At 36.9% G+C, this 72,089-nt stretch overlaps 3 protein-coding genes and 2 long non-coding RNA genes across 18 annotated transcripts; 3 read left to right on the top strand and 2 right to left on the bottom strand.

Annotated features, from left to right (window-relative positions):
• The first annotated feature begins 7,383 nt into the window (after positions 1-7,383).
• Positions 7,384-7,950, top strand: LOC147518221 (uncharacterized). Its single transcript, XR_015214020.1, has 3 exons — positions 7,384-7,507; positions 7,616-7,634; positions 7,740-7,950. It is a non-coding gene; the product is annotated as an uncharacterized LOC147518221 (long non-coding RNA).
• Positions 7,951-21,764: 13,814 nt separating this feature from the next.
• On the bottom strand, positions 21,765-26,912 carry LOC147518220 (uncharacterized). Of its 14 annotated transcripts, none has more exons than XR_015211731.1 (12): positions 26,638-26,912; positions 26,171-26,253; positions 25,910-25,993; positions 25,704-25,772; positions 25,189-25,361; positions 25,031-25,102; positions 24,226-24,361; positions 23,741-24,121; positions 23,284-23,468; positions 22,692-22,760; positions 22,120-22,223; positions 21,765-21,972 (listed from the first exon to the last, which is right to left on the bottom strand). XR_015211731.1 is itself a non-coding variant. In XM_086590134.1 (12 exons), the coding sequence occupies exons 1-5, from the start codon at positions 26,488-26,490 to the stop codon at positions 25,233-25,235; spliced, it is 411 nt and encodes a 136-aa protein (XP_086446260.1). In that variant the 5' UTR covers positions 26,491-26,577; the 3' UTR covers positions 21,765-21,972; positions 22,120-22,223; positions 22,692-22,760; positions 23,284-23,468; positions 23,741-24,121; positions 24,226-24,361; positions 25,031-25,102; positions 25,189-25,232. The 14 variants fall into 14 exon arrangements, 6 of the variants coding, with proteins under 6 accessions (XP_086446260.1, XP_086446261.1, XP_086446254.1 ...); XR_015211735.1 differs by having other exon boundaries at positions 25,888-25,993; positions 26,638-26,909; XR_015211736.1 differs by having other exon boundaries at positions 25,189-25,282; positions 25,888-25,993; positions 26,638-26,909.
• Positions 26,913-44,381: 17,469 nt separating this feature from the next.
• Positions 44,382-46,975, top strand: LOC147518219 (uncharacterized). Its single transcript, XR_015214019.1, has 3 exons — positions 44,382-44,446; positions 44,716-45,015; positions 46,726-46,975. It is a non-coding gene; the product is annotated as an uncharacterized LOC147518219 (long non-coding RNA).
• A 275-nt stretch (positions 46,976-47,250) lies between these two features.
• Positions 47,251-48,440, top strand: LOC147518218 (uncharacterized). Its single transcript, XM_086594746.1, has 4 exons — positions 47,251-47,285; positions 47,907-47,942; positions 48,066-48,151; positions 48,259-48,440. The coding sequence occupies exons 1-4, from the start codon at positions 47,266-47,268 to the stop codon at positions 48,426-48,428; spliced, it is 312 nt and encodes a 103-aa protein (XP_086450872.1). The 5' UTR covers positions 47,251-47,265; the 3' UTR covers positions 48,429-48,440.
• Positions 48,441-69,136: 20,696 nt separating this feature from the next.
• LOC147518217 (uncharacterized) lies at positions 69,137-69,664 on the bottom strand. Its single transcript, XM_086593858.1, has one exon. It carries the CDS (start codon positions 69,662-69,664, stop codon positions 69,137-69,139), a length of 528 nt encoding a protein of 175 aa, XP_086449984.1.
• Positions 69,665-72,089: the final 2,425 nt, after the last annotated feature.

Raw genomic sequence — 72,089 nt, 5'->3', positions numbered from 1 at the left:
TTACGTGAATATGTGATGACGAACCACCTTTACATGCACAGAGTTCTCATGCCAACATACAAATATACGAGGTAAAACAGGTTATAGCAAATAATATCCTCGACAAAGTTTGAGGAGTTTAAGAGTTTGAAACCTGGCGTTCCGCGATTCCTCGTATAGCGATCGACTACTCCCGAGCTTATACTTACTAGTAAAACATGACCAAAGAGCCCAAAAGAGTACTGAAAAGTAAAGTGGCCTGTACCTGAAAACCGGAGTATTGATACTCCAGGTTAGTCTCTCGTGCTACTAATTCAGTCTTGTCCGAGACACTTTTGTCTGTTCAGTACTTCAAATGCCTACGAAGTACTTAGACTGTGCTAATGAAAATAAACAAACTTGGTTCACAGATATTTGTTAGTAGAAAAAGTTAAGGTAAACTATTTCGTAACTTGTTAGTATTGTAACAGAAATGGAAATTAAAAAGATGAGGAGGTAAGGGAGGGGTTTTTATGGATGTATTCCAGTTATTACGTTAAGTCTAGAGTCCTTCGGCGTGCAGCGGCGCCATTTGATAAAATGCTTTTTACACACGTTTTTATTGGCTTTCAGTTACTCATTTTCTTAAGTCCGAGGTCCACAGTCCAAAGTCCGAGGTCCACAGTCCAAGTCCAAAGTCCAAAGTCCAACGTCCGTGATAGTAAAATGCGTTTTAGTCAAGTTACCTTACTCGCGTGGGATTGGTAGGATAGGTCGAAGTAAAGGGATCGCCCAAACCTTAGGGCTCGGATAGGTTCACAATTTGGAGTTACAACTTTAAGTGAGTAGGATTTTTAGGTTTCTTTTTAGTTGGTTTTTAATTAAAATAACGGTAATGCAAATAAAATAAATTACTACGGCGATTATATGTAGGTAAACAAAATGTAGAGAAACAGGGAGAGAATTAATCATGCTCATGCAAGAATCATTTTTTAACAGTTTTTATTACCAAATCACTACATCTCTAATTCGTCTCGTTTCGGAGACAACGTCGAGTATTGATCCCCTAGTGCATGCCCACATCTCTAGGTCGCATTTCACTAGCATAAGGAGTTTTAATAATACCGCATCTCTGGTATATTATTTCCGGCCTCGGCTCGATTTCACATCATTTGGACGAATTGGAGAGTTTGTCGACACTAGAGTAGTCCAGCGACGAGACATTTTAGTCGTAGCGAAGATCTCTTCCGGAGCATCAATGACCCAACTTTTATGCAGTCTCAGTCATTTTGGGACCGGATGTTAATTCTATGCCTAATTCCTAAGTAGTGAATCTAGAATATTAACGAGTTAATCCGATTTTACACGGCGCAAAGATAACCCTCCCCCGAGGGGGATTAGCTCATCATCATAGAAGGAATAATAAAACTTGCTGTATACATTAAGTAAATAAATGTAGGACAGAAATTAAACTAGAAAAGAAATGACTGTTATTAAGGGTAAAATAACTTACAGTATTAAGCTGCTGAAATGGAAATGGCGGAATGTAAGTACTGAAGAAGAAAAAAAAAACTAAGCGTAGCTAAAGCATTAATATGCTGAAGGAGGATATAGGAAGACCCCCCCTCACATATATATAGGCTGGGGACCCTTCACGTGAAATCTTAATATCGAATCAGGTTTGGTTTTTAGCTAATTGAAAAGTTCAACACTTTGAGAATCAAAGTTTTGTTTTAACCGTATTAAATTTTTGTCTTTTTGCTGATTTTATGTTTTGTTTGTTAGCTTCATTTCAATTCAAACCACCGGTTTTGAATTGGTGCGTCTTCTTTCTTGCCGGTGGTATCAATTTGAAACCATCCTTTGCCACCTGCCTATGCTGACTCATCATGCCTTACGGGCCCATGCAGAGTGGGTCCACTTAGTGTGTCCGTCCATGGCGGCTACCGATTTTGGCGTTTTACGACTTTTGTCCTTGCGCGAGTTAAGTTCGCCGCCTCGTCGCTATGGCAGCTTCACTAGCCAACGTCGGCACCTAGATTTATCCGATTTGAGCCGGAAGTTTCTCGCTTCTTTATATGTGGGCCCGCTCGCCGGGTTCGTTTCTTTTGGAAACTTCGCTCTAGTCGAGGATTTGTTGGGCTTCACGGGGATTGAGTGGAAATTCCAAATATTCCCGTATTCATGTACTTGGTAGCTTCACTAGCCAACGTCGGCACCTAGATTTATCCGATTTGAGCCGAAAGTTTCTCGCTTCTTTATGTGGGCGGATTCCAAGACTGGTTATGTTCTTTTGGAAACTTCGGCTTCACGGGGATCGAGTGGGAGACTCCAAATATTCCCGTATTCCTGTACTTCGATGCATGTTTTATCACTATATTCATTTTAATTGCGGAAACCTGCAAAAGTACGAAAATGTAATTATTACATGATTATTAAACACATAATCGACCAAAATGCTATGTCTCTCGGGGTTTAATATTATAGTTTTGGGTGCTTATCAGCTACAAACTAAATCTAAACTAAACTAAAGAAAGAAAGAGAGAGAGAGAGAGAGAGAGAGAGAGAGAGAGAGAACCCTAATTTAAAACTAAACTAAATAGGAGAGTAACCAATCTTTGTTTTAACCTTAACCCTCTTTATATAGAAGAGAGTTAGGTTACAATTTCGTGCATGAGCTTTTAGGCTAGGTTATGGACCCATAAATCAAGTCCATAGTCTAATTGGGTAAAAATCCAAGGCTTTCAATTCTGGTCTTGTTACTGTAGCACGCATTTTCACCAATTTATACTGCTATGATCGAGTCAAGGCCTAGACCATTTGAAAGAGCTTTCTGAGCCGGTCATTTTGATATAAAATGGACATAATTCCGAGGCCTGAGTCCAAAGATATGGCCTTTTGAAATTCTATTGACTTTTCTTCAGCTCTCTAATCCGGTTTGACTTTCACTTAGAAGTGTTGACTTGGACTTTTTAAGTGCTTTTTCTTCATTAAACTTGGATTTTCTTCATAGAACTTCTCTAACAATCACTTTAGCTCTTTTTAGCGCCTAATTAGTAACGAATTGACATTTATTCAACTTTGAAGCCTGGAATATTCAAAAGTACGTAATTAGTGATAAACCTATATTATTAATAACATAATTGGCTAAATAGAAATACTATTAAAGGATTTAAACTATAGTTTTGGGCTCTTATCAAGACGCGTGATATTTTATGCCGAATAGTGGCAGTACCCACCTAATAGCGTTCGTGTGGGGTTACCTGGTATGTGATATCCCGCTTAGGATAATTATACACAGAGTGGTTCATTACGTGAGGGGAGGGATGTGAATGTACATGTTCGGCATAGGAAAGCAATTGTGGTAGTCAGAGAAACTTGGTAAAACATAGAGACGATATGATTCTAGAGACACTTAAAGAAACTCTAAATAATAATTGTGATGATATATCAAAGCGTACGTTAAATCTATAATAAATTATTTATTATGTGGTTGTGAAATTAGTCATTGAGATTGTTCTTGTTGGTTCAATGGGATTATTGGAATTATGTATATGATATGTTTGTTTTATTGTAATTTATGTTGCATTCACAATAGTTTTGCAGATGGGTGACTTGAATTGATTATTTATGCAGGTGTGACCTACTCTGTGATCAGGCCTACACCAGTGTAGGTATAAAGTAAGTTTTAGTTTGTTATTTTATTATTAGATGTAGTTAATCTAGTACGGTGGGAAACTAAGGCGCCTCAGTGGATGAACTAAATGCCTTATTAGTATTGAATTGGAAGCTAAGGCGCCTCATTGGAGGAATTACCTGCCTTGATTATTGTATTTAAGAATGTTGTATTATTCATTGGATGTTAAGGTGCCTCGGTGGAGGATATTAGTAACGCACACATTTTTTAATTTGTAATAGTTTTTGACCGTTAGTGCATTCCTACTGCTTTGTTACCGTGAGGAATGATGATAAAGTGTTAGTTTAATTGCCCATGAGATTTGAATTAATTCCTAACAGTTTTATGTTTTTTGGTCGCGAGATTTTATCGTTAGGCAAACGTTAACAATGTAAAAAAAAAATTAAAAATAAACTAAAAATTAGAAATTTGGGAACGAGGGAAATTATGGGAAGAAAATAAAAAAACTTTCAAACTAAAATAAAAGCTCCTCTCTTTCTCACTCTCAACCCTCTTTGAAATCTCTTAAAATCTAGGGTTTCACCGCTCGTGCTCTCCCACTGCTGCCGTAAGTACTCCTTTCCCTTTTTTCTTCCTTTTATTACCTACGGTTTTAATGCTTGTGCTCTCTCACTACTACCATTTAAAACTAATGAATTTCGTTTTTTAAGTAACCTAACCTCTTTCTTTCTTTGTTTTATTCCAATATTGTGTAGTAATCCTGCGATTCACGAATTGTTTAGTAGCTTTCTGGTCTTGGTTCAGTGTTATACTATGATTTGTTGTAAAGGTATGATTTTTTTTCCCTTCATCATATTTTTAAATTAAATCTAGTAAATTTGGTGGTCTTTTCTGCGAATGGGCAGATTTCCAGCTTGTAGTTGTGCTCTTTCTTTATTTTTGTAATTTTACCTTTGAAAGAGAAATAATGCTGGTTGATGATGATAACATTAACAGGGAAGAGATTGCATTGGCTTTGGCGTATTTATATGGGCATTACCCAAAGCTTAATAATAGTAATGCATTTCGTGTTCTTGTTGTTGCATCGTTTCTTGATCTTAAGGTATTTACATACCTCTGCTTGTGCATAATGGGAATTTGCTTTTGTTTTTAGCTTTTTAACTTAAGGGCTTATCTTGCAGAATTTGTGTACTATTTGCACTGACTTTATTATATCGGAATTATGGACGTCAAACTTCTTAGCGTATCAAGTAAGACCCTGCTTATTATAGTCTTTGTTCAGGTCCCATATGTTTTTATCTAGTTTTAATATACACATTTACCTGCTTTAAATCTATGATTCAGGTATTATTCGTAGAGAGTCAAGACTATGGTATACATGGAGAACGTGTTAGAAATGCTTGCTGGGGTTATCTTTGTCAAAGTGGTGTCATGGAGTTGAAGGAGGTAATGAATGAGTGTGAATAGTAATTTGTTCATGGAGTTGAATAATTGCAAGTCGTCTTCTTAAGGTTTTTTTTTAATAAATTCTACAAGAGGTGTTATCCTGTTTATGACATATAAAAAATAGAAGAAAAAAAGAATGTCAAATGATCAGTGTTGAGATTATTAATCCCATGTATGGAGTTTAAAGCCTAGCTTGGCCACATATGAGCTAAAACTCCAAAACTTTAGACTGGTATTAGAGAAGGTTGTTGCAGTGTTTCTCAAAAAGGGCCTATGTGTAGTCCACGTCACCCATAAAAATCAAAGTCCATGTGTTAGGCTCAACTCAAGCCATACATGAGGGAGCTTAAAGCCTAGCTAATTAATATAATTTCTCCCCATGATTGCTACTCTTTAGTTCCTATGGCAGCTCTAGTCATGCTCCGAGTTTAATGGTCAGACAATCAACACATAATATGTTAATGTCTCCAGTTTCAAGTCCATCTTTCAATAGTTATTTAAAGAGCTTAATGGGACTTTTTTTGCATCTAAAGGTTCTTAAGAAATAATACCTTCTTAATAGTAGTTTAGTTGAAATCCGATATATCATCGTCCGATTATAAGATGTAGGCAATATTTTACTCTTAAAAAGAAAGCATAGCCGGAAGTTTTACTCAGTTGGCAATTATTTCATATTTCCACCGTTTTCGAGACATTTCTGTTTGATATCACTTCATTCTTTACAAGTTCAGGTTTGTTATTTGATTAATGTATGGATACTAACTATTAATGTTAAATTCGGCATGGTTAACATAGGGCTCCTGATAGGTATTGCCCAGACTTTTTGCTCAAACTTTGCATGCACTGCTCACATCAGATGAATTGTGGGTTCCTACTAAGGAGAAAAGGTAACATATTAATAGGTTCTTACTTGAATTTTATCAACTATAGTTGTAATTTCTTTGGAAATGATTAATCCAGACAACTTTTTAATTTTTCAAAGGTTTGAGTTAGCACTGTACACATTGCTAACGAAAGCTACATTGTTAAAAGAACAACCCGAGAAAGGAAGTTCAAGCTGGTAAAGAGAAATAATATTATCCTTAGAAAGGGATGTGTGTGTATTTTATTCATTTTTCTCTATATCCTTGATTATTTCTTGGTGTATATGGTCTATGGTACTCTCTTCAATTTGAATTTATGAGAAGTGTAAGCCTGATGCTCGGTGATCACCGCTAGATGCTGCCTAATTCTCAGCTTCTTTCTGTTTATAATGAACTGATTAGTTCCGTTACTCGTTGCATTAAAAGGCGTATGGGATTGTTAAATGAATATATACTTCGGGAAAAATTAGAGCTGCTAGGAAATACTTCGGAGTTTTTGCTGTATTTCTAGAGATCCTGTTTGTGTGTTCTATTCGACCAATAGGCAATGGCCACCTTCTCTGATGCGTAGACATTCAAATCGTTCACTAGTATGTTTTCAAGGTCATTTATTTGGTGATCCTGTTACTGGCCTCTATTCTACCTAGGCCACATTATCTATTGATTTACCGGCCTTCAAATTACTCAATATTAGTACATGAATGATTCATAGCTTTTCTCTATCTAATATGCTGCCTTTCAAATGTGCCTTTAGTAGTTTAGTGGATTGTTTGACAGTTGGGGGATGCATATCATGATACCATTTCTAAATACCCACACCATTGTTTGATCACGTCTCTCTCTCTCTCTCTCCTCCTCCTCCTCCTCCCAGAATGTTCATTTCTGGGTTCCTAACTAGTCATTGACATGTGTGGCCAAGTATGCTCATCCACTTCTTGGTTTATCGATCAATTATAAGTAGTACATAGCAGTTGTGCTTCCTGTTGCTTGTATAAGTCCATGTTTCTTTATATTATTAACACCTATCAAATCCAATCTCATCATCTATCATACTAATATTTGTGTGGTTTTCACACTGCGATTCAGGTTATGTTCAATGCAATCTTGGAGCACGCATGAAGTGAGCAAGGGCCAAGAATGTATGCTATGGATAGCTCCAGCAGAAATGCTGGAGACATGCTTGATCGTCTCACACTTACTTACAACAGGTCTCCCATTATCTTTCTCACACTTACTTACAACACATGTATAAAAAAAACAGGTGTATAACTTGCGCCAGTGTGTCATATCCGTGCACATACTAACTGCATCAGAAATTCATACCTTTTGTTGTTGTTGCAACTTACTTATACTTGATATTGATCATTCATTTTGTGATTTCTGATTATAGAACCCATCAAGAAGCTATCACCACTGAACTTATTCATCTCTTTATATTATGCCTTAACTTTTTTGTCTTTGGTTTTAGGTATGGGATCACCAAAAGATCATAGTAATACCTGATCATTATATATTCACAAGTGATAAGTGTGCGAATCGTAACGTGGACATCTTGTGGGACTTTTGTGGAGAGTAAGATATCAAGGATCTTGGTGATTTCAGGGTATGTGTTATCTCTTGTTTTGGTTGTGAACTTGCCATTGATCTTTCCAGCTATGTGAGTTTAATATTTTGTTGGTATTTATCAAGTATTTTTTCAATCGTATAGCAGGCTAACCCGGATTATAAAGGTATGTCATCATTGTAAGCCTGGGGAGGTGCCTCTCTCTATCTCTCCTAATAGGCTTATTTTATTTTTGTGGTCCCTTTTATGACTTTATTTAATTTGCTTGCAGGTCCTGCTTGGTACTGATTCACACACATGTAATGCTGGTGCATTTGGCCAGTTCGCCAGTGGAATTGGAAACACTAATGCCGGTTTTGTTATGGGTGCTGGAAAACTCCTTAAGGTATGCTCGTGATTTCTTTGTAGCTTATTGATATTCCAATCCCATCCAGTCAAACTATGTATGAAAGCATAAAAACTGTTTAAACCTAAGTAAGATGGACATTTCATATTCTTGAAACCCTCCCCCCCCCCCTAAAAAAAAATCTTCCCCGCTCCGCTCATGCCCCCACTGCAATGCAGTATACTAGTGTATTTGAATTACAATGCCACAAAACAATCTACTCAAAACTAACACTGCTACTATTTTCTTTCTTATTTTTTCATGTCTTAAGGGGATTGCAAGAAGGCTATTCATTTGTGGGAGCTTTTGTATAGTGGAACATGGAAAGTAGAATCTACTCCTTTTGTTGGGCATGCCGGAAATGTTGAGGACCTCTAGGTACACTCTAACTTGATTAACAAAACTTATTCGTTTTTTTGTGTGGGTGTTTTAATGCCGTAAGTCCTCAATTTGAAGTCTATTCCGTTCTAAAAGTTGTCTAAATCCCTTCAAGCAGTGGAGCCCTACCGAAGCTGATGTTTTTATGCCATGTTCTGTGGATGGTATGTTGCCATATGGGATACCCGTTCGGGAAAAACACCTGCAGTTTCTATTAAGGCACATAAAGCAGATGTGAATGTTATCTCATGGAACTAGTAATTTTAATATATTATGTTTCCGGCATTCTCTCGTGTATCTTTCTTTTTACCTTTAGATTGACCTTGTACTTGCATAATCATGAATAGGCTAGCATGACAATGTCATTTCTTTTGGTGTAATTATTTTGTGGGTTTTGACTGAGCAAGCATGGTTTGATCTTTGTCTTTGATCAAGCGAATGTGCTGGTTTTGACTTTTTATGTTGTGTCTATTGATAAGCACCCAAAAGTGTATTATGAAACCCCGTTGAGACATATAAATTTGGTTAACTATGTGTTTAATAATCATGAAATAAATATGTTTTCATACTTTTGCAGGTATTCGCAGTAAACATGGAAATATGGTTTAAACCTGCAATAAAGCACGAGGAACGACATATATATGAATTCTTCCAAATCCGCATAGAAGCATCAAACTTCCGAAGCTCCTACCTCTTGAACCAGGACTCCGAATGCGACAAGTGAGCTGCTCAGACAATCAGGGCGATGAACTCTACGCATAGGCGGAAAGTTGTAAAATTGCCCAAAGACCGGACCGCCACTGGACTACACATAGGACTCACTATGTGGGCCCACAAGATTGGATGAGTCATCAATCATGGAGCATGTCAAGACAAAAATGACAAATTATTGGTGCAAAGTTGACACCTTGCATGTAATTAATTAGATTAGGTGTTAATAGTGAAAAAAGGCAAGGTGTCACTTTGTTTTAATGTGGTGGATAAAAATGAAGTAAATGTGGTTTGATGTTTCACATGGGAGGAAATGAGATGTCTCTCAAATGGAGAAGAAAACAAAACAAGGGGGGACACTCCATTTACTCCCTTGACTTATTTTCCTTACCTTGTATTATTTTAGTTCCTTAGCTATTTTTAGTTTTTAGTTTTTTGTTTGGTAAGAAAGCTTGTAATAGTTTTAATGGAGGAAACCTTGGTTTTCTTCTAGGAAATAAATAAAAAGCAAGTGAGTTTAGTTAGTTTTTCTTCTTCTTCTTTCTCTCTCTTTTGTTCTTCTAGCTTGTAATTCATCATCCCAAGGATCATGAGCTAACTTCTCTTTTGGGGAGTTAATCCATCTCATGTGATGGAGAATATTTGTGGTTGGCTTGGTAGGTTGTTAGGAAGAACAACTAGACTTGCATCCTACCCCAAAATGATAGTTGGTGTAGTGTCTAGTTAGGAATCAAAGTAATGAGCTTGGAGATAAGTCATTGCTTGGTTCCACTTGCTAGCATGTATGAACTCTTTAATGAGCCATACATGTTAGGGATCAAGTTTTCTTCCATTAGGGCTTGTCTATGAGTCTAGGAAGAATCAAATGAACCTGTTCAAATCAACAACTAAATGTTATTTTCACATGAGGAGGATTAGCTCTCCACCTTTTCTTTAGTAAATTGAATTTTGTATTAATTGCATGATTTCAAATCTTAATGTTTTTTTTTCTTTAATGTTTGTATAGGAAAGAAACCTAGCAGTAGTAGTAAACTTACTCACTAGTTCCCTAAGAGTAACAACCAATTTGTAGTTGTCCTAGACTTTAGGTTGGTTCGAATCCTTATTCCAACTTTACGAAACGAAGATCGTGAGTAAGGAACTTTGAGTTCACTTTCGCATCAAATTAGAGAGTCAAATCTCTAACGTAGTAAAAAAAGCAAATATCATCTACCCTATGAAATTAACTCGGTTAAAGATAAAAGTAAAGTTGAATGTAGTTATATTGTATAATCGCGTATATGTTACTTTAGTTATTTTGTTAGGGAACTAGCTTTAGTGTTCCGTGTTGGAACGTAGATGGAGAGCACCAACATGAGACCTAGTAGTTAATGAAAGGTAAGATCCTTGTGTGGTTTTCTTTCGTTTCATATGTGACAATTGTATGTGGATGTTGGAATATTCATGAGTTTTGTTTTGGAAGATGGGTTCTTACATGTGAGTAGTGTGAAGGTATGGTGTATATATATTCGAAGTGTGATATTTCTGGTTGGAACTAATAGAGGTGTATAACAGTGATATAAGTGGAAGTGATGTATATGTTGTTTTCATTTGAATTTTGGTATATAAATAACACTAATATAAGTGGAAGTGATGTATATGTTGTTTTATTTTAATTTTGGTATATAATTTATAGTGTCCTTTTGATTCGAGGATTAGTTATTTGACTTAACTGGCATTGGTCGAGATGGTTAAGTAGCTGGTTATACGAATCAATATGTGTTTGAGTAGTTGGGTTTACGACCGAGGTATGAGGTTTTAATATATGTTATGAAATTAAAGTATATTATTTGATTTTCAGGTTATGACAGGATTTATGTCTATGAAATGTTGAAAATACAGAGGAGATTCTGCCGAAATTTTATGTCTTTCGTCAAGGTGTCTGACAAGGTTATAGGGTTTTGGGGCGTTACATAAACTTTCAATACTATGCTTCTATTGCTACTAGTCTACTACCATACTCTCTTTTCTGAATTATGTACTTAAGAATAAGATATAAGTATATATCTATACATATCTGTTTTCTACTGCCTGACTCCTTTTTATTTATTTCTATTGGTGTATATGATGAAAATGACTTTTCTGATGATACCATCCCAAAGTCATCTCCTGATGCTTGCAACTATTGAAGGTGGGAGTTCTATACAAATGACGTGAGAGCTTGAGTTTAGGGACAAGTCCCATTGATTTGGAAAACAATGTATATTTCATTCGTGACAAGTGCTATTTATGAAGAGACGTTTTGGTGATGTTATTTTAATAAAAGATTATGTGATTGGATGTACTTGTGAGATTTCTTGTTTATGTTATGGACGATTGTAGAATACCCAATAAGTGGGGGCATCTTTATGCAGGTTAGTAGTCTCCCAAAAAGGGCGGTTTTGGGGGAAATTATTTTTTTTACATATGAAATAGTTTTGTAACGGTGAAAAACCGTAACTAAGCTTTGTAATAAGTAACACTTACTAAGCAACAAAATCGTTACCAAAACGTTACTAATTCTATAAATCAATTACACAAAAAAACGTTACTAACTTTCTAAAACTGTTACTGTTGTTGGAAAAGAGTAACACAAAAAAGCGTTACTAATTCTATAAAACTGTTACTGTTGTTAGAAAAGAGTAATGGTCAAAAAGCGTTACTAACTCTATAAAAGCGTTACTATTGTTAGAAAAGAGTAACACAATTAAGAAAATAAAACTATTAGCAAATATTTTTAGCTACGGAAAAAAACCGTTACAATAAATAATTTTGTAACGGTTTTACCGTTACGAATATTAATAACGAATTAGAAATGCCAAACCTGTGACGCAAAAAAACCGTTACAAATATTTTTAGTAATGGTTTCTAACCGTTAGGAATGTCCTTTTTTGGTATAGTACATACTAGCATTGTTTATAATGCTGACTCGATTTGCATGTTTGCTTATCGGGTGTGTTCATAAAATAAACACAGTTGATAAGTCTTGACAGAATTAGTGTTGAAAAAGGTTGGTTGCTGCTTGTGGTTTGCGTTAGCATCTCATTACATGATATGTTTTGTTTTCCCTTGAGGTGCAATAGATTTTTAATCGAGATAATGTTTTTTGTATTTTCAGTTGTAATTATAATTAAAGAGTTGTTGAAATGAAATTTATAACGTAATCATATTTGTGAATTTTTGGTAATGAAGAGGACTTTGGTTTATTTAAAAAAATTTATTGGTTTCAAATTATTAGAATAGTTAAACAGGTTATGGGTTTTTGGAAGTGGAGAGTGCATCACACCTCCAAAATCGAAGAGTCGGGAACAAATATTGTTTTTCTGATTTTGTCGAAATTCAGGGTGTGACAACCACAAAATGGAGAACCACTGTTCCTCAACGAACAGTTCTCGTCTATCACTGAATACAATGGTATAGTCAAATACAAGGACCCTGGTATACCAACAATTCCATGCACATTAGGTGACAAATATACGACTACTGCGCTACTAGACTTAGGAGCTAGTATGAACTTACTTCCATATTACTTATTCAAACAACTAGGTCTTCATGTGCTTAAACCTACCGCCATGACTCTGTAGTTAGCCGATCGTTCCATTAAGTATCCAAAAGGCATTGTGGAAAACGTCCTCGTAAAAGTCCAAGACTTTTACTATCCCGTCGATTTTGTCATTCTGTATACAGAAGTTGCATGTGACTCCATTCCTATCATCTTAGGGCGTCCGTTCCTAGCAACTGCTAATGCTCTCATAAACTGTAGGAATGGTTCCATGACCATCTCCTTCGAAAATCTTTCGGTCAAGGTTAATGTGTTCAAGTTAATGAAACAAATTCCAGAAGCTGACATTGATGGTGAGGTTAACATGGTTGACAACCTTGTGTAAAAGTATTTAACAAACTCTTTTCCTGACAATGAAGTACACCAATTTCTTTCCTTTGGTGTTTTTGAATTTGACGTCAATGCTTACACTTAGGAAGTAAACGTGTTATTAGAGTCAATACCACTATTTGACCCTACTATGATGATGTCGAGCAAGTTGGATGACAATCAATCTATTTTCCCTATGGAAGATGACTTTTCTCAAGAATCTTTGATACCCACTCCTCCCACCCCTGACTTAAAGTCTATTCCTTTGGATTTAAAATACGTACATCTTGATCCAGATGGTAATCACCCAATTATCATATCATCACAATTGACTGACGATCAAGAGTCCCGTTTAATTAATGTCATTCAAAAACACCATTATGCTATTGGATGGTCTCTCGATGACATTAATGGCATTGACCCTAGTGTGTGCACCCATCGCATACATCTTGAAGAAAATGTAAAAACGTCGCGTGAACCACTGCTTCGTCCAGTCATGAAGGATGTAGTAAGAGAGGAAGTTTTAAGGTTACTCGATGCGGGTATTATATACCCTATCTTTGATAGTGTTTGGGTAAGTCCAGTTCACGTTGTTCCCAAGAAGTCTGGCATTACAGTTGTGCGAAATGATAAAGATGAATGCATTGACTATCGTAAACTTAATGCGGTCAGTTGTAAGGATCACTTCCCACTTCCCTTCATCGACTAGATGCTTGAATGAACGTTTAGTGGGTCATGCATATTACTGTTTTCTTGATCGTTATTCAGGCTATTTTCAAATAGTCATAGATCATGCTGATCAAGAAAAACAACGTTCACCTGTCCGTTTGGTACATTTACATATAAATAAATGCCTTTCGACCTTTGCAATGTCCCTGGTACATTCCAACGATATATGCTTTACATTTTTAGTGATATGGTTGAACGTTTTATGGAAGTCTTCATGGACGATTTCTCAATATATGGTAATTCTTTTGATAGATGTATATCAAATCTTGAAAAAGTTTTTGCGCGTTGTGAAGAGAAAAATCTAGTTCTTAATTGGGAAAAATGTCATTTTATGGTTACAAAAGGAATAGTTCTAGGACATATTGTTTCAAAAGACGGAATCGAAGTCGATAAAGCTAAGATTGAAAAAATTGCTTCCCTTCCTATACCAAAAACAGTTCGTGACAAACATGTGTTTTTAGGACACGCAGGGTTCTATAGGAGATTTATTCAAGATTTCTCTAAGGTTACTCCACCTTTAACAAATCTCTTGCTTAAAGATGCCATCCTTGACTTCAATTTCAATTGCAAACAAGCTTTTGAGACCTTAAAATCCGCCCTGACTACAGCTCCTATAATTCAACCACCTGATTAGTCTAAACCTTTTGAATTAATGTGTGACGCGAGCAACTACGCTATTGGAGCTGTCCTAGGGCAACACCGAGATGGCAAACCAATTGTCATTTACTACGCTAGTAAAACTCTTAATGAAACTCAACGTAATTATACCACCACTGAGAAAGAGTTTCTCGCTGTTGTCTATGCCTTGTATAAGTTTCGTCCTTACCTAGTTGGTTCTTCCACAATAGTCTACACTGACCATGCGGCACTTCGTTACCAGCTAGCAAAAAAATATGCAAAACAACGGTTAATCCGATAGATACTCCTATTGCAAGAGTTTACTCTAGAAATTAGAGATAAAAAAGGCTGCGAGAATGTTGTTGCAGACCATTTATCATGACTCATTAGTGATGTTGATAATGAAACCAAACCCATCTGTGATTCCTTTCCTGATGAACACTTGTATTCCGTCTTTTCGTCTCCTTGGTACGCTGATATAGTAAATTACCTAGTTATCGAGGAAGTACCTTCATCTTGGTTTCGTACTGACTAGAATGGAAAAAGTTTGTATCCAATGTGATTTTATTTCTGGGATGATCCCTACCTCTTTAAGTATTGTTCAGACTAACTGATCCGTCATTGCATTCCCGATTGGGAACACAATGACGTGTTATCCTTCTGCCATAAACAATCTTGTAGTGGTCATTTCAGTGGTAAGAAAACTGCGGCCAAGGTTCTACAATGTAGGTTTTATTAGCTAACACTGTTTAGAGATACACATGAGCATTGTAAAGTATGCACCCACTGCCAGCAGCTAGGACGCATTACTCAGTGCAATATGATGCCCTTAAGTCCAATTTTAATTGTGGCAATTTTTGGTGTGTGGGGCATCGACTTCATGGGTCCCTTTCCAAATTCTCATGGCTTTCTCTACATACTAGTAGCTGTTGACTACATGTCAAAATGGATTGAGGCAATGTCATGTCGTGCAAATGATCATAAGACTGTCGTTTTGCTTGTAAAAGAAAAAATTTTCTCTCGTTTTGGTGTTCCCAAAGCTATCATTAGTGAAGTGGGCAAACATTTTTGTAATAAATTTTTTGAGTTGTTAGTAAAGAAATATGGAGTCACTCACAAGGTGGCAACTCTGTATCATCCTCAAACTAGTGGCCAAGTAGAAGTTTCTAATAGAGAGATTAAGTTTATTTTAGAAAAAAATAGTTAATCCATCTAGAAAAGACTAGTCTCTCCGTTTATCTGATGCCTTGTGGGCATATAGAACGGCCTTCAAGACACCTATAGGCATGTCTCCTTATTGCCTCGTTTTTAGAAAACTTTATCATCTGTCGGTTGAACTTGAGCATCGTGCTCTATAGGCCATCAAAAGCCTAAATTATAATACCAATGCGGCAGGCGAGAAGTGAAAATTTCAATTAAATGAGCTTGAGGAAATTCGGAGTGATGCCTATGATCTCTCAAAGTCTTATAAAGCCAACATGAAAAGAGTGCATGACAAACACATATTGAGAAAAGATTTCAAAATTGGTCAAAAAGTTTTGTTGTACAACTCAAGATTACACATTTTTCCAGGAAAATTGAAACACGATGGTCTGGTCCTTTCACTGTCTCTGCTGTCACCCCTTATGGGGCACTCTTTGAAAAATTTAAACGATAACATCGAATTTCAAGTAAATGGCCAACGCCTTAAACATTATAATGAGTTGCGTTCTCCAAATGTCAAAAAGTCTCTTCTCCAAGATCAAGTCTACAGAGAGTACTAGATTTGCTGGTGTACTTCCTTCCATGTGTTTTAAAAAGGGGAAGTATACCATTAGGGTAGTCGGGCCCTCTTTTCTTTTCTTCTCTCAAATCTCTTAGAGTGTGTGGTTGAAAGCGCCAGAATCGTAGTCCACAAAAACTCTATTTCAAAACTAAGTATAAATGTCTTCTGATAATCGAGCAAACGTGTCTTATGGTAAACAATGGGTACCAAAAATTTCCCCGGCCTCCTTCCTTCCCTTCCCTTTTCTATTCTCTTCCTCACAAACTTCAGCTCATCATTATCTCGAATAGATAATGGTCGTAGTACTTTTGCTCGTAACCGATGTGCGTGAAGGATGGGGTGGTGTATGCATTATATTGTCAAACACCTTTCTGTCCACGTCTTAAATTACTATCCGATATTTGCCGGTATAAGGTATACTTTTGTCTGACACCAACTGAGTAGGATAAACTTCGGTGTTGCCTCGTTGCTCTGACGTTAAAAAACTGACAATCGTTTTGAGGATCTGACGTTAAAAGACTCAAAATCATCTTGAGGATCGATCTTACGTTAAAAGACTCAACATGTATATATTCGGGGGCTTTTTTTTTCCTTAGCACTATTTTTGTGCCCAACGAGATTCGTGTTCAACATCGGATGTGGCCTTCTTAGGACACGGGCAATGGATTCCACCAGACCAACCCCTAACTGTTTGCTATTTGAGTTCTTTTTGGGGCAGTTTGAGGCTATACCATATGTAATAAGGGTAATATTATTAGACCATTGCATCCCTCACACGGTCAAGGATGGTGCCGTCCTACAGCCTAGGCCCCCAAAACATAAAGGTTAAGTCATAGTCTAGCTGGATTGGGTTCCCTCCAGCGCCGACATGACCGTTACCTGGATTTTACGTGGAGAGTCTTCTGGCAATCCGGTGTTGCAAACATGTTACTCTTCCCTTGTACATTTGTATATAGGTCCCTAAAAAAAAAATGAGTTGAGTTCTGTTTCCACAGGACTCAACCCCCTTTAAAAAAAAAAAGGAGGTTTGAATATGTACTTGCCATATCCCATTGGATGGCATATTTAATACCGATCATTTTGGCAGCTCATTCGTTCCATTTAGAGTTGAAACGAATCGAGATTTCACATTTGACGTTTTCGGACCAGTTCGGGACATAATGAGAAATTATTTATGTTATAAGATTATTGTCTTCCTACTATAAATATATTAGTTTGTTCCTTTATGCATTGAGCCTAATATTTAAGTCTAACAGACTGATTCAAATAGTAAGTCCATCGGACTTATCCAAAGTAGGCTCAACGGTTAGATACCCCACTAGGCCTAACGGCTTGATTAAACACGCTAATCCACAAACGATCAGATTTTCGCCTATAAAATCCAACACTCTTCATCAAACTTCACTCATCCGATTCTCTCACTCTCCACAACTTAATCTTCACAAACTCTCATCTTCTTCAACATAATGGATCCGATCGAGAAATTCGGAAAGCAGCAACGTGATGCTGCATTCTAGGTCTTCCTAATAGCAGTATTTATCATTGTGATACATTAATAATACATAACATCTTCCAAAATATCTAGATCTATGTAACCTACATCTCTCTTTTCCTTTGTCGCTTTGTATATTAATGTGGTGTGTTAAATAATTCTCAAACATTTGTACGGTTTACATATTAAATGGAGAAGTCCCCTATTTAATCTTTGTGTGTATTAGTTGTATTTTTACCTTATCAGAAACATAAAAAAATCATAAAAACCATAACAAATAAACAAAATCAATAACTCACAAAAATAAATCAATCTCAACTCATTGTGTTCATAGCAAGTCACGCACGCTACACGGTAGACCTAACACATGTCGCGCACGCAGCTCTATCATTCTATCCATCTTCCATTATTGAGGTTTGCTACATCAATTAAGAAATTACCTGTAGGTCTAACTATATTGTGGCTACTTCACCTCCATACATTCTATCTCTTTGCATATATACCTCAGTAACAGTCTTAGGGACATTATTTTCAATACCCTATTTGACAACTCAAGATAGAAAATATGTGTTGGTCTAACTTCCATGTGAAACCTTCCTCCATATTTTCTAACATTGTGAACACCTCATTAATTGTTTTGGGAATCTGACATGAAAATACCTACTATGGATACCCATAGTTGCTGTTACATAATTATGTGTAACAATAACACATGTTTCACTTGTGTTTCCCATATATTAATTCTGGATCTAACTACACTTGCCATCCTGATTCGTAAAGGCTCATATATTGGCTATAAATATCTTCTTTTCAACCATCTTCATTGCACGCATTCTTCACTATCCTTCCTTCACTTATACTTTCAAATGGATCAACCAAGAAAGATAGTATCTGAGAAAAATTATTTAATTTTTTTTTTATGAAGGCCTGTTTTCTCCATATGTTGACACAGAAATTGTACGTCGAGGATGGATGCCTCTTCTATATCATTCGGAAGCAACTTATTCCAGATAATTCGTTTTGATGTTCTACCAATTTAGCGGACCTGACCATGGACAACGATTTGAATTGACTATGGAAATTATCTCTGACATACTTCAAATTCCAATGAATAACCCGGAGTTCCATATTCAAGAGTCACCATTTGATACCGTCAAACAAATACTAAAGGCCACTATATCTCGTGGCGAAATTAGAAACAGACATCACGTTGTTCTTCAACGTTCTTTGAAACAGAATCAACGAACCATGCTCTACTGGTTAGGACTCAATGTGGCAGGTACATCACAAACATCTGAAGTGACAAAACCTCAACTCCACCTACTTTGGATTATGCAGAATCAAAGGGATGACTTTTGCATAATCCAATATCTCTGGAACTCGATCACCAGGCCTAAAAAACTGTTAGCACCTTTGCCTACTCTAGTCACGAAAATTATGTTGCTTTGGGGTTATCCAGCTGTTTATCCAGAAATACCTCTTCAAATAGCTGGCCTTACTGTAATTCACACAGAATGCGCCACTGGTTTTTGAACTCCAGATACTATGACAGATGAACAAGAATACCAAAGCTCATACTCTGAACATTTCTTTGATTAAAATGCAATGCATTACATTTTTAATCATATGGAAGGCATTCATTTTCTTCACCAAGGCATACAGGAACTGCACGCACGCCAGGAAATCATCATCAAAAGTCTTCTGGAATTCCAAGAACATCAAGCAATGCACAACATTTAACAAGAGGAAATCTTGGAAAATCACTCTCAGTCCTTGGAAAATCATGCTCTCCTAATAGAGAATCAAACTACGCTTTCTGCCAACTAGGGGGACATTCAGCTTCAGCTCAGCCAACAAATTGATGAACTAAACAATCTTGTGCACGATCTGCATCCCCATAACCATCATCATCGTCATCCTGGTCCATGATCTTCTTCTAAAATAAAATAAATAAATAAATAATAATAATAAATAAATAAATTATTAATTAAGTTTTTCGCCATGTGCTCTAATAATAAAAAATGTGTTGTTATCTTTGTGTCTTCTTTTGTAAGCAATGTATAACGAGTATGTCTACTAGGATTGTCATAATTCAAGATGTTATTAATAGTCAATAATCAAATTTTAACCTGTTATTTTAAATTTGATTACAGGAGGGGTCTATCTTCTTCCATACTTTTTCATCCATCCAGTAAGACTTTATTGGACACTTATCTTCATATATATCCTTATCCATCAAGCATGGGAGACATACTTGATTTTCTTCCGGTATAACCCTCATGTTGCTTTACGCAATGTGGCTACTTCATTTTGGACGTTTCCTGAAGTTTTAGTTTGTGGTGGTATACCTCAAAGATTTGTAAGAAGTTGAGGTTCATCCTAGATTGTTTAGAGTTGAGAGATTGGGAGTTTAGGGAAGAAGGCAGACTCTTAGTTTAGGACTTCGCTAGTTTAGTTATGAATGAAAACATTGAAAAGCAAGTTGTTGAAGATTGAAATGACTCAAAACATTGAAAGCAAATGATTGATTGAAAGATTAAAACAAGAAGAACAAGGAAATATTGATTGATTGAAATAAACAAGATCAAATAGTAAGATTGAAATACAAGAAAATAAAGAACAATAAAGTAAAACTTGAATTGAAAAACAAGACTAGAAAAGTAAAGCAAACCAAATGGTTTGGATCCTAATACAATGGATGAGTTCTCTGTCCTTTGCTTTTTGATTATATACCCCTCCTTTTGCCAATTACATATTTTCCCTCATGCATTCTAAACTAGACACCTCACCCCTTTCACTTTTTCTTTTGTTTTTGCTTTATGGCTGCCTTCTTGACCAAAATAGGTTTAGGGATAAGTCTTTATAATTTGAGATAAGGGCCTCCATCTTTGGTATTCTGATTTGAGTCCTTTGACTGTTGACTTTGACCGTTTGACTTGACTTTTTCAGCACTTTTCCATAGCAGCTACTGGTCTTCATAATAAGCATGATTAATGTTCCTTTTGGTGCTAAGACGCAGCAAAATCTATTTTTTTGGGGGTTTTAATGTTTATTTGGCTATATCGATTCAAAAAGGGCCTAAATTCTCTCCTAGGATATGGCATGGTGATAAAGCAAGTGAGCGTGTGGTCTTTCTATCCGGACATCCTTTGTGTCATCACTCAATAATCATTTAGATGAGGCTTTTGTCTAAATTCTTACAGGATATGGAACTTAACTGTTCTAACCTTGGTCTCAGAAACTCACTACTATATATATACAAATGCTGATGCATGTCATTCATGAAAAGATGCAGAAACTATTGTGTATATATTAGTCTAAGTTCGAAGAACAAATCCTTACTTTTTTTTGCTATAATGAGACTTATAGACTATTTATTCATCATAGAAAAAGGAAACAAGACTTTTAATACTAAACAGAAAAATATTTTTGAACTTTTTGAAAAAAAAAATTTAGGAAGGAAGAAATATACTACTATTTTACGCTTGCTCTGTAGGCTACGCTTGCTCGGCTGCTCTAGCGGCAGGGGAATACCAAAACTTCTGGACGTAGTGGGCATAGATGGGACCTAAGGTAGCGTCCCTGACCTCTACTAAGGCATCCGGTACTTCGAAGCCCCAATGTTGCATGATCTTCGTTACCAGCACTGGTAAAGGGGCTATCGACATCTTGGGTTTGCAGAGCTGCTCGAAGATAAAGGAGACAATACAGATGCTATTCTTCTACTCTTGAAGAATCCATAAAATATGAAGCATCGCCTTACCTATATCCGAAGGCTTGGTCGAGCCTAGGCACTACACCATAACAGCCTATTTGCAACGGCAAAAAACCGTTGCTAATAATTTTTGCAACGCTTTTTAAGCGTTGCAAATGTGGCATGGATAAAGTGTTGGAAATATTTGCAACGGTTAATAAGCGTTGCAAACAGAAATTTCCAACGGTTATTAACCGTTGCAAACTGAAATTTCCAACGCTTATTAACCATTGTAAGAAAAACTTTCCAACGGTTTTTAAGCGTTGCAAATATTATCTGTAACGCTTGTTTATGCCTATTTCGTACAAAATTTTAGCAACGTTTTTAAATTTGTAACGGTTATGAACCGTTGCTGATGGGTTGCAAATAAAAAAAAAATCTCATATTTTGTAGCAACCAGCTAAACCTGCCCCATTTGATTAGGATGCACTTAACCTGCAAAAATAACACTACTTATTCTATATTGAAACAAACATCTCATTTCCATATTGAAACAAACATCTCAATTCCATGATAAAGTCCCTATTGCCTTTTCATACCATTTGACAAGTAAATAATCGCAAACACAAGCAAAAAACTTTAAAAAATAGGATATATTCGTTAAACCATGTATGCAATATAACTTCAAAATATTTTCTAAGAGTTACAAATTCATATTTACAAATAAGGGTAACATATTCAATAAGATTTTCCAAGCAATCTTGAATCATTGCAATACCAAGTATTGGTGATGGCTTCACTCGCTATAAATCCTAGTGCGGCTCCACAAAGTCCATCTAATTTCTAAAAATTCACAAAACAAATAATGAACTTAGAAATACAATAGTACTAATTAAACTCGTTCAATTAATTAAATATTTGAAAATCCACCTAAATGAAGTAAGAAGTTGAACAAATGAGAAAATGGAGGGTGGAATTTTAAACTTTTACCTTGACGAAGAGCTTGAGGTGAGCATGATCATTTGATTGGGGAGCAATTATTTTGGTCTACTTCTTGCTTTTCTCTCCATCAAATTGTTACCCTACACAACACACTGAATAACACATTGAACAACAACAAAATGATCTATCTAGCTATTCTAAAAGGCTTTGAAACACTTTATATATAAACAAAAGCACCACTTCTATAAACCTAGGACTGTTCAAAAATATTGTCCTGCATCAACATGTACTAGCAAGCCATGGACCCAACATAACTCTAAAATTTGTACCAAGTGAAATTTCAATGGTTAATAAGCGTTGGAAATTTCAGTTTGCAACGGAACATAACAATGTATAGAGCAGGTCGACCTACTTTGTACCAAGTGAAATTCAAATTTTCAAACAAACACTTGTGTCCAATGATAATATATAGAGCAAATAATGTGGATTCTCTAACCATGACACCCAACTAGAAACATTTAGTCATCAAGACATTAGTTTCAAACACGGAGATAAATGGGGCAGAAAAATTGTAGATAAAAAAAAAGGTAAGAAAGAGTTGTACAAAAGATTTGTCTAACCTGTTTTAAATTTCTTAAGCACAATGCAAACTCAGATACCGAGTAGTCCACCAATAGGGAAAACCAAACCTAAAAAGTCAACAAATAATGATAAATTGTGAAAACATTGACACGTGGTCGAGCTGCGCATCCTTGTAGAGTTAGCATAGCAGGTCATAAAGAACAATGAGGGTCATGTGCTCCATTGCTCCGTAATATATATAAAGTATTCATTTCATGACTAGCTATGTGTGTACTAGTGCAACTGTGCAAGTTAGAATGAAACAAAACTTATGTGCCTGTATATATTACTTAGTGTACTTAGTCAAATATGCACAATATATTACTTCCCAATAAATGGAAGCTCAAAAGGAATTAATTGGAGCTCTACAGTGTTAAGAAACTTAAATTACATGTTATAATCCACATCTCTGAGAAACATGAATAAAGTGCAAAACCATATAAGAGTATAATGAATTCCAAAGGAATTTAAAAATATTGTGGGTTGCAACAATACATTATCAGCCGCATCTGTTGGTGTAGCACATAAAGGATCCAAAAAGATGTAAGATTTAAAAGTAACAAGTAAAACACACAAGAGGTAGAACTTTACATGGGAGTATCTGCTGGATAAGAGAAAAATCCGCTAACAGAAACAATGAACATTTTTTATAAGCACAATGAGTTATTACAACTTGAGAAGCAGCAACCAAGTTCTATAAACAGACCACGCACTCCAACAAAGCTTCTTGAAACCAAGAAATCACCAAATGAGCTACTACAGAGATTCATCTCAATCTATAGGTTCATAAACAATAGATTAGTGCAAGATACTTCCAGGTCGTCAAACTTCACATTAAATGTATTTATCGCACAAATATTTTTAAATATCAGAAAAAACATCTCTTAAATGTACCTATTTTTGCTAACAAATAATTTTAAATGATATATTCTTCACTGATTTGTAAATACCAAATAGTTGATGTCAAATAATATATATAACAACAACATTCCACCACTCAAAAGCCTAAAACATAGCAAAAAAGGAATTAAAACAAACATATTATTACCGGTGCTCAATGCTTGAATCCGCAGAAGTAATCTCAGAAGAAATAGAAATTGTACAAGTGTTATCAACACTTGACTCACCATCTTCATCTTCTTTCACTTCATCTTCTTCCTTCTTTTTCTTCACTTCCTTAACTTCATCAGATCTTACTTCTTTCACAGATTTCTTCTTCTATTTAACTTCTTTCATAGCTTCTAGTCTCGCATTCGTTGCAGCAACAACATTTTTTGTAGCAGTTCATGTGGTAACTTTTCCATCCTCCAAGCTATTGAAGAAGATGTTCTAGGTACAAACAGAGATCTATGCTTTCACCACGGATTGGCAATGAATGGACTAGCTGATTTTTCTTGAGAAGTTCATTTTTAATATTATTCTCCAGTTGCTGAAATTATTTAATGACAATAGATTCACATGTAATTTCAATACAAAATAACTGCCCATATATTAGGTATATTGATCAGCCTGCTCATTATAACTGTTTATTACCTGATCATCAAAACAGGTTTGAACGCTGCTCGACACTAGAAGAGAGACATGGCAAGAACTACAGGTTGAAAAATCACATCGCATGGTCACAACACCTCGACAAAATGCCCCTGTGTGGAGAGGAGGTGGGGGAGCACTGCAATGAACAACTCAAATTAGCACAACTTTGATTATTTTCAACCTTTAAATCCCTCTTCCTTGGTGAAGGAGGGAACCGATTCCGAGCCTTTTCTCAAAAATATGCTATATAAACTAGTTAAATTTCATCTCTCAAGTGTTTTTCAAAAAATCCATTTCAGAAATAACAAAGAATTCATCTCATATCATTTCCAACATAAATATATGTGAAGAAAAATATTTTGTATGACATATTAAGATCAAGAAAAGGTACACAGTAAGCATAGAAATTCAGAAAGGATATAAGGCTTGGCCATAGCTCTTACAATCACTCAAACATGTCTATTTTCCAAGGAACTATATAATATACTTGTATAAGGTTCTCTTGATTATCAGCCAAATTACAATCACTCATGCATTTAACTCATTATCAGCCAAATTACATACAGTTTAAAATTCCCTAACCATTTATACTACTTACAATCCAATAGCAATTCAATAAATGCAACAAAATAAGAACATCAAGAGATAAAGATAGAGTAACCCCATCAAGCATCATTTAAGGTATTCAAAGCAACGAAGTTTTACCATTTTACCTGATACTAGAAACACTTTTATAAAATTCAAGTCATCACTTTACAAAAGCATGATTGTAACATGAAATGGTCTAAAGGTATTAAATACATACCTCTGTTTCCATATCGGCAATAAAACTATAGTCTGTCACCTCAGAGAAATGGTGGGCAAGAAAAGCTGACACCTGAATATCACAAAAGATCCGCTTTAGAAAGGCTTGGCCCAAAGGACACAATGAAGGGAAATGTACTAATCAAAGGCAGAACATACCATATGACCACGGAATTCTGGATGTAGAATTTGACTTTTTATCGTTACATAGTTTTTGTCTTGATATCACAAGAAAATGGCATCAAATTTTCATCTAAACCCAAAGTAGATGATACTATTAAGCTTAGCGAAGATGACTTTCCTAGAAGTATCCAAAAATAGTAGAGACAAAGCTGAAATATTCAAAACACACAGTATATGACAACGAGGCAAAATATTCAAAAAGCAGACATCATCTCTAAGACGTTCCTAGATATGAATATAAGATTACTCTCAAGTTCAACTAATGCACTAGCAGTATAGCACATAAATCTCTGAGACTAGATAATCACATAACTCCATAGTCGAAACAAATATTCGTAATATTACTACTTAGACGCTTCAGTATAGAATTTATGCACAGATAGACAGGGGTTGGAAATATTATTTGGAAGTAACTTAATTTATTTATTCAAATTATCAGAGAATTCAAATAGAAGAATGATAACATGACCAATTACACACTTCAAGAATACCTTGAGAACTTTAATAGTACTTGCATATGTAGAAGGCCTTCCAATCCCAAGTTCTTCAAGTTTTTTAACCTTTCAGCATAGTAGGAGAAGTGACAAGTATGATCAGCAAAAATAAGAGATTCCATAGTTACTTTTCTAATTTAAGATGCTAAAACCTAAATAGATGTCGTAGCAATCAACATACATAGCAAAAAAATGGGACGCACCAATAATCCCTCATTGTACCATGACGGAGGTTGAGTGGAGTGTTCCTTGAGATCCACTTTACCAAGTTGCAATGAATCTCCTTTCTGAGGAAACGAAAAAATGATAGTGACAACAGAAAAGAAAATAAATAGCGGCAATCATAGAAGAATGTAACTACTTAAGAGACGAGCACAATGCACCTAATAAGTAAGAGAGGTCATATAATTCTCTTAAACATGTGGTGCATCTACTGAAATACCAATCAAGATACTCATCGTTACCTTCAGTTTACAAAGAACTTCAAAAGCCCCCTCACGAGCGTCTCCTTCCTTCTCATTAGACCTAGGGCAGCAGCTTCTTTGTCCTAATAACATTGACGAAATGAAGTTAAGTAACAATTAAAGTAATAGGATTTAACAGATGCAATTGTTGGGGAAAAGAAACTATTGTACAAAACTACCTTGAGTTGGAAGGATAATTGAAGTATATTAAAGCTTGCCGCTAAACATCCTAGACATTTGTGTAAGACATGAAAATGGGTCTTCAAGTACTAACCATGAAAACAGTCTAGCATGTAGCAACAATAAATTTTTGCAGTCATCTTGTAAATCTAGGACTATTAGAACACGACAAAGTGCAATCATGTACCAAAAGAACATCAAGCTTTACTTTTTAAGCTCAAAGTGAACAAACTTTTTAAGGTAATGAACATGAAACAAGGGGAAAAAAGCAAGTAAAAAGTAAAAACCTTGTAAACTGCTTGATATCTAGGAAAGTCGACTCTTGAACATGTAGATCGGAGACCCAAGAAACTCCCTGCACCTCCAATATCAACTTGAATCTAGTTCACTCAAGATAATATCAAACGCCATTAAAGACTTTTCACTAAATCTAAAACCCCGATGCATAAGCGTAACAAATTAAAAACGTTGGTCTCTTAAAGTTTCAAAATTTGGTAGTTAAAGTTTTGAAAATCGAGCAGAGCAGTGAGAGAAAAGATAACAAAACCCTAACATTGGTAGCAGTTGTGAGAGAGAAAGAGAGGGTTTTTATTTCGACATACGAGAGCGATTTCTTTTTTGTTTCCTTATTTTCGAAATTTCAAAGTTGTTTTGGTTTTTTGGATTTCTAACACTTATCACACGGTTTTAAGCGTTAGAAATTAATTCTTGAAATTCATGCGAATTTAAGCAACACTTAACAACATTCCCAACGCTTAAAAACCGTAGGCGACTTACCAACGGTAAAAAACTGTTGCAAAGCGAAAAATATGCATGTTACAAATTTCATGTTATGGTGTAGTGAGGTTCTATCTTTGCCCAATCGAGATATCGCTATTTGGTTCCTTCGCATCGAACTCGATAAGTAAAGATAAGGCGAGGGGTTTTAACCCACTCGAGAAGAGTCTCAGCCATGAGCACGTCGGCTGTCTTGTTATCTGGGGACTATTCCGTTTGAACATAAACTTTCAGACGAATCCCTAGAACAACACTCACCACCTCCTTGGTGAGCCCCAGCGTTCTGCCATCCTAAACAACCTCGATGCATTCATTCTCCCCTCTAACCGTGAAATTATAGAACAAAAGTGTAAGAAAAAGAGAATAGACTGCTTCTTCTATCACAACCAAAGATTCCCATCCTCTTCTCCTTATCTCTGCCCTGAAGTGCACTTCAAATAGGTCGGAATAGAAGAGGTCTTGAAAATTTTGCTCCGACACGATTTTTAGAACTTAAGCTATTTTAGAGTAGGAATTGATTAAATTGGGGTTGTGAATTGGAATGGGGGTTGAAAATGGAGCAGGCTGTGAAAAAATTGGGTGGTGGTGTGTTGAGGTGAGGTCGCGAATCGAATAGGGGCGATCGCGAGTTGGTGTGGGCGGCTCGCCATTTGACCTGCCTCTTTTTGTGTGTGTAGATGGTGTATGGATGATGTAGATAGATCATGGTCATTGAACAAAAAGAAGCGTATCAAAACATAATTATCCCTCAATAAGTAAAAGATGAGTAGGGTATCGTTCCACTTTTAAGTGTATGTTTATATGAAGGACAGGACTGGAAAGGGGGTTTGAGGGATTAAAAACTATAATTGTAGAGATTTTAGATTCTAATGCTAAACTAAATTAAACTAACTAAACTTATACTAAAGCTAAAAATTGGAAATAGGGAGAGAATATGAGAGAGATAGATTCAAGAGATTTAAATCCACCAATGCTTTTGATTCAATGACTTTTTGCTTCATGTTGTTCTCCAAGTAGACTGTCCGGCAATGAGCGAGTGCCGATGCCTTTTTGGGTGAAACATCGTTAAATAATTAACTCTACTTAAGGTTGTTCCTATGTTCATGTTACTAGTATCTTCTTTCCTTTTATGTGAGCTTGGGCAGCTATTCAATGAATCACCATCTAAGGGAAACACAAGGAATACTTCCCTTACTCTAAAACACTACACAATTAGAAGAAAAGTAGAGAATAATAGTATAATATTCAATTACAATAAATAAAACTCTATTTTAACATTATATTCAATTGCAATAAATAAAAGCATGATACTAGCAAATATTCAATTGCAATAAATAAAACCCTAAACTAGCATGATATTCAATTGTAATAAATAAAAACCTTAATCTATACTTCCATCCCCTGGTGTGGGCAATGGAACTAATAACTAAAAATATAAAGAACTAACCTGATTGAAGAACATCATGAACCAGAAGAATCATTAAACCTTAAGCTCTGGCTTCATCTCCTCCCTTGAAGGAGAAGATTAGCCTTCCATATAGAAGGAAGAACACGAAGAACGAGAAGAAGAAGAGTCGAAGAACATAAGACTAGAAGACTAATTTATTAAGACTCAGCTAGTTAAAACCGATATTTTATTATTAATCTCTCTCTGCCTCAAGTTCTGGAGACAAGAATATAAGTGAATTGGGCAATTACATGAGGCACTTAGGTCCTCTGTTTATAGGGGTTACAATGAGCTCTAGAAGCATTCCAAACCGTCATTTGTTTTCTAATACAAATAGACTTCTTCCAGAGTCCAACTTCATCTCCAAAGTCGAAGGAAGGAATTGATTATGTCGTCGATTGCGTCCCGGACGCACTATTCATGCATCCCAGACTTAATCAAAGCGTCTGGATGCTCGATCCATGCGTCCCAGACTTGATCAATGCGTCTGGACGCTCGATCTATGCGTCCCAGATGCGTAAGCCTATTTTGTCTCTTCTACTCTATCCTTTTATCCTCTTTTGCGGGCTTCGGTCCAAGCAACGAATCTTTTGGCCTTGGGCTTCCAAATAGGCTTTAAAATAGGTCCAAGTCGCATCTTTAATAGCTTCAATTCCTTGGCCTTTTCCATGATTGTCCACGGGCTTCCCATGTGATCCTTAATGCTCCGTATTTCTCTGTTTTATCCCTTTTTCTCTAATATTCTACAAAACTCTCTTTTTCACCTGTAGAATCTTAAAACATAACTTACAAACACTATTAGTCCACTAAGATGGCTAAACAAGAGGCATAATCGAGGGTTAAATTGCACTTTTTGAGTACTTATCACAACTCCCAACTAGCCTTTTGCTAGTCTCTTAGCAAATAAGATAAAAAAAATAGATAAGTGATCAAAATTACATCCTAAAAAATAAAATCCTAACTTACTTTCGCAGGCATCGCGATTGCATTTACCATATGCAACAAGGCTTTAAACCTTTAAGTTCCCCAAAAAGGACGAGTTATAGTCTCGTGAGGGTTTTCAGGTGATATACCCACAAATCAATCAATAGCATGTTCAAGAATGATAGTATTTTTCAGAGAGAGAAATTTCTTACCCATTTAGTGCTTACTCCAACAGACGGTATCCATTGCTAACTATATTGCTGCAAAGACTCATAGATTATGATGGGAGATAGTAAAAATTGACAAAATTCTCAATCAAGGCTTATGTTTGTACTTAGTCAATCTCATATACTCTCCTATCCAAGAAACGGAATCCCTAGTTTACCTTTAGACAGAAAATCTCGACTTTCAATCCTCACCGGTCATACTCTCAACAAAGAATCTCTCAGAAGATGGTATACTATTTTACCACATGTATGTGGGGAAAAGAATAATGCATACAAACATCCCACATACTACCTTGAAAAATAGACTTCTGAATGAAAGTAGTCTCATGGAAAGAATATCAATCACATATGAAGTGTCGGGTCCTTCACTTTAGCATCCTCTCACCTATTCTAGACTTCGTACCATACTGTAGTGATAAGTCATGGATTGTAACTTGGCTTGGGTATTGGTTTATGAAAGAAAGGTAAAAAGGATTCTAAGGTTATTTCTGAAAACACTAAGGGTTTTGCTTCTTTCTTTGGAAGATTTCTTCAAATTCTGTATTTCAGAGAAAATTCTTCCTTTATCTTAGCTTTTCCATCCATTCTGTTCTTTTTTTTTTTTTTTTTTTTTTTTTTTTTAAACTCAGTGGTATATCCTTGATTAGTACTGGATATGCTTGTTTTCCACTAGCTTCTTTCACTTTGAACAGAATGATGGTCTTCATTGTATCTCTCTGATATTTCCTTGTAATCTTCGTTTTGTGGTCTTTCTTCCTCCTTGTGCCCCTCGTATTCTCAGAAACATATGGGTATGGCTGATAAAGATTTTGGATATACTCCTTGTCTGGAGTTGGGTAAAGGATAAAGGGTTTTGGAAGAAAATGGCTTATTGTAAGGCTCAAAAAGGTTTAATATGATGGTCCTACTAAGTGGGATAAAAGCTGAATGGGTTCACTACTTGACTTATCAGTATGATACTCTGTTTCGAATAGACAACAAGACCTAATGGCTATCTCCCCAGTTGATTTCACTTCATCATTAACCAAATCAACGAATAATGAGACTATATTACATTGACATAAAGAACTGAAAGATGTTGAGTCACTAAGACTCGGATTTTTCTCGTAAGAACTCTCCAAAAAATGAGTATAAAGCTCAAGTTTCACAGGCTAAGTCTAAAAATTCTACTTCCAGTTTACTAGGGGTTTAAATCTCTCTTCTAGCAAAAGTACACAAAACTGACCAAGTATTATGGTGGTGCCTTGATAAAGAATTCTATCAACAAGAACTATGTCCGAGCATAATAAATAGTCTAAGCGGTAATGAAATCAATAATATCAACTATCTATCAAACTCAACACTAAGCAGTATAGAATCTATATCCCAGACTCATCATTAAAATTCATTTTTCTCATGTTGCTGATATAGAAAAAATATATATATTTTTTAATTTTTGAAAACTAATTTTCAAATTTCATTTCTCCAGTACACCCTCCCCCTACTTATGCATGCATTGACCTCAATGTATAAAGAAGTAAATGAAATGGATGAGAAAAAGGTAGGATATTACCATTGATGCCAAATTTTTAGGTCTTTTTACGTCAGATCCCCAAGACGTAATGTATTATCAATTTGGAGTGAGGAGATCAGATTTTCTTACCCAAATCTGACGAATGTTTGGAGGACGAGGAGGTCTCACCTTGTGGGTTGTTAAAAATACTCCTTGATATGTTGGAAAGATTACTGGTTAAGTTGCTTCTCTACCTTGAACTGTTTCAGGTCTGATGATTGTGTGATAGGCCTTGTGGTTCCCCTGTGTAGAAGATTGATGAAAATCTTTCTTTCTAACAGGACAATAGCATCTGATGTGCCTTTTACCACCACAGTAATGATAATGGATGTCTAGCTGACTGTGCTCAGGGTGGGCGGTAGACTGGTTCACATACTTCTCTCGTTCTGACAATGATGGTGTAGAAGAAGCTTCAACAGTGCAATTCTCCTTATCAATATGGTTCACTTTCTGCTTCTGAAGACTCATTTTAGTTTCTAGATTCTGTTGTTTTTCCAAAACTTCTTTAAGTTGATTATCTAGCAACTGATTTTTCTAGGTAGAAGTCTGTTGTTCATCCTGAAATGTAGAGTTAATTTTCTCAAGATATGAAACTCTCTCTATCAATTTTCCATTATGTTCACTTAATTTCTGAATTTTCTGTAGAGATTCCAAGAACATGGGTAGCAACGCCTCTGTGGTGGGGTTCTCAGGTTCATCACAGTTTTCTGTAGATTGAGCACTTTCAATTGTATCTTCGAATGGGACGAATTCTTGTATCAGATACTACCAAGGAAGTACACCTCTTCACCTTCGGTGTCATCACAATCCTTATACAACAGGTGAAAGATATTTATGTCCATGGACATCTTACCAAAGTTGATCTTCATTTCACCGTTGTAACAATTTATCAAAGCTTTTGCGGTAGCGAGGAAAGGTCGGCCTAGAATAATTGGAATTTTATCAAAGGCTTCCTTGGTGTCTATCACAATGAAATCCACTAAATAGTAGAAATCGACTACTTGAACAAGAACATCCTCAACTATGCCTTTGGGAATCTTGGTAGAACGGTCAGCTAACTTCAATTTGACTTTTGTTGGCTTTAGGTTCTCCAAGCCCAACGCTTGGTACACATGATATGGCAAGAGATTAACACTAGCACCAAGGTCTAAAAGAGCATTACCTATGAATTTTTTTCCTATCTTGCATGATATTGTAGGACTTCCTAGATCTTTGAGCTTGGACCGAGCTTCTTTGATGGATAATAGATGTTGTTTGTCCGCCTAGAAACGCTCGCTTTGGAACATGAGTACTTCTCTTTATGTTGCATGCATCCTTCAAAATTTGGCATATGATGGCAACTGCTTGATCGCTTTGAGAAAGGGGATATTGATGTTATCTTTCTCAAATGCCTCCTTCATCTCTAAAATTGCTTGTCTTTTTGCTTTGAGCAAAAAAATATAGGAAAAGGTGCATTTGGTACAAACACATCGACGTATAATGCGCTCTTCTTTCTCTTTGGCATTCTTGCATATCTTGTCTTGGTTGTCTTGACAAATGGGAGTTGAAAGGATTTCTCCCACTTCCTTTTGAACTTCATTTGAAATCTTGACCGATTGCTCTCAGAAGAATGTCATCATGAGAAGGTAAGTCAACCTTGTTGTCAATCTTCAATCGATCGAGTAGTAATCGAGTTGACATGATCATGAAGGTGATCAGTACTAGAAGTTGTCCCAATGTGGCATACATCTTCACTCTTCAATATTGGTTCCAATAAGCTAGGTTGAGTGGCTTGTGTCTTTACAGACAAAGCAGTAGTGAGTTTGTCGACCTTAGCCTCTAGAGACTCCATTCTAGAACATTGACTTGCCTGAGATTGTTGGAGATTGAGCTGAGACTGTGCAATAAGCTCTAGAACACTTTCAAACTTCTGATTTTTCTGTGATAGCAAAGTAATTGCATTCTACAGGTTGGCAGGAGTGGCATAATTTCTCCTAGGATCAGGCACTAACTCTCTACTTGTATTGGAATTCTGCTGAGAGTATAACTGTTGTTGAGGAACCAACTGTGAAGCTTGACTTGTCTGTGGAATATAACTTTGATCTTGTGAACCTGGGGGTCCATCAATATCCAAAGTTCTAATCTTGAAAGAAAACGTTAAACATAAACAACTTTAAAACGGCAGCAGCGCCATTTGACACTCGCTTTTAGGCCTACAATTAATTATATCCCCGGCAGCGGCGCCATTTGACACTCACTCCTTTTTGTGTGTAGATGGTGTATGGAAGATGTAGATAGATGATGGTCGTTGAACAAATAGAAGCGTATCAAAACCTAATTATCCCTCAATAAGTAAAGGATGAGTAGGGTATCGTTCCACTTTTAAGTGTATGTTATGTGAAGGACGGATTTGGAAAGGGGTTTAAGGGATTAAAAACTATGATTATAGAGATTTAGATTCTAATGCTAAACTAAACTAAATTAACTAAACTATTGGGAATTTATAAGAGAGGGAATTCAAGAGATTAGAATCGACCAATACTTTTAATCTATGACCTTCTGCTTCATGGTTGTTCTTACAAGTAGACTACAATTAGGCAATCGAGCAAGTGTCAATGCCCTCTTGGATGAAACATCGTTAACAATTAACTCTACTTAAGGTTGTTCCTATGTTTATGCTATTAATGTCTTCTTTCCTTTTATGTAAGCTCGGGCAGTCATTCAATGTATTACCAAGAGCAACATCAAGGAGTACTTCCTAATAGGGTGGCCATTCAATGAATCACCACTTAAGGCAAACACAAAGAATACTTCCCCTAAGCAGCCACTCCCTAAGCTACCCCTTCTAAGGCAACACAAAGAATACTTCCCTAACTCTAAAGAACTATACTACTAGAAGAAAAGTAAAGAACACTAGCATGATATTAATATTGCAAAACATAAACCCTATTCTATACTTCCATCCCCTAGTGTGGGCAATGGAACTAATAACTAAAAACATAAAGAACTAACCTGATTGAATAACACCATGAACCAGAAGAATCATTAAACCTTAAGCACTGACTTCATCTCCTCCCTTGAAGGAGAAGATTAGTCTTCCATAAAGAAGGAAGAACACAAAGAACGAGAAGAAGAAGAGTCGAAGAACATAAGACTAGAAAGACTAATTTATTAAGACTCAGCTAGTTAAAACTGATCTTTTATTATTAATCTCTCTCTGCCTCAAGTTATGGAGACAAGATTATAAGTGAATTGGCACTCTTCATGAGGCACTTAGGTCCTCTATTTATAGGGGTTACAATGAGCGCTAGAAGCATTCCAAACCGTCATTTGTTTCCTAATACAAATAGACTTCTTTCAGAGTCCAACTTCGTCTCCAAAACTGAGAAGGAATTGGCTACAGTGTCGATTCATGCATCTGGATGCACTATTCATGCATCCCAGACTTGATCAATCCGTTTGGACGCTCGATCCATGCGTCCCAGATGCATAAGCCTATTTTGTCTCTTCTGCTCTATCCTTTTATCCTCTTTTGCAGGCTTTGGTCCAAGCAACGAATCCTTTGGCCTTGGGCTTCCAATTAGGCTTTAAAATAGGTCCAAGTCGCATCTTTAATAGCTTCAATTCCTTGGCCTTCTCCATGATTATCCACGGGCTTCCCATGTGATCCTTAATGCTCCGAATTGCTCCATTTTATCCCTTTTTCTCTAATATTCTACAAAACTCTCTTTCTCACCTATAGAATCTTAAAACATAACTTACAAACACTATTAGTCCACTAAGATGGCTAAACAAGAGGCATAAATTACACTTTTTGAGCACTTATCACAACTCCCAAGTAGCCTTTTGCTAGTCTCTTAGCAAATAAGATAAAAATAGATAAGTGATCAAAATCACATCCTAATAACAAAAATAAAATCCTAACTCACTTTCGCAGGCATCGCGATTGCATTTACCATATGCTACAAGGCTTTAAACCTTTAAGTTCCCCAAAAAGGACGAGTTATAGTCTCGTGAGGGTTTTCAGGTGATATACCCACAAAATCAATCAATAGCATGTTCAAGAATGATAGTATTTTTCAGACAGAGAAATTCCTTACCCACTTAGTGCTTACTCCAATGAGGGCGGTATCCATTCGCGAACTACATTGCTGCAAAGACTCATAGATTATGATGGGAGATAGTAAAAATTGACAAAATTCTCAATCAAGGCTTATGTGTGTACTTAGTCAATCTCCTATACTCTCCTATCCAAGAAACGGAATCCCTAGTTTACTATAGGTAGATAATCTCGACTTTCAATCCTCACCGGTCATACTCTCAGAAAAGAATCTCTCAGAAGATGGTTTACTATTTTACCTCATGTATGTGGGGAAAAGAATAATGCATACGAACATCCAACATACTACCTTGAAAAACAGACTTCTGAATAAAAGTAGTTTCATAGAAAAATGTCAATCACATATGAAGTGTCGGGTCCTTCACTTTAGCATCTTCTCACCTCTTCTAGACTTCGTACCATACTGTAGCGATAAGTCATGGGTTGTAACTTGGCTTGGGTATTGTTTTATGAAGGAAAGGTAAAAAGGATTCTAAGGTTGTTTCTGAAAAACACTAAGGGTTTTGCTTCTTTCTTTGGAAGATTTCTTCAAATTCTGTATTGCAGAGAAAATTCTTCCTTTGTCTTAGCTTTTCCATCCATTCTGTTCAACTTTTTTTTTTTTTTTTTTTTTTTTTTTTTTTAACTCAGTGGTATATCCTTGATTAGTACTGATATGCTTGTTTTCCACTAGCTTCTTTCACTTTGAACAGAATGATGGTCTTCATTGTATCTCTCTGATATTTCCTTGTAATCTTCCTTTTGTGGTCTTTCTTCCTCTTTGTGCCCCTCGTATTCTCAGAAACATATGAGTATAGCTGATAAAGATTTTGGCTATACTCCTTGTCTGGAGTTGGGTGACGAGTAAAGGGTTTTATGAAAGAAAATGGCTTATTGTAAGGCTCAAAAGGGTTTAACATGATGGTCCTACTAGGTGGGATAAAGGCTGAATGGGTTCACTACTTGACTTATCAAGATGATACTGTTTGAATAGACTACAAGACCTAATGGCTATCTCCCCAGTTGATGTCACTTCGTGATTAACCAAATCAACGAATAATGAGACTATATTACAACGACATAAAAAACTGAAAGATGTTGAGTCACTAAGACTCGGATTTTTCGTAAGAACTCTCCAAAGAATGGGTATAAAGCTCAAGTCTCACGAGCTAAGTCTAAAAATTCTACTTCTAGTTTACTAGGGGTTTAAATCTCTCTTCTAGCAAAAGTACACAAAACTAACCAAGTTTTATGGTGGTGCCTTGATAAAGAATTTTATCAATAAGAACTATGTCCGAGCATAATAAATAGTCTAAGCGGTAATGAAATCAATAATATTAACTATCTATGAAACTCAACACTAAGCAGTATAGAATATATATCCCAAACTCATCATTAAAATTCATTTTTCTCATGCTACTGATATAGAAACCAAAAATATTTTTGTTTTTTGAAAACTAATTTTCGAAATTCATTTCTCAAGTACACCCTCCCCCTACTTATGAATGCATTGACCTCAATGTATAAAGAAGTAAATGAAATGGATGAGAAAAAGGTAGGATATTACCATTGATGCCGAATATCAGAATTAGTTAAAGAAACAAATTTTTAGGTCTTTTTACGTCAGATCCCAAAGACATAATGTGAGTCTTTTAAAGTCAAATCCTTAAGACTTTTGAGTCCTTTATAATCAAATCCTCAAGACTAGTACTCCCACCTCAAAACTGGTCTCTCAACAACATGCTTACTTCCTGTAGACATTTTATACTCGGTCTACTAGAATTATGAGACTTTGACTCCGGCGCTTGCAACTCTTCTCAGTAAAGGATAAAGTTATGAAAATCTGAGGCCTGGCTATCGGTGGCACTTATACTAATGAGATCCTAAGGAGTCAAGCTTAAGACGCTTGGCTTCTTCATGCAAAAAACTTAAACTAGAGAGAGTAACAGGTTCAGCAAGACATAGAATGTAATCTTTAAGGTGTGTAGGCAACTTACCCCAATTTTCCGCTTCAACAGTGGTCTGATTAATCGGATCCTTGAGAAAAACAGTCTCCACGTCTCCAGTAGGTAACTCCAGAAAAGGCTTCAGTCGATGAGCATTTACTTTGAAACGAGTCCTTCTCTTTATATCTTCTACTTCAATAGCTCCAAAAGGTGTGACATGTCTTACTATAAACGGTCCTGTCCATCTAGATCTCAGCTTTCCAGGGAAAATTTCTAGACGAGGGTTGTAGAATTTAACCTTTCGGTCTGTGTTCAAATTCTCTCTTGAATTTTTTACGTCATGTAATGCTTTAGTCTTATCCTTGTAAATCCTTGACTTATCATAAGCATCACTTCTTAATTCCTCTAATTCACTGATCTAAAGCTTCCTCCTTTCTCCTACTTGATCTAGGTTGAAATTCATCTCTTTCACTGCCTAATAGGCTTTATGTTCTAACTCAACAGGTAGATGACACGTTTTTCCATATACCAAGCGATAGTTTACATCCCTATGGGTGTTTTGAATGTTGTTCTGTATGCCCATAGTGCATCTTGGAGTCTAAGAGACCAGTCTTTCCTAGATGGATTTACTGTCTTCTCCATAATACTCTTGATTTCCTTATTCGAAACTTCTGCTTGACCATTAGTCTGAGGATGATATGGTAAAGCTAGCTTGTGAATTACTCCATACTTTGCCATAAGATTCCCAAATACACGGTTACAGAAGTGAGAACCGTTATCACTGATGATGGCTCTCGGTGTTCCAAATCTTGGTAGAATGTTCTTATTCAGAAAGTCCATGACGACTTTATGATCGGCGGTCTTTGTAGGAACTGCTTCAATCCACTTTGAAACATAGTCCACAGCCAGTAGAATGTAGGTGTAACCAAAAGAAGGCGGAAATGGTCCCATGAAGTCTATACCCCATACATCAAAGATTTCTAAGATAAGGATTGGTTGTTGAGGCCACTCGAACCTTTTCGAGGTCTTGCCCAAAAATTGGCATCTCAAACATGCTTTGTAATAAAGATTTGCATCTTTGAAAAGGTTAGGCCAATAGAATCCAGCTTGTAATACCTTGTCTGCAGTACGTTGCGGGCCAGAGTGTCCTCCGCAAGGCTGATCATGACAGAATGATAGAATGGATTCTGTTCAGTCCGGGATGCATCTTCGAATAATCTGATCCGAACACTTCTTGAATAAGTATGGATCATCCCAAAAATAATATCTGGCCTTTGAGTAGAATAAATCTTTTTCTTGCTTGCTCCAATGTGATGGTACCTTGTCGGTCACAAGATAATTTGGAATGTGGCTCTACCATGGCACTTTTGATATACTGAACAACTGTTCATCAGGAAAAGTCTCACAAATTTGTAAATTGTCTTCCGTATTCTCCACTAGCAATCTAGAAAGGTGATCAGCAACGATATTCTCTGTTCCTTTCTTATCACGTATCTCCAAATCAAATTCTTATAAAAGTAGTATCCATCGGATCAACCTAGGCTTGGCATCCTGCTTAGCGAGTAAATGACGCAAGGCAGCATGGTTAGTGTAGACAATCACCTTTGAACCTATCAGATATTGTCAGAATTTGTCAAGAGAATAGACGACGGCTAAGAGTTCCTTCTCAGTGGTAGAATAATTAATCTGAGCTCCATTTAAAGTCTTGCTAGCATAGTAGATTGCATACGGCACTTTCTTGTCCTTTGTCCTAGAACGGCTCCTATAGCATAATCAAATGCATCACACATGATTTCAAATGGTTGGCTCCAATCAGACGCACGAATGATTGGTGCTGAAGTGAGTGCTTCCTTTAACTTCATAAAAGCTTCAACACATGATGTATCAAAATCAAAGACAATATATTTCCCTAACAGATGTGACAGCGATCTTGCAATTCTGCTGAAATCCTTGATAAATCGACAGTAGAATCCCGCGTGACCTAGGAAGGCACGGATATCTTTGACAGTTCTCGTTTTGGGTAGATCCTTTATAATATCAATCTTCGCTCGATCTACTAGAATTCCTTCCTTTGAAACTTGGTGACCTAGCACTATCCCTTCCTTTACCATGAAGTGACACTTTTCCCAGTTCAGAACTAAGTTGGTATCGCAACAACGTTTAAGGACTAAGGAGAGATGGTGTAGGCAATCCTCAAAAGATGATCCAAAAACTAAAAAATCGTCCATAAAAACTTCCATGTATTTCTCCGCCATGTCGTCAAAAATACTCATCATGCATCGCTGAAAAGTGGCCGGTGCATTTCATAGACCAAAAGGCATATGACGATAGGCGAATGTTCCGAACGGACATGTGAATGTGGTCTTCTCTTGGTCCTTAGGGTAAATATGGATTTGAAAATATCCTAAGTAACCATCAAGAAAGCAGTAGTAAGCTTGTCCAGCTAATCTTTCTAACATCTGATCGATGAATGGCAATGGAAAATGGTCTTTCCTTGATGCGCTATTCAGCTTCCTGTAATCGATGCAAACTCTCCATCCAGTTTGAATCCTGGTTGGAATCAACTCACTGTTCTCGTTCTCGATCACTGTGGTTCCGGACTTCTTTGGCACAACTTGAACTGGACTAACCCATTGACTATCAGAAATAGGGTAGATAATGCCGGTGTCAAGGAGTTTGACGACCTCTTCTCTAACTACTTCCTTCATTTTGGATTAAGCCTCCCTCCGTGGTTGCTTAGAAGTCTTGGAATCCTCTTCCAAATGAATCCTATGTTGAACTATCATAGGTGATCCCCTTGATATCATCAATTGTCCAACCTATACCGACTTGTTTTTTTAAAAGTGCTACTAACTCGATTCCCTACTCCGATCAAATCGATGCAATGACTACTGGGTAGGTTCCCAAATCTCCCAAGAAAACATACTTGAGTGTAGACGGTAAAGTTTTCAATTCTAGCTTAGGCGGCTCCTTCTTAAGTCTTTAGGTGGTCCATCAGGCATAGGCAATTCAAACTTTTCTTTGAACTTGCTATCATCCATGACAGGTGATGAATCCAAAATCGCATTGATTGCCTCAACACTAAGTTCCTCACAACTGAAATCGTCGAGATTTTCAATAACTCGTCGGCCAGGATATGAATGAGTCGATAATCCCTCGGCTAACGCTTCAATCATGCATACCTCGTTTCAAGACACACCTCCCGTGGATCGCGGGTTAACAGAACATATGGAAAACATTGGTCTCGACTCTCATATTACCAAAGGATAACGTCATATTACCGTTTTGATAGTTGATGAGTGCATTTGCAGTGGCCAAGAATGGTCTGCCTAGGATGATTGGTATCTGCCTACCAGATGTAGGAGCCGTGTCGAGTACTATGAAATCAACCGGATAATAGAAATCTTCGATCTTGACTATGACGTCTTCAATTAGTCCTCTAGGTATCTTCACTGATCTATCTGCCAACTGTAAAGTAACATCAGTCGGTTTTAGATCCTTCAAGCCCAACTTCTCGTAGACGAAATATGGTAGAAGATTCACACTGGCACCCAAATCTAATAATGCTTGTTCCTCCAAAGAATCTCCAATTCTGCATGTAACAGTTGGACTTCCAAGATCTTTCGGTTTCACAACCGATAGATTTTTATGCGTCGATGAATATCGTTGAAGCGATAAAAGCTTCTTTCTCGAATGTTGGTCTTCTTCTTGAGTAGATCTTTCGGGGAACTTAGCATACGAGGGAACTTGCTTGATGGCGGTCGAAATGGGATATTAATCAGAATTCTGAAATACATCGCAAATCTCCTCATCTTGACCGGTCATCTTTTTCGGTATTCACTAGTTTCAAGGAAACGGTCTTTGTGGATTCTTCAATATCGGTTCTCTTCTTTTTTGGCTTCGGTTGGCTTGGTAACAAATAGTGGAGTGACGAGGTGGAGTCACTTGTGATGGCTTCTTCTTACTTACTTTCACAAGAGTTCCTTGACTTCTCTCAATGGTTACTTTCTTTGGGTGGCACAACACTAGATATATCCGGAATGTTAGAATGGGTGGGATGGTGGGGACATAAGTTACCTTGGGCTCCACAGAATCTTTTCCTGGTTCATAGACAATCTTGTTATCAACTTTCTTGCCTGACCTCAGAGTGGTGACAGCATTAACTTGTTCATGAGTAATCTCTAGGTAATGTTCCTTTCGATCTTTCCGTCAAGGTGGCAACGATTTGCCTTATCTGGCCTTGAATGACACTAAAGTTATTCTCCAACTTCTATGTTCTTTGATTTGTCTGTTTCAGCTCATTGACAATGGTGGTGATATCTTCTTCTAGATGTGGGATAACTGCTTTGCTCGACTGAGGCGTAGGGGCAATATATCCACTCATAAGATCTGGTACTAACTCTCTGTTTATGTTGGCTTGGTATTACTGGTTATGGTATGACTGTTGATTTCTGTATGGTTGCTGGTAGTTTTGGAATTGATACTGGTTATTCTGGAACTGATTTGACTGATTTTGGAATCCTAGAGGAAAATTCCTCTGATTTGTATTTTGTGGCTTCCAATAATTCTGTCCCTGATTGAACTGGTTATTTCTTCCTAAAGAGTTGATACTACATGCCTCTGCATTAGTAACTAGATAGTACGAACACTCTTCAGTGGTGTGACCTTTATCAGAACATAGCTCACAAATGGTATAACAAGGCTTGGATGGCTGAGGTTTAGCTTAGAAATTGTTTGGTTTTGGAGGATTCATGGAGAACTGATCAAACTTCTTGTTCAGATTTTCAAGTCCTGTTGATAGGCTTGTCATAATTGATAGCATTGCTTGATTTGGGTCTTCTTGAATTTGGTTGCCAAATTTCTTCGGCACCCCCTCTAGTCTAGCTACGTCCTTGTTGCTAGTACTCCATTGTTGAGTGTCTTCAGCTAAATTCTCGAGAAAGTTGTAGGCTTCCTTTCCATCCAATGATGTAAACTTACCTTGATGCATTGACTGTATCATCTGCCTGTTCATAGTAGAAAGTCCTCGAAGAAAAATGAGCCGGTGTGCTCTTTATCATAACCATGATGTGGACATGAGACTAGCAGATTATTGAATTTCCCCGGCTTTGATGATATTCTTCACCACCTTCCCTTTGAAATTGTTGATGGCTTGCCGCATGCATGGCATGGCATCTTTACGTGATGGGTAGAACTTGTTCATAAACTTTGTTCTCAACTTCTCCGGTTGTTGATTGAATTGATCGGTCGCGGCAGTTAACCATTCGGATGTTTTACCTTTGAGTGAGAGTGGAAAAAGAATTAACTTGATACTCTCATCCCTGACATTCTGGTTCTTGAAAGTTCTGAGGACTGATAGAAATTTGTTCATGTGAACATAAGGTTGAACATTATCTAAACCATTGAACTTTGGAAGCATAGAGATTATTGATGCTCTAAGTTCAAACTGATTAGCTTCTGTCTATGGAAAAACAATACTGTTGGGTGGGTCTCCAATGATTGGCAAATAGAAATCATTTCGCCTTCTTCCTCATTCACAGGCTTGCATGCATGGGTGGGATAGCTTCAGGATTATTGGTATCCAAAACACCTCCATCATTGCTTGCGGCCATTGTATCAATCTCGTCTAGTATTCTTGTGAGTCGGTTGTTAAACCTTGTCCACTATTGTGTTCTTATCAGACGATGATATGGACGACGGGGCATACACTAGAAAATGTTATGCGAAAATAACGAAAAACTATCCTACAATGCTTGAATAGTATACAATTATTCTAAGTTATACTAAAATGTAAAACTACTTTCCTTCAACTGGGTTGCGCTTTGCATCTAGTATCTCGCCCGTTGTCTAAAGATGTCTCTTCTAGGGTTATGGTGAATCACTTGGATTGCTTAAGTACCACGACCCACAGACGATAGTCCGTTTGTCAAGATTCAGACAAGAAACACTAGAGTTTGATATTTTGCTATGTTGACTTACAACTTCAATTGTTGAAAAGATCCTAAATGCAATTATACTAAAAAGCAATAAAACTAAACTATGATGTAACTATACTAAGAAAGCAATAAAAAGAATGAAGATTCGACTAACCTGGATGGTAGATCTTGTCTTCGAGATGTCCTTCAAGCTTCTTTCTTTCTTAAAAGGTTGGATGATGCGGCTAAAATTACACTACACCAGATATTCGAAAAAAATACAAGACTACCGACGCCGTTCTTTAGTCTGTTATGAGCACGCATCACGTGTGTCGTTGAAGTCTCCGTGAGGCGTCGGATCAGAACCCATAGATAAAAAGCAGGAGAGGACAAAAAAAAAAAAAAAAACACTTTTCACTTACCATCTCTCAAACCCTCGCTCTCAAATCTCTCTCGAATTGCAAATCATTCTCGAATCTCAAATCGCTCTCAAATCACTCTCTTCTCAATCACCTAGCATCTCTCTTAAGGTAATTTTGATCACTTAAATTGATCTTTTGATTTCGATCCCAAATAAATGATTTCAATTTTAATTTCGATCACTTTAATTGATGTTTTGATTGATATCGATCACTTCTTAATCATTACAGATTGTTCACTTTCAGCTGTTTGATCATTGTTTTAATATCATCAGTAAGTAAACAAACCTTGCTATTGTAGCCCTAAATTTTTGTATAAATGTTAAATGTTTATTTTGGATATGTTTTTAGTTTATTATTGATTGGTATTGGTTTTTTGTGATATGAAGATATGAAATAAAGCTTGAAATGACTTGAAATGTGTTGTCTCCTTATTAGAAAACATTAATGTTATGGTGAAAATGACTAGTAATGGTTACAAAAGTATCAGTTAGTTATAATTCAATTGCATTTTGTCAGTTGTTTGTTGTATTGTAAGTTTTAGGTTCTGGAAAAAAAATTAACGAATTTTAGTTGAACTTTCAGTGTGTGTTTAGGAATTTTGGAGCTTCTCGAAATTTGGAAATTGAATTCCAATGCTCCAATACAATTAACGACTCGAATTAAGCTTGTTAATACACTTCTGTCAGTTGTTTAAGATCTACTTCCGGGAGATACTGAAAACACACAAACTATTTTCAATATAGACTGCAGCAGGAGAGCCTTGTCTTGATTCTTGAAAGTTTTTTTCTCATCACCTGTAAAACAGCAGGTTTGTTTTAATATCTCATTTCTGTTTTTGGTATTTATTCTTTTGTTTAATTTTTTTCTTCCTTCAAAGTGAAAAATGGAGATCTAATTAGTACAGTTCTTTTTATAATGAATATTCGTTGACTTACAGAATCTTTGCAACTATTTGTATATCATCAAGGTGTTTGCTTAGTCTAATTGTTGATTCTTGAAGTTTTTATATTATCAAGTTTGTAAATCAGACACTTCGATATCTAATGAAGCTTCACTTAAGTTGTGCTATTTGAGCAGGGTATTGTGGGATTATAAGAAGATTAGGTGCTCATTGTGGGATTATAAGAAGATCAGGTGATATCTTTATGGGTTGATGCATCTGAAAACAAACTAGTTTTTTACTTTATCCCATTGAATAGCTAAAGATTTAGGGGGCGCTTTTCATTGATGGTTTCTTCTTCTTCTTTATGTAATTAGTACCAAGGTGGAATTCAAACATCAAGGGAGTTGTATTGCTAATGTTTTAATTGAAGAAGAAAAGAAAGTCAAGTTGATTATTGGCAGATTTGAAATTGATTTCGACTAGACTTGATTCAGGTGAGTTGATTCTCATGTTTTCTCTGCTAAAATTATTTGGGGTTGATATGTTTCTAAAAGTTAGAAACTTGGGTTTGTAGAGTTTGAAATTATGACAAATAGGATAACTTAGTTTTGTTTGTCTTTCCTTTTTGTGGTCTATTGTGCTGACTTGTGTGGATTTATGTGTAGGAACTAGGTTTTGAGGTTCAAATAGAAGTTGTAGAACTCTTACTTAACTTTGATATCCAATTGGATTTGTTTCAATCCAATATATGTAGAAAAAGGTACAACTATTTTAGCACAGCTATGTTAACTAGGATTTTCCAGCTCATGTTCTATGTTTAGTCAGCTTCCTTAAAATATTTATGTGGAATTTGCTTGATTGGTCTGAACAGAAGCTGTAGAATTTCGAGTGCAGTTTTATATCCATTTTGGTTTGTTCCATTCTAAGTTATATAGTGATAGTTATGACTGTTTTACTTCAGAGTGATGAATTAGTTCTTGTGCTGACAGTTCAGCAAGTTCTGTCAACGTCTGTGATTTTCTGAATAAAATTTAGCTTTCAAGGTCTTAAGGTAAGTTGTAGTTCTGTGAGTCTAGTTTCAAACCCAATTGGATTTGTCTCTTTCCAAGCTATATTGAGAAATATACGTCTGTTTTCGTTCAGGGTGGTTGATGAGAAATTTTCTGATTATGTAGCATGTTTAATTGTGTTGTGGATTTTAGGTATTAGTTTGTAAAGTTATTATTTATGTGAACATATTTATTAGTTTCTTATGTGTCGAGAAACTAATTGGCCTCTTGACGAGAGGAACTATAAGATGGTTGAGTTTGAGTTTTCATTACTATTGGGCCGGGGGATCATCTCACGAGTCATGTCCTTGTTGGTTGTGCTTTAAAGCATGCAACATCAAATTAAATTGACCTGATTTTGACCAAAACAACTGACAGCGCACTATGTAGAATTATAGAACAAAAAAGAAAAGAAGAAACCACCTTGAAAATTTAGATCCTCCAGTTACCACCACAACAATTACGCTTCAAAAATTCTTGATGGCTTTTGAAGAGCATGCTGTTGGTTTGGTCAAGGTGGCTTTCTATTGTTTTTAGAATTTTTTTTGAATCTTTTTTTGTGTTTGATGTTAAAATTGTAACTCTACTATGATTTTATAGATGGACAGGATGGTATATTTTTTAATATCGAGCTTTGGAAGGATTGGGTGGTGGATTTTTTTGTTTGGTGTTAGGAACTGTGTTGTTGTGTGCAAAAGAATGAACATGTATTGCAGTTGACGATTTCTTTGTAATTGCTTATAAAATCTGTTCTTTTGTGTATTCTATATTATGCAATGGGCGGTGTTTGTTTATTTTCAGGTTATGGGTGGATTTGGTTGTAGAATTTCCAGATTCCTTTTATTTTCCGCTAGGTAAGCAGGAGATTTGTATTAAAAATAAATGAAGGTAGAGTTTACATAGTTTGTTACCAAAAGGTAGGGTAGTGTATCCTCCTCATGGCGCTTTCCAAACCTAAGTACTCTCTCTTATTCTTGCAGCTCTTCTTAGCCTAGTGTTAACACTCCATGGAGTAATGATATTCATGTCTGCAGTAACAAAGTTCATCGATTCCTTAACTAGTAGATTTGAGTGATAGACATGTTTTTTTCATCTCTTAAGTACAGCCATACAGACTAGGCTATTCTACTAAAAAATACACTTCTCTCTGTGCAGCCATAAGGTCCACGATTTGTTATGCTTGACACAGAAACGAAGCTATTCCTACTGTGAATCCTTGAAACTGAGGTTCAAAGCAGAACTCATTGGAAGATTGGTGATGACCTGCATACAGATTTGTGGAGGGACTATTACTTTAGCCAATGAAACATGGCAGCCTCAAGTTTTGCTACTAACACTGGATTCAGAAGTATGAAAGAAGCTTGCAGTAGGGCCAAGAATCACAGCACATTTATAAAAGAGTTATGGAAAGTCTGCAGAGCAAAGACAGTCTTAATTTGGTGAGCTTTTCAATTAACTTGTTATAAAGATTTGATGTTTTTTGTATGGTTTAGTTGTTTTGTTAGAATTAAAGTTTATTCTATTGTCATCCCAAAATAGAGACGAGATTTATTGTCATTCCCGATTTATTGTCGTAAATGGAAGGCCGATAAAGACTTTGTGAAGTAGACTAAATATCAGTCCACTGTTTGTTATTTTATTGTAGTGATGTGAAAGCTATGGTTTGCAGGCTCAAGAAGATGGTTATGATTCGAGATGGTGCTACTGACCTCGAGGTAAGAGAATTCTTCGAAACCTCCTTTATACCCATTTGATGTTTGTTATAAAAGTAAAATACAGGCTACCTTGCACATCTTCAAATTTTGGATACTAGGGAAATGAAATAAACAAACTTCTCAATGGAAGTGGACTCTGAACAAAATTATTAAAAAAAAAAAAAAGAGGAACAGACAGTCATTAGTGGCATGCATGCTAGTCTGAATTCTCTCAATACTAAAGCCCCATGCTACAAACACTAAGTGGTAGAAATAGTTCCTTGTTAAGCAAAATATAGGAGAATGTATAACAAGGGAGAGAGGAGGGCTGGTCTTATCTATATTTTTATTTTGAAGTACTTTATGGTTCTAATCTTAGAGGAGATGATGACCCTGATCAGGAGGAATAACCAAGTCATTATGGTTCTGAATTTGGTTTTGCGTATCTATTTCGTATAATATCTTGAGCTTTACTGGTATGATATTTTTGGAACTTGAACACTTTCTTCTTGCCAAGGCATTTCCGCGGTAATTTATCATTTAATTGTTTTTTTTTTCTTTTCTAATTGGGATATATTTCATTTCAACTTCAAGTTGATACTGAATTTTCTTAAAAAGTTGCACTGACACATCCTCTGTCAGGTTCATCTTGATTGGGAGCTACGACAGTTTTGCAAGGTGTTTACAATATTATTTTAAGCTGCTCTTCTGTCTTTCTAATTCTTTTAATGGCTAGTTGTATTATTTGGGGCAAACTCAAATTGTGAGAGATTATCAATGTGTTATTTCTCTTTTTGCCAGAGTATGGAAATCTGATGGATTGTGTACACATGTATTGGAAGGGCACAAGGATGCTATTACTTCTGTTTCTCTTGTCAATTCCAAAGGTACACAGGAGAGATATTTATCATTTCATACTTGTAAATCTCTTAAGTGACATTGGCAAGAAATACGCCCCTATAGGCATCATTGTAACTCTGGTTTAACATTTCAGATCAGGAAGATGAAGGGATTGAAGCAGAAGAAGGCCCATCTGATGGAAATTCAAGTGAATGGTGGAACTATTATTCACTTTGTTATAGTTTGGGCTTCTACAGAGATTTTGTGTTAGGATATAAATTGATCCAATTGAATGGGCATGTACTGGGCTTTATCTATATGTAGGCTTTGTTCTTATTTGGGTTTTTATAGAGATTTTGGGCTAAGGAAGAATTGGGCTCAATTGACCTAGATTGGGCTTTGTCTGTATGTAGTAGACTTTGTTCTGATTTGGGCTTCTATAGAGATTTTGGGCTAAGAAAGAATTGGGCTCAATTGACTTGAACTGGGTTTTGTCTGTATGTAGTAGGCTTTGTTAGGCCATGATTTAGTAGATTTTGGGCTAGGGGCATTTTTTGGCCCTGATTTGGCATTTTTTTTTTAAAATGAAAAAATAAAAAACGACACTTGTCAAGTGTTGTAGAAAAAAAAAGACTGCAAAAAAAAAACGGGTCACCATATGACACCGAAAAGTGTCTTTTTTTCGGAAAAACGACTCAACTGTCTTGTCTTTTTTCAATAGATATGGTGTAGTGTTATCTCAATATCCAAAGTTCTAATCTTGAAAGAAAACGTTAAACATAAACAACTTTAAAACGGCAACGGCCCCATTTGATACTCGCTTCTAGGGCTACAATTAATTATATCCCCGGCAGCAGTGCCATTTGGCACTCACTCCTTTTTGTGTGTAGATGGTGTATGGATAATGTAGATAGATGATGGTCGTTGAACAAATAGAAGCGTATCAAAAACTAATTATCCCTCAATAAGTAAAAGATGAGTAGGGTATCGTTCCACTTTTAAGTGTATGTTATGTGAAGGACAGGACTGGAAAGGGAGTTTAAGGGATTAAAAACTATGATTATAGAGATTTAGATTCTAATGCTAAACTAAACTATTGGGAATTTATAAGAGAGGGAATTCAAGAGATTATAATCCATCAATACTTTTAATCTATGACCTTCTGTTTCATGGTTGTTCTTACAAGTAGACTACAATTAGCCAATCGAGCAAGTGACGATGCCCTCTTGGACGAAACATCGTTAACAATTAACTCCACTTAAGGTTGTTCCTATATTTATGCTATTAATATCTTCTTTCCTTTTATGTAAGCTCGGGCAGCCATTCAATGTATTACCAGAAGCAACATCAAGGAGTACTTCCTAATAGGGCGGTCATTCAATGAATCACCACTTAAGGCAAACACAAAGAATACTTCTCCATGATTGTCCACGGGCTTCCCATGTGATCCTTAATGCTCCGAATTGCTCCATTTTATCCCTTTTTCTCTAATATTCTACAAAACTCTCTTTCTCACCTGTAGAATCTTAAAACATAACTTACAAACACTATTAGTCCACTAAGATGGCTAAACAAGAGGCATAATCGAGGGTTAAATTGCACTTTTTGAGCACTTATCAGCTAGGGTTGGGGATTTTTCGATTGAGAAGATGACTATGGTCGGTCGCGAATTATATCTATGGGTTGATGGCACGTGCCTCAAAATTTTGGCCCAATCCCATATGAATAAAGGAAATTCTGATCTTGTCCTCAGCGCCTTGCCAACTTCAGGAGCCGATCCGTGCTTCGTTACTCGTCTGATCTTGACCCGTGAGGTACCAAAATGATTAGCATAAAAAATTCAACGTAACGGTATAAGGTAAACTCACATCCAACGGTGAAAAAAGAATAGATAAAGGAAGGAACTGTAGGGAAATATGTACAGATAACGGAAAGAAAATTTTAATTAATTTTTTTGGGTTTTGAATAAGTTTGACAGAAATTTTAAAAAGGTGGGTCGTTTAAAGTCAGATCCCCAAGACTTGGAAGTTTTTGAAAACTTGAGTCAATCCCAATCAGATGGTTGGATTACTCTCTTCAGCTGTGCTCGATGAGCAGGTGGATGGCACATGAAAACTATAAAAACTGAGTTGTTATGAGGTTGAAGACCGGGGAAAGTTGATGTTTGACAATTCAAGCCCCTGCCTTCTCTCACAGCGCGTCTTTTATGTGCATATGAACTCTTACCCAACCTAGGAATGGTTTTTGGTATAAGTATCCATATCTTAAGCTGCAGTTATCTAGGAAGTGCTTACACACGATCATTGAAACTGATCCATCTAGTCTTGCTAGGTGGATGGTTTTTGTTTTTAGAAGACATTTATGAAAAAAAAATTTTAGAAATGAGAGAGATTTAGAAGGGGAAAAAATTTAAATGAGAGAAGAGAATTTTTTAAGAAAGAAAATTTTAGAAACTTTTGAGTCTTTTAACATCAGATTATCGAGACAAAATAGAGAGGTGGAGGCAAAAATATATAATTAAATAGAGAATAGTATCACTTTGGGTTACTTTATTTGTTTAATTCTCGTTTGGAGACACCTCGTTTTAGGTTTGGTTTGGTTTGGTTTTGTTTTCTCATTTAAAATATATCTCTATCCAATCCAATATAGAGGTTTTGCTAAGAAGATAAAATTATACGTTAACCCGGTATCATTTTGGTTACTCCAGACTTATAACTTTTATTTTTTGTATCTTTTGGTTTTAAAAACTAAGGAGAGATGTTTTAAGAAACTCGTACTCAAAAGTAGTGATTCTAGATGTTACTACTTTAAAACAAATCATAACAGATATGTTAGAAAAATGGATTTGCACAAATCCATTGAGATATGAATGAGTAATTTGTTTCCCAAGTTACCCCACTTGAGATGAAATGGGTTTCTCTTGAAATAGTACGTAAAGTGATAAAAACCTTTTCGAAAGGGTGCACTGGTTCGAAACAGTGCATTATGCCAAAAAGGTGCGACCTTTCTGAAATGTGCACTGGTTCGAAATAGTGCATCATGCCGAAAAGGTGTGACCTTTCGAAATAGGCACTGGTTCGAAACAGTGTTTTATGCCAAAATGGTGTGTCATTTCAAAACATGTGACTTTTCAAAGAGTTTCTTACTTTTTCCCAAGAGTCACTGTGTTGTTCTGAAGTGCGTGGCACCACTCACCTATAAATAATGGATGAATTTGGAAAGAAAGACACACCAGATCACACAGGATTCTGATCTTTCTCTTCTCCCTCTGTTCTTAGTCAAATACTATGATGTGTTCGTTGATTCTATAGAATTGAAGTGCTAGCTTTCTATAGAAGGAAATCCGTTCTATCTTGGGAGACAGTTTCCCATCAACCTTCAAGTAAGGGTGAAATTTAAGCCGAGGGCTCGGAGCTCGGCTTGGGCTTGGCTCATTTAAGCTCGGCTCGAGCTCACTCGTTTAACTATATGAGCCAAGCTCGAGCTCAAATTAAAGCTCGTGTAAGAAATGAGTTTGATGAGCTCGGCTCGTTTAGCTCAAATAGCATATTTATAGTGTAAAATAACCGAGCGGCTCGGGCTCGGCTTGGGCTTGGCTCGTTTAAGCTCGGCTCGAGCTCAATTTAAAGCTCGTGTAATTAGCGAGCCGAGCTTGAGCATGGTAAAGCTCGGCTTGTTTAGCTCAAATTCCACCCTTACCTTCAAGCACCATGAGGGGGAAAATCTGTCTTAAGGACATAGTGATCATCACTAGGCTCGGATTTAATCATTGGTAAACTAAGTTCATTAGTTGAACTAAAAGGTTTGTTTGTTTGTTGATATTAAAGGTTTGTTTATATCAATTTGATTTCTTGTTTACTTAACAATAAGTATATTTTTGGAATAAGTTTCCTACAGACTGGAGGGCCATTGAGATTTACTTTTGGCTATTTAGGAAACTTAAGACAGATTTATTTTTTCTTTGAATTAATTTGGTTGAATTAATTTTGGCTATACTTATTGTTTAGTACAAATGCACTAACAATTTTGAAGCGAATTTCATTTTTGCTTTATTGGTAAAGACGTTAGCGGAAAAGATTGTAATGTGGTAGAAAATTTTCTCACCATAGATACTATATTTGACGCATGGAATTGGTCCAAAAATCAGGTATGTCATATGTGAATTGGATTTTTTTTTTGATAGCGCCAAAATGGTTTTTGCATAACCACAGGGCAGTTTCTTCTCGTTGGTTAAAGTGGGGTTCGTTACTTAATTCACTTTCAATTTGTGAAAAGTTGTGAACAAGTGTAATTTTTTGACACCTGGTCATTTGGTAATTTATTGACTTTGAAAAATGTTTGAATTGGTGCATAGACGCTTTTCAAGTGTGAAAAAGTGTGACCCTTCAAAAAAGGAGCGAATATTTGGAAAGGCAAAACACTTAAAGTGGTTATACTTTAAGACAGATTTGGCAATTTATTCCACAAACTTAACAAGACATCCTAAGCTGGAGGGACATAGTGAAAATTTGGCTTCTTCTATCATAAACATCGGATTTCTATTCTTTTACAAATAAAAAGATACCGCATCAGGTCAAGTAGCATGGGAGGCCTTGAACTTGCCTTAGTGAAAGACGATCGGATTTAATTGGACGATCAGTTGACTTCAATTAATGTCCTTGAACTGTCAGCCGTTTGTATAAACCTAGACAATCATCTTCACGTAGGACCTTCTCGAATACTGTTAGGTCTCACATTGTTGTTTATTTTGGCCTTGAACACTTCTTGGTTTCAGATAGTGCTTTTGAAACATTTGCCTTTAAAATACTCATAGAAGCGGCCCCACTTCGCACTAACATAGGTGATTTCTATAAATAATATCCTGTAATACTTCACTTGGATATCATAACTTTTCAAGATATATTAAATCATTAAAAGCTTGACTTATCTTGATTCTTGCTGCAGATATGCACTGTCTTATATAGGAATGGGTTAGAGTATAATATTATTCTCTAGTGCTAACTGAGTCACAGACATAATTTAGTTGGCCCATTGAACCTAGATCTTGGGATCTCCAGTCAACTAGGTTGGTTTTTCCATTATGAGGACTCTTTGTTGATTATCTCAAAGGCTTTAAGCCCATTCCCCTTGATAATCTTTCCACTTGCTCTCTTGTTAAACCTTTTGTAAGCAGATCAGCAATGTTATCTTTTGACCTTACATAGTCGATTGAGAAAACTCCATTTGAGAGCAATTGTCTAACGGTGTTATGTCTACGACGTATGTGTCGAGACTTCCCGTTATACATGCTACTTTGTGCTCTACCAATAGCAGATTGGCTGTCACAGTGTATACACACTGCTGGCACAGGTTTAGCCCAGTTTGGAATATCCTCTAAGAAATTTTGAAGCCACTATACTTCTTTTCCAGCCTTGTCCAATGCTATAAATTCTGATTTAATAGTAGACCTTGCTATACACGTTTGGTTTGAGGATTTCTTTAAAATTTATGTATCTCTCCTAGAGTAAAACACCACATTTAATGTCTTTTGAGTAATGCTTCAACAAATTTCCAATTTTGAATTGATTAATTCAAGGAGATACATAATCCCCCACATTTTCCAATTTCTCATGACAAAGTCAATAAATTGAAAAACCATTTAGATATATGTTTTTCAAGTGAGGCGTCTTGTTAAAGAATGTCACATATCATTCATATAGTGTTGAAACACTTCTAAGACCTCAATTTTGCTTACAAGTATGCTTACAAAACAATATCTTAAGCAATGGCCCTCAAGTTTGTAGGAAACTTATTCCAAAAATATACTTATTATTAAGTAAACAAGAAATCAAATTGATATGAACAAACCTTTAATATCAACAAACAAACAAACCTTTTAGTTCAACTAATGAACTTAATTTAGCAATGATTAAATCCGAGCCTAGTGATGATTACTATGACTTTAAGGCAGATTTTCCCCCTCACGATGCTTGAAGGTTGATGGAAAACTGTCTCCCAAGATAGAACGGGTTTCCTTCTATAGAAAGCTAGCACTTCAATTCTATAGAATCAGCGAACACAACATAGTATTTGAATAAGAACAGAGGGAGAAGAGAAATATCAGAATCCTGTGTGATCTGGTGTGTCTTTCTCTCCAAATTCATCCACTATTTATAGGTGAGTGGTGCCTCTTTGAAACAACACAGTGACTCTTGGGAAAAAGTAAACAACTCTTTGAAAAGTCGCATGTTTTGAAATGACACACCACTTCGGCATAAAGCACTATTTCGAACCAGTGCCTATTTCGAAAGGTCACACCTTTTTGGTATGATGCACTATTTTGAACCAATGCACATTTCATAAAGGTCGCACCTTTTTAGCATAATGCATTGTTTCGAACCAGTGCACCCTTTTGAAAAAGTTTTTCTTACTTTACGTACTGTTTCAAGAGAAACCCATTTCATCCCAAGTAGGGTAACTTGAGAAACAAATTACTCATTCATATCTCAATGGATTTGTACAAATCCATTTTTCTAACAAGATATTCTTAGGCAACATTCGTATCGGGTCTGTGGCGAACCCAATCTAGACAGACAGAGCTTCAGTTATGTGAGTTGGGGGATTTGTTGTGCAAGACATGGAATGTCCTGACCTGGGAGAATAGCTTGGTGATATAGGCGACCCTTAGTAAGCAAAGCTGATCTCAAACCGCCCATAGATTGTGTTGTTCTAGGGGTTGGTCTGTGTAAAATCCATTGCCCATTTTGAAAAATCACTTAACTATTGATGTATCGAGAATCTATCATTAATAGTACAAGGAAATCAAACATTCTTATTAAAGAAAAAAAAACATTTGTTTTTGGCTTTTTGGTTTTTATGTTCCTAAATTACTATGACAGAAAAATATAAAGTATAAAACTACTAAGAAAAATCACTATGGCGAAGTGATCCTCCCAAAATAAGGTGCTTGAAATTAAGTGATTCTAATTGTGAACCATCCCATGGCTTGGCCTCCCTAGATCTTCCACCTCTTGTTTTGCAAGTAGACAAATCTAGTGAAGAAGACTAGCTCTATTTCTAGATAATCTAGTCTCTAATCTCCTACTCTCTAGTTAGCCCTAGTTAAAGCCATTACAACAGAGAAAGGCGAAGCTCGAAACAATTAGAAATCACCCATAGAAGGAAAATGTTTTCAAAATTAGCTGCTAACCATCCCACGGTATGGCATGCCTATGGAAGACGAGACATGCTAAACAACCATGAAAGACAACCGTAAGACACCTTCACTCAATCCCCATTACCCTCTGCTATGTTTCACATCTCATCTTTATAGAGGAAAGACACTCAGCGTCAAAGGTGAAGATTGAAAGAAAAATGCTTATGTAAAAACAGAAAACGTAAAAATAGAAAGCAGGTAAATGAAAATAAAGACAGTAATTGTAAATGACAGGAATAGAAAAGCTATTCTAAAAAGAAATGTAAACTAAAGAAAAGAAAATTTGTATACTCGTTCCACAGGTTCACACTTACTCCAATGACGAGTAAAAAGTGTTTTACAAAGAATATACGAGATATACTATGGACTAAGGCTTCGACACTTACAACCACACCCTCTAAATGGAGAGGTCCGGTTACCTTATTGATGCATCCCCTTAAAGCAAAAGATGGAATGGAATGGGAAAGGAATACATCGGAAAAGAGGATTCATTCCTCGTAGATGGGATGATTAAGAAAGAGTTTTTAGCGCTCCAGCTTCGTTCACGTCACTTGTTGCTTCAAAGGCTGTATTTGTTGTTTTAGGGTTCGGGATAGCTTGACCTGGGAACACACCTTTCTGGGTTTTATCTTGGGCTAACAAGTTCAGAGATTGTTGCATGGATGCTATGATTTGGGTTTGTTGTTGCATGACAGATAGCATTATTTTGGTGGGCTTATCTATTTGGACGCTAGTTGATGGTGTGACTAGAACTAGGTCTCTTTGGTTGTTGATAGGTGGGTTTTGATAGTTATAGTTAAACTGGGATAGAACCAATGCTCTATTCTTATTGTTATAGGTACCTTGTCCTTGTCCTTGTCTGAATGCATTTGGTGGTTTGTTGAAACCTGGTGGTGTTTGGTTTTGTAGAATATTGCTCCATGTGAAGTTTAGATGTTGTCTACATGGTGCATTTGGTACATTGAAAGCACACACTTCTTCTGGTTGAAGTGATGATAGGTTTATAATCAAGGGACAAGTGGCATTTATATGATTTAGGCTTAAACATAAATTACATGGTGAGGTATTTATGTTTATGACATGCTGAGAAGTTTGGTATTTTGGTTTGGTTGTGAGGGCATCTATCTTTCTTGTGAGGGTTTTGATTAAAGTCTTGATCTCAGGATCTGATTTCACCTAAAAAATACCACTACCCTTAGCTGTATTGGGTTGGGCTATTTTGGAATTGCTTATGTCTCCCCAATGGGTACTCTTTTCAACTTGGTTTTCAAGAAAGGTTAAAGCTTCGGTTGCACCTCTATCTAAAAAATTACTATTACTCATGATGTCGAGGGTCACTTTGTGTTATGGGAGAAGGCCTTTAAAGAAACATTGGACAAGAGTTGATTTTACTAGTTTATGGTGAGGACATGAATGGAGTACGTAGGCTAGAGAATCTATCCAATGCTTCGGAAAATGTCTTACTCATACTCTGTCTTAAGAACTGTATCTTGCTTATTATCTTTTCTATTTTCTTCGGCAGAAAGTATTTCTTCACGAAGGAGAACACAAGCTTTTTTCATGTATCGAAAGAGTCGGCCTTCTATGAGAGAAGCCAAGCGTGACTCTTACCAGCTAGAGTGAAGGGAAACACTCGTAGCTTAACCTGATCATCGGTGACGCCCGGATGATGAAAGGTATTACATACTTCATGTATCTGGCATAGATGCTCGTACGGTAACTCGTTTTCTAACCCGTGAAAGATGGCTAGAAGATTGAACACATTCGGTGGAATCCTAAAATCGCTTGTAAGCGGTGTGAGTCGTATAGAAGATAGAGGTTCATTTTGCATTAGTGTGTAGAAGTTGGAGAGGGGCCCTTCAGCTTGCACTACCTCGTCTGCCATCTTATGAGATGGAAGACTAGAAATAGGAGATTGTCTAGGTTGACGAACTCTCCTACGTGAGTATGCTTTAATTTATTCTTGCTAATACTAGAAGTGCCTGAACGCAGTATCATACACTTTTAACAAGACTCCAAAACTATCCTAACATGCACAAACGGTGTAATGTATGCTCAAGAAATCAAAATTCATTTTTGCAAGTATGGAGTTTTGAAAACTTTGCTTTGACAACTTGCACTACCTCGTCTGCCATCTTATGAGATGGAAGACTAGAAACAGGAGATTGTCTAGGTTGACGAACTCTCCTAAGTGAGTATGTTTTATTCTTGCTAATACTAGAAGTGCCTAAACGCAGTATCATACACTTTTAACAAGACTCCAAAACTATCCTAACATGCACAAACGGTGTAATGTATGCTCAAGAAATCAAAATTCATTTTTGCAAGTATGGAGTTTTGAAAACTTTGCTTTGACAACTTGCACTACCTCATCTGCCATCTTATGAGATGGAAGACTAGAAACAGGAGATTGTCTAGGTTGACGAACTCTCCTAAGTGAGTATGTTTTATTCTTGCTAATACTAGAAGTGCCTAAACGCAGTATCATACACTTTTAACAAGACTCCAAAACTATCCTAACATGCACAAACAGTGCAATGTATGCTCAAGAAATCAAAATTCATTTTTGCAAGTATGGAGTTTTGAAAATTTTCTATATTTTACTATGCCCTGTTCAGAGGAACAATTGGGCACGAAACTAGGATTTTGGCTCTACACGCGTCGAAGGAGAAGATTGCTACTTCACCAGATGGTGTGCCACCAAGAATCTCACCTTCGGTATTTATGAGGGAAGGGAGTGAGGAAGGTGGTTGGTCCACTGGAATATGGTAGTTTACTACTCTCTTTGTTCGTGCTAGATGTTTGTCCTAATGGACGCGAATAAATTGGCTCTGCTTGGTTGATTTTATATTTTTAATTTGGTCTATGTAACACACATTTCACACAACGTCCGTTCTAAAGTGGGTCTTAGCCCCACTTTTTGTTCTTTTAGGGCTTGGGTTCAACCTTAGCGTTAAATGTAAATACGAGACTGAAATGTAAATCACACAATCATCCAAGCATGCTTAGTAACACATAAGTATCCTCTTACACTTTGTAGCGAGGAGGTTTAGAAATTACCGCCCAAGATGTGCGTACACGACCCTTAGGGTGAAGGTGACATCAATTGGCGCTTGATCTGAGAATCAAGCCCAACCTTTCAAGCTTTACCCTGTTTTAAGTTACAATAAAGGTCCACTTAAAAAGCCCACAAGTTGGGTTTTTGACAATTTATACAACTTTGCCTTCAAGGGCCCAAACTTAAAACTAAACTAATATTATACTAATCTAATTAACTAGTTTAGATTAATCCCTTATATTAACTAGAGTCAAATGGACTTAGAGTATTGTTACCAAGTTGATCCATAGTGTGTGAGCTATGATTCACAATTTGTCTCACACACTTGAACTTCCCAGGGCAATTAAAATTATAACCCCTTGGTAAGTGTATAACTTAAACCAAGTTTAACTCATGTTCATCATAAGAAATCAATCAAAAACCACTTTTCCTAAAAAAAAATCATTTTTCTTTTTATCTCTAACTATTACAAACAAGTTCCACTGATTTATCCTACTCTATTACATAATCTGGGCTTAGTGTGCCACCGTTTATCACAAACCAACCACGCAGCCAAAAAACTAGACCCACGTCACTGGAGGTGAACTCGCGATCGCCCCTTGGCTAGCCAGCTGTCGCCCTCGCGGACGCCGCTTCACGCTAAAGTCGATCATCTTCCGGGTACTTTTTCAGCTCCTCTTCAAGTTCTTGGTTCTGCACCCTGATTTGTAAGAAAATAGATCAGTAATGAAATAACAATGAAATAAAATGACAAAAAGTAAAAATATAGAAATGAAAGGGTGAGAAGGGTGCTTCCTTCTTAGATGCTCAAGCAAGCTCTTCTCCACCTTCAATCCATGATGGCAGCGCCATTTGTAGTTTGTGGTGGTATACTTCAAAGATTTGTAAAAAGTTGAGGTTCATCCTAGATTGTTTAGAGTTGAGAGATTGGGAGTTTAGGGAAGAAGGTAGACTCTTAGTTTAGGACTTAGCTAGTTTAGTTGTGAATGAAAACATTGAAAAGCAAGTTATTGAAGATTGAAATGACTCAAAACATTGAAAGCAAATGATTGAATGAAAGATTAAAACAAGAAGAACAAGGAAATATTGATTGATTGAAATAAACAAGATAAAATAACAAAATTGAAATACAAGAAAATAAAGAACAATAAAGTAAAACTTGAATTGAAAAACAATACTAGAAAAGTAAAGTAAACCAAATGGTTTGGATCCTAATGATGAGTTCTCTCTCCTTTGCTTTTTGATTAAAGAAGAAGGAGTTGCACCTGGCAAATGGCTAGACATAACCATTCCCTTAGCAAGCATGACCATGAACGTTGGGAATGCGATGTTGTTTATCTTTTTGAACATCATGGGAGATTGACATTTTTCTACTGCCAATGATGTTGCCTGTGTAGTATTCAATGCGCTTGCTCAAGATCATACATTCTTTGATATCTTAAACTGTGTTATCTCCAATCTAAAAAGAGCTCGCACTATTCGGCATCAGTATCTACTTTTACTTGTAACCAGTTGTCGAATTATGAGGACACATTTCCCACAGTTCTCGGCTACTTTTCACGACTGGGTTAAAGTCGATTCTATGTGCCCAGCGAACAGAATAATTTGTTCATTAAGGTTTCGGCAATGGCATGCACATTCTTCACGGTACCTGAGGAACGTTCATTGCTACCCGGACAACGATGATATGTTGGCACATTTGAATGAGTCGGGTGAACAACAATGGAGTACCATTTGGCAGGCCATTATCTATTGACGCGATGCTAAGAAAATGCATTTCATGTGGGATGATGCGAGAACATTAGGACGTACTGAATGGTAAATTTGATGATGGCTAATGTGTATATATATATATATATATATATATATATATATATATATATATATATATATATATAATTGTCTATATTGGTCTTTCCCATGTTATTGTTGTTCTTTGTTAATTCTGTATAATATATTATGTTATAATAACTTTCTGTTATAGCGATCCAGCCCTAATTTTGCTCACGGTTCTCAAGTAGTTTCTTTCTTTATCTATTGATACTTCGAGGACTAAGCATCATTCCGTTTGGGGGTGTTTTAAACTTGTAGCAAAAATTAGGCAACTTGTAGGATGTATATAGTTTCTAGTTTCTTGTTAGTGAATGTACTTAGTGACAAAGTCTTGTTTCCTTTTCGATGATGAAAAATCGTCTAGAAATCTCACATTAGCATTCGAATTAGGATTTGTTTTTAAGAAACTTAAGATAATACGTACGCAATAGTTTTTACATCTTTTCATGAGTATTCATGCACTGAGTATCATCAATTGTACATAGCAACAAGTTTCTGGAACCCACAGTTAGTCTACTTAAATTATCAATTCTGTGAGAATCTAACCAAAAAGCCTTGATATGTGTGATATGTGAGTAATGACACAGAGGAGTAGTTTTTCCAAATAGAGAAAATCACGCGTCTACTTATTTGATCACCATCTGAACCCTAGGCGAGAATTTAGGCTGTCTTTGGATCGACATAGCCAAAAATTCATACCTATAACAAATTTTATCGCTACTCACCCCACTGAACCTTTCATCAAACCTTTCACTTTCACCAAAAATTCCTTACCCATCTATTAACCCCAAATAAAATAAACTTACCTAAATGATGAGTATGAGAAATAGGATGAAATGTAGAAAAATAAAGAGAAAGACTTATCCCAAATCAGTTACTTGCCTCAGGAAAGAAAAAGAGAAGAAAGTTAGAATGATATTTTCTTAAGCTTTTGAAAAAAGAAAACAAAAAAACAAAAAAAACAAATAGTTAATTAGTTTTCCAAAAGCTTAAGAGCAAAGTATGGAAACTCATGTAGAAGTAGGAAAAGAAAACAAGGATTTCTCTAGTGTAAATATCTTGAAGACCTTATTCTCTCATACTTGCATTTTTTATTTTCCATTTCCATTTTCTTTTACACCACCACCTAAGCCCCATAATACCTAATAAGGACCTCTAGCTCAATTAGGAGTAGGATGGCGTGATAATAAGTAGTAGATGTGATTGATCGACCTCGGCTCCTCTATTTGTCATTGGGATGTGAGGAAATGTGTGCCACTACACACTAGAGTTAGCAAAACCTGAGTGGAAAAATTAAAAGCGAATTTGTGTTTCGACACATACCTGTGAGAACCTATTTAGGGACGCTCTCCAAAGGATCCAGAAACGGCCCTGCTTGTACATTTCAATGTAAAGTTCACTATATGCATGTTCATACGTAGATATTTTAATTATTGTATGCATATTAACTTGAGTTTCAAAGGAATTAGTCCTCGTTCCCCGCTAAGGAGATGTATAGATATCTGAGATTAAGTTAGGAAATAAGTTTTTGTTACTGAGTCGTTGTAGTATAGATGAAGTTTGTGAGTATCTTCTCTGAAAAACTCTCACGAGGCTATAACTCATCCACTAGGGAATTCATAGTGGTTTAAGGCCTTGTTGCACACGGTCAATGCAACTGCACTCAACGAAATAAGAACTAGCTTAGGACTACACATTTTTGGCCACTTATCAGTTAAATGTCTATTCTTTGCTTGAGGACAAGCAAAGTGCTATTTGGGGGTGGTGTGATAAGCACCCAAAACTGTATTATAAAACCCCGTATGGACATAACATTTCTATTAATTATGTGTTTAATAATTATGAAATAATCGTATTTTCGTGCTTTTGCAGGTTTGCGCAACCAACGTAAAAATGAGGATAAACCCAGTATTTAAGCATGGAATAGTGTGTCTACGTAAAGCTTTCCGAGTTAGCTCATGCAAAGCTTAACAAAACCTGCCTAAAGCCCAGGAACTCCAATAGGACAATTCCAAGTCAGAAAGGGATTACGTGCACATAAGCATCAGACTTTCGAAGCTCATATCTTTTGAACCGGGACTCCAACTTTGATGAGTGAGCTGCTCAGACGATCAGTGCGATGAATTTTATGCAAAAGTGGGAAGTTGTAAAATTCCAAAAGACCGGCCCGCCACTTGACGCAGCACATGGACCCACTATGCAAGCCCACAAGATTGGATAAGTCATCATGCAAGTTAAGACAAAATGTGCAAATAATTGGCACAAATTGACACATTGCATGACATTAATGAAGTTGACTAGATTTAGGTGCTAATATTGTAAAAAAAAAATACAATGTGTCAATTTGTTTTGATTTGGAGATAAGATAGAAGTTAATGTTATTAATGGTGGGAGTTGGTTCACGTGGGTGAAAGGAGAGAAAGCTTGAAATGGGCTGATATGTATTTCATTTTGAACTCACTCCATTCATTCCATATTCATGCATGTGTTTTTTTTTAGAAAAAAAAAGCTTTAAGTTTTTTTTGTAATAGTGTTAATGGAGTAGTTTTTTTTTCCTCTCAATAAAATCTTTTGTTCTTCAAGTAAAATCAAGTCTTTAATTTCTCTTCTTCTCTTATTTTCTTAACTTAGCATAGTTTCAATTTGCACAATCATTTAAATCCCATGAACATGAACTAAAACCCTCCCAAGGGGAGGGTTAATGATGTTCATGTGAGGATCAAGATACGTATTTTTGGAGTCCAAAATAACTACCTAGGAACTTAGGAATCATTTGACATCCTACCCCAAAATGGTAGAGTCCGGCCTAGTTCAGACCCTTAAATTTGACTGGTTGATGTAGAATGAAACCAGGAGTTTAAAAGATATTTCAAAGATGAAATATTAGTTAAACTCCTTATGCTAGTAAGATGGACTCAGAGATGAGTACATCTTACTAGGGATTTGAGATGGTAGTGATTTGTTTCTAGAAGACTTGTAGCTAGACTTTGCATGAGTAGGATTAATCCTCTTCCTTTCTCTCTCTAGTTTTCTTGTTTAAACAACTAAAGTCTATTTTTTTTCCTTGTCTTGCATGTTAAGTTATCATAGGAAGTAAAAAAATAAAAGTTCAACACAAAAATCCTTCTCACTAGTTCCTTTGAAAATATTCTAGTTGTAACAGCAGCCTAGTATTTAGGTTGGAACAAAACCCTTACTCTAACCATACAAACGAAGAAATCTTAGTAAGAAAATCTTGAAAATTGGTACGTAAATGGTTGTTATTGTTTCCTACATTTAAAACCATTAAAGTGCTAACATCACCTGACAAAGGTCATAAACACATACAACCTAGAAAACATGAGAGGGGAGAATTATTTAGAATCCAGAAATGATAGTGTCCCAGTGAAGGACCAAATCCTGGAAGTGATATGATAGTGCCTTCTTGTTGGTGAAGTGCATAACCAATACCAAAAAAAATCTTTGGCTCCTATGCAGGCTCGCACTGGAGGGATGATCTTCTCATGAAAAACTCTGTCGTTCCTAGTTTTCCACAACACCCACAAAACTGCATAAGGAGTTAGCTTCCACAATTTAGCTATGAAACCATTTCCTCGCATTTTTTGCCAACACCTAAGCAAATCTTCTAATGAGTCAGCTCTTGCAAGTCTTGGGAAAGACAACCCAAAAGGTTGCATCATAATGGACCAGACCTCTAGAGAATAAGAGCAGTGTAAGAATAAGTGAGATATAGACTCATCCACCATACCACACATAGTGCAAATCAACGAAACAACTGAACCCCTATGTATGAGAGCATCCGCTGTAAGAGTACGTCCAAGCAAAGCCGACCAAAATAAGAACTTTACTTTGAGTGGAATAGGCACTTTCCAAACCAACTGCATTAGGAAGTTATGCACCTTATAGTCGACACCCCTATTTCGCTCTACCAAGACCCTGTAAAAGGTTTTAACTAAAAAAACTTCGTCCTTCGATGCTTTCCACTGCCAAGTATCACATTATTGGTCGGTTGGGGAAACAAACAGGAGGAGGGAAGATAGGGTAGTATACTACTTCAATTCCCAATCGTTGCAATCCCTACAAAGGTACAGATTCCATGAAAAACCACTCTGAGCATTGATAACCAATTCACAAATCCGACTATGCCGCATAGTAGTGGCTTGAAATACTAATGGGAACTGGTAGCAAAGAGACTTGTCTCCGACCCATGTATCGAGCCAAAAATGAATAAGAGTTCCATTACCGAGTTTGAAAGAAATGCCCTCTCTAAACATAGGTAAAACAACAAGTATGCCTTTCCATATACTACAACCATGCGCTTGAGTCACCTGATTCAACCAACCACCATAAGATGCATTACCATATTTTGAGTCAATTACCCTCCTCCATAGCGCCCCTTCCTCATGGCCATATCTCTATAACTAGCGTCTTAACAGAGCCTCATTCATGGTAGTTAGGACACGAATAGCTAGTCCGCTTTCCTGTTTAGGGGTGCACACTTTATCCGCCTTACTAGATGATATTTTCGTTTTTCCTCGCTTGAACCACAAATGAAATCTCTGACTTTTTTCTCAATTCTTTTAGCCACAGTTACCGAAATGGTAAACAAAGACATATAGTAAATGGGAATGTTTGCCAAAACACTTTGAGCGATAATGAGCCTAGCATGCACCTTTAGATAGAATTTTCCTTCCCTAACCTCCTAACCTTCTATCAACAGTCCCAACCACTGAATCCCACACCCTTTTATTCTTATAGGAGGCGCCTAAGGGAGTCCCAAATACCTACACGATAACTTGCCAACTTCACAATGCATAACATGTGCCAAGAAATTCATATATTCTCCACTGTGCCAACTTCAAAGAGATGAGTCTTGGACATATTTGTTTTAAGCCCCGAGCAAGCTTCAAAAATGAGTAACAATGACTTGATTATCATGAGTTAGGAAATAGATACCTCCAGGAAAAAAAAATGGCATCGGCAAACTGCAGAATAGCAATATCAGGCCCATCGGGAGCAGGTTGAAAACCTCTTACCAAGCCTGGATCCATCACCTTAGTGACCATCTTGCTTCGACCTTCTATGACTATATTAAACAGAAAAGGCGAGATGGGATCATACATTTATTATTGACTCGTGGCGATCAATTCAACCCACACTATGCCAATGTGGTTGAGCACACTTTAAGATGTTGTAATTGAAAACCATTGTCTTGTCTTCTCTCTAAACTACTTTAACAAATAAAATAAGCAATAAACAATAAACAACTAGGGTTCACGAATATTACCCCCTCACTAGATGAGCCAATTAGGATTCTCCCCAAATACACACACACACAAAAAACACACGGTCAACCCATGTTGACTTTTTTTTATGTGTTCTTAGGGGGGAGAACCTAATTTTTCCATCTAAGGGGAAATCCTAATTGGCTCATCTAGTGGGGGGGTGTGCGGTTAATAGTTAACCCAAACAACTATTTATCAGGAGGGAAAGTTTCATCAATCAATTGTAGATGTGTAGAGCTCAATCGCCAAAAATCAAGATGCTAAACCATGTCAGGCACTTAGTCACTAGATCGTGGAGTGGGAATGCTAGAGCGCCTAACTAGAGAAGCTCCACATTTGGGAGCGCCTAGAGAAGCTCCACATTTGGGAGCGCCTATGTTCATACACTCAAGTTATAAATTATATACACGTAATCTCATTATACATTGAAAATCAAACACTTTTAACCGTGTAATTACATTGAAGTGATTTAATAAAAAAAAAATGGAAGCAAATTATTAGTTTTTTTTTTATGCAAATCATACTACTTTATATCAGCAACCATTAAACAACTACAGGAACACAATTTGCACTTAACATACACCTTGGAAGATCAGAGCTCCCTAACTATTGGTTAGTCTAAGCTGCTAAGGAGTCTGCATCCCCATTAAATTCCCTACGAATCCATCTAAACACAAAAGAATTGAAGTTTGAACCCAAGGATATAATATTGGCTATTACAGCTGCCTAATCCCATCTACAGGATTGGCCTTGCAAAGCTCTTAAAACCTTTATATTATCTCCTTCAAACACAAAATGTTGGAAATTCAGCTTCTTTGCCAAAACAACTGCTACTTTTGCTGCTTCCAGCTCAGCTTCTTCTGCCTCCATAGCCCTAAACCTCCTAACTACTGGTCCCACTATACATCCTTCACTGTCAGTAGCTATAGCCCCAGCTCCAACCCATCCTGTTTGCCTGTAGAAAGATGCATCAAACCTGATTATTATACTATCATTTTGATAACAGGAAATAAATTCTCATAATAGTTATCATCTGTATTCAAAGAATTGATAGGATTGAGATGGTCTTCTCTGAATGCCAAATAGCATTTGTCTGCCAGTGCTCTGCTCTCCCTGATCATCCTCTCTCTATTTGCCCTTTTGTTTTTGAAATTGAGTTCATTCCTAGTTTTCCAAATCTGCTGTAGCAAGCATGCTGTAAAGGTGCTAGCCAGTCTTTTATCTCTGTCTGAGCTGCAACTCCAAGATATAAAGAGATCCACTCTTTCTCTCAGGGTAGGCTGTTGATCCTGCTGCATCCTTAGTCCCATTGGAGAGCTAAACCATACAGTTCTTGTCCATTCACAATTATATAACAAGTGCTCTGTAGATTCAATCTCTTTTAGGCAAAAAGGGCAAAATAAATCTCCCTTTATCCTCCTCTCAGCTAGCATGTCCCCTATAGGAAAAATGTGCATGTACATCTTCCATATGAAAAGTTTGATATAGGCTGGAAGAGGAGCTTTCCAAATATGCTTGAGAGTGATTGGATTGCAGCTAGAGCATTATCCCACCTCATCTTCAGGCTTGAGGAATTTATAAGTAGACTTAACAGTTAAGCAGCCATAGTTATCCTTTACCCATCTCATTTTATCAGTAGAGTTTGCCCTAGGTCTAACTTTGACCTCCAGAATTTTTTTGCAAATAAAAGAATCAAAATGATGACTAAGTTTAGCCTCATCCCAACCACTTTTATCTTGCAAAAAAAAATCAGATACAACACTATTTTGCAGAGAAGGCACTACCACCCCGAGTTCTGCCAGAGTAGTTAGTTTATTCTGGCATTTCAGCCAAGGGTCTTTCAGAACTGAGGTGGTATCCCCTCTTCCAATACCCCATATTAGGCCTCCACTTATGGTGTTGAAGACTTTGTGTATGCCTTTCCAAAAGTGGGAGGCTTCATCTGGGGGTTTGTCCACATCTCCAATCCAGTGTTTGTCATAGATGCTAAACATAGTTCTAGTCTAGAGGAATTGGATATCTGTAGCAGCTTTCCAAGGCAACTTGGCCAACATTGCTACATTTATATCTCTAGCTTTCTTTAACCCCAAACCTCCACTTTGTTTGGGTTGACATATGTGATCCCACCCAATGGTATGGACACATTTAGAAAATTTCTTTCTAGACCACCAAAAATCTTTGCATGCCTTATCAATCTTATTGCATGTTGAGATAGGCAGCAGATAAGTTGACATTGCATACAGTGGTGTAGCCTGAATGATAGCTTGAATAAAGGTAGTTCTCCCAGCCTGGGACAACACCTTAGCTTTCCAACCTTTAATCTTATTGTGAATTTTATCCATCAAATAATCAAAGTCCTCAGACTTTATCCTAGTTAACATAATAGGGACTCCTAGATATTTCTCCTTGGTGCAAAATTCTTGATCTTCCAGAATCTCTTGAACCTGATTTTTTGTCTGTAATTGACATTCCTACTAAAAAACACACTGGATTTCTCATAGTTTATCATCTGACCAGAGGCCCCACAATAATCATCCAGAATCTTTTTAAGCTGCCCACTCTCTACCACATTTGCTTTATAGAATAAGATCAGACCATCAGCATATAGCAAATGAGTTAGAGCAGGAGAATGTCTTTTGATCTTGATACCATGCAACTCCTTATCTTGCTCTGCTTTTGCCACCATCCTAGACAAAGCCTCAGATACCAAGATAAACAAATATGGGGATAGAGGATCCCCTTGCCTGATCCCTCTTTCAGGGACAAACTTCTCAATAGGAGATCCATTTAGCATCACTTGAAAAGACACAGTAGGGACACATTGGTGCACCATATGTCTCCACTTAGTATTAAACCCAAGTTTCTCAAAGATGTTATCAAGAAAAGATCATTCCACCCTGTTAGAAGCTTTAGCCATATCCAATTTTAAAGCTATCCATCCCTCATTTTTAGTTTTCATGTTTTTTATATTGTGAAAGACTTCACAAGCTAGGCCAACATTATCTCCTATGCTCCTGCCTTTCATAAAAGCCCCTTGGAATGGGGATATAATTTTATTAATCAGACCTTTGAGTCTATTGGCAAGAAGCTTAGATATAATCTTGTACCCAAAATTGCACAAGCTAATAGGTCTAAACTTGGAAGCATGATCTGGATTAGCAATCTTTGGAATCAAAGCTATGTATGTCTCATTAAACACAGGATTCAGGATACCAGACTTGAAGAAGTCTTGAACAAAGGCAGTCACAGAATGGCCAATGATGTCCCCGCATTTTTGGTAAAAGATCCCTTGGAACCCATCAGGTCCAAGAGACTTTAAGCTGCCCATCTTTCTAACAACATCCTAGATATCCTCTTTGGTTGGGATAGCATTGAGAATATCATTCTCTCTTGTAGTAACACAAAGTTGGAACAACTCCAGAATCTGCTCATTTCTTTCAGGGTGATAAGAAGTGAAGATCTCCTTAAAATATTGGTTTAAAGAGACCCCCACTTCTGTTCTTCCCTCCTTCCAATCTCCATCATTGTTTCTTATCTTATCAATGATGTTTTTTCTTCTTCTGTAGATGGTGGAGAGATGGAAAAACTTGGTATTCCTACCTCCATCTTTAAACCAAGAGTTGAAGGACTTCTGTTTCCAAAAATCCTCCTCTTTTGTATATCAACCCAACAAATCTTCTTTCAGCACATTTGCCTTATTGTAATTATCAATGCTAAAAGGTTTAGCCAACACATAATCCAACTTAGCTTGTGTAGCTTTAATATTGGTAAAAATGTTACCAAGCACATACTTGTTCCACATAGTAAGATCCTGTTTAGTCTTATCCAGCTTATATTTGAGGTTTCTATCAGGAAGCTCATGAGTAATAGAGTCCCAGGCTTTCTCTATGACATCCATGCACTCCTCATTTTTAAACCACATATCAAAGAACTTAAAAGGTCTAGGAAGTTTTTCCTCCCTTTTAATCAGATTAATGAATAAAGAGATGTGGTCAGAAGTAGCATTAGCAAAAGTTCTGATCTGGGCATTAGGGAAAGCTGCAAGCCAATCAGGCATGGCCAGAGCTCTATCAAGCCTCTCCAGAATATGATCACTGGGCTTCCTATTATTACTCCAAATGTATTTTGGGCCTTTAAAGCCCAAATCCACTAATCCCAGATCATTAATCAAACTGTTGAATTCATTCATGCTTTTGGTAATTCTACTTCTGCCCCCAATCTTTTCATCCAGACTAGATATAGCATTAAAGTCCCCAAACAAGCACCAAGGGTCAGGAACCAGAGGGGCTACCTCCTTTAGCTCGTTCCACACCTTATTTCTATTATAAGCAACTAGCTCACCATATATAAATGAAAAAAACCATGGGTCTTTATGAAAATAATTTAAAATTTTACTTGTCACTTGGTTTCGTGAAGCCCCAAGGAACTCCAGCTCCACTCCTTCCTTCTACAAGATAGCCAGTCTACCACTTCGGCCTATAGCTCGAATTGCAAAATGCCCACTGAACTTGATCTGTTTCCCTAACTTATCAATATCTTCCTTACTAGCCTTAGTTTCTGCCGGACACACAATATCTACCTTAAACTTCCCAATCAGGTCATTTAGTTGCTGAACTGCTGTGGTGGTACCTATCCCCCGGCAATTCCAGACGTGTATCATCATGGAGACAAAGGTAGCTATGTAGGGATAGCCACCGCGAGCCCTGGAAGAGAATTGTACAGACCCCCACTGTTTGCTACACCAGCACTCTCTTCATCACTCCTGACATCTCCTGAACTCCCTTCCCCCCTTTCTTTATTCCTTGTACTCCCTTGACCTTGCTCTTGACTACCATAGTTCTGGATCTTTTTCACCACTGTGGAATCATCCATAGCCAGTGGTTCTGGTTGGAACTCGAATTCATCACTATCGTTTTCAAACCCAACCATGTCCTGGGGTTCATAATTTATCACTTCCTGTCCTGGATTCATAGCTGCATCTTGGTCATCATTAATTTGGATTTCTTCCTCCATCTCCTCATATTTATCGGTCTCTTCGTACCCTTCAAACTCCATGTCCAGTTCATCTGATTTCGTTGATGAGGGCTCTGGTGATGGTTCTGATGAAGTAGCCATTCCATCGTCTGTTGACGACCCTTGGGATCCAGGCCAGCTGAGTCACTTGATATAGGTATAATGTTTGCCTCTATTGGAATCAACATATGACCCTCCCCTCTACTTCTCAAATCATCTGCTTGCCTCTTTGTCCTCTTTGATCTTTTTACAGCATTACTAATGCTTCTGCGCAACCATCCATCCCCTCCAATATCCGCCATAATTAACTTTTCGAATTCTTCTGAGCACCCCTTTCTCTTTTATCCAATTTGAAGCACTTCCCTTGACAACTCTTCCTGACCTCCTCTATTAGCCACCCCACTTGCTTTACCCTGCTTTTTCCTTTTTCCTCGGGAAACCATCGTCTTAACACCTATACCACGTGTTGCTTTGCTTTGGAACTGGCATCCTAGTGTTGGATTTGGTAAGCTGGCCACAGCCATTTTGCTTGGTTGAATATCCTTAGCTATCGAGGCATCTTTCTTGGAACCAGTCGAAAGTAGGTGTGTAGAGCGGCTGAGCCTACTACCTCTACTCCTCGTAATTATCTCCTCATCCGATCCATCTTCTTGGGCCCGAGTCTTGTTCAACACCCTGTCTTTTTGGCCTATCAGGACTATGGCCCAACTTCGATTTGGGTCTTCTTATTCTTGTTCCTGACCCATAGGACTATCCCTCCCTTGGCCCATCAATCCCATCCTCCCATTTGTCTCGAAACTTGTTGTTATTCCCCTGTTTGGGCCCGGCCCTAGAACTCCCGGCCCATCTTGTCTATCTCAACTGAGATCAGGCCCATGTCCTCATGTACCCATTGAGCCTCCAAACACCTGGCTAATAGACATTACAAATACTTCCAACTGATTTCTAGTTGTTGCAGTTCCCGTTATTTCTGTCCTTTGGGTCCCATTTTTGTTATCTGCCTCTGACTCATATTGTTTGGCTCTATTTACTGGTGTCCTCCCTCCCATGTCCTTGCTCCATCTTTCTTGTCTTGCTCGTATATTGTACCCCCTACCACCGTGAGAGGAGGCTACCGGTGTCTCCTCGAACCTAAGTTTATGTGGTGTACCAGCTATGGTGATAGTCTGTTTCCCGGAGTATGCAATACCATTGTAAAATTTATTTGCTTTCATCTGACTTGTAAATAAAGGTTTGATATCCTTAGGTGAGCCTCCACACTTTGATATGTTGTATCTGTGTTATGCTCTGATCCGGCATGTGTATTGATCATGGCCGATGACACCACAGAAATAACAGAATAGTTCCAGTTTTTCATATTTGAAGTGTACCTCCAAAATGTCTCCTGTTTCTAGTCTCACCTTCTGATCTTTTGACAATCTTTCCTTGATGTCCAACTCAACTCTGACTCTGGCCACTGGTTGATTGAACTCCGGAGGGCATGAAAGATCAGCTTCATAGATTGTACCTAGATCAACTCCTATCTTCCATACATTCGCTTTATTTATGCGTGCTTTTGGAAGATCCCATATCTGAACCCAAAATTTAACAAAATCGAAATT

Source organism: Coptis chinensis, chromosome 2, assembly GCF_015680905.1.
Source record: "Coptis chinensis isolate HL-2020 chromosome 2, ASM1568090v1, whole genome shotgun sequence".
NCBI lineage: Eukaryota > Viridiplantae > Streptophyta > Magnoliopsida > Ranunculales > Ranunculaceae > Coptis > Coptis chinensis.
The sequence above is the reverse complement of the archived record's forward strand: the minus strand, read 5'-3'. Positions and strand labels throughout refer to the sequence as shown.

Bases quoted from the DNA above. Each gene is read 5' to 3' on its own strand.
- LOC147518220 (XM_086590128.1), bottom strand. From the start codon at position 26,490: ATGACTGCAAAAATTTATTGTTGCTACATGCTAGACTGTTTTCATG. The intron at 26,254-26,444 runs GTTAGTACTTGA...CAATGTTATTAG, and splicing joins CATGCTAGACTGTTTTCATG to GACAAAGAAGCTGCTGCCCT. The intron at 25,994-26,170 runs GTAACGATGAGT...TCGTTTCCTCAG, and splicing joins AAGTTCTTTGTAAACTGAAG to AAAGGAGATTCATTGCAACT.
- LOC147518218 (XM_086594746.1), top strand. From the start codon at position 47,266: ATGGTGCTACTGACCTCGAG. The intron at 47,943-48,065 runs GTGTTTACAATA...TCTTTTTGCCAG, and splicing joins AGCTACGACAGTTTTGCAAG to AGTATGGAAATCTGATGGAT. The intron at 48,152-48,258 runs GTACACAGGAGA...TTAACATTTCAG, and splicing joins TTCTCTTGTCAATTCCAAAG to ATCAGGAAGATGAAGGGATT.
- LOC147518217 (XM_086593858.1), bottom strand. From the start codon at position 69,664: ATGAATGAATTCAACAGTTTGATTAATGATCTGGGATTAGTGGATTTG.